The 60,948-nt window shown below is 42.7% G+C and overlaps 7 protein-coding genes across 10 annotated transcripts in view; 4 read left to right on the top strand and 3 right to left on the bottom strand.

Moving 5' to 3' along the window:
• The first annotated feature begins 590 nt into the window (after nucleotides 1-590).
• cers4a (ceramide synthase 4a) lies at nucleotides 591-12,100 on the top strand. Of its 3 annotated transcripts, none has more exons than XM_068591549.1 (11): nucleotides 591-624; nucleotides 1,684-1,860; nucleotides 4,462-4,579; nucleotides 5,608-5,726; nucleotides 5,931-5,988; nucleotides 6,232-6,282; nucleotides 7,689-7,781; nucleotides 8,517-8,645; nucleotides 9,526-9,632; nucleotides 10,056-10,212; nucleotides 10,298-12,100. In XM_068591549.1, the coding sequence occupies exons 2-11, from the start codon at nucleotides 1,685-1,687 to the stop codon at nucleotides 10,496-10,498; spliced, it is 1,209 nt and encodes a 402-aa protein (XP_068447650.1). In that variant the 5' UTR covers nucleotides 591-624; nucleotide 1,684; the 3' UTR covers nucleotides 10,499-12,100. The 3 variants fall into 3 exon arrangements, with proteins under 3 accessions (XP_068447650.1, XP_068447649.1, XP_068447651.1); XM_068591548.1 differs by having other exon boundaries at nucleotides 592-663; XM_068591550.1 differs by lacking the exon at nucleotides 10,056-10,212 and having other exon boundaries at nucleotides 592-663.
• LOC137794631 (kelch-like protein 23) lies at nucleotides 11,655-14,882 on the bottom strand. The gene is made up of 3 exons (XM_068591547.1): nucleotides 13,904-14,882; nucleotides 13,329-13,740; nucleotides 11,655-12,910 (listed from the first exon to the last, which is right to left on the bottom strand). The coding sequence occupies exons 1-3, from the start codon at nucleotides 14,880-14,882 to the stop codon at nucleotides 12,607-12,609; spliced, it is 1,695 nt and encodes a 564-aa protein (XP_068447648.1). The 3' UTR covers nucleotides 11,655-12,606.
• Nucleotides 14,883-15,182: 300 nt separating this feature from the next.
• On the top strand, nucleotides 15,183-16,900 carry lsm7 (LSM7 homolog, U6 small nuclear RNA and mRNA degradation associated). The gene is made up of 4 exons (XM_068591536.1): nucleotides 15,183-15,223; nucleotides 15,502-15,592; nucleotides 15,723-15,794; nucleotides 16,396-16,900. Exons 1-4 carry the CDS (start codon nucleotides 15,218-15,220, stop codon nucleotides 16,536-16,538), a joined length of 312 nt encoding a protein of 103 aa, XP_068447637.1. The 5' UTR covers nucleotides 15,183-15,217; the 3' UTR covers nucleotides 16,539-16,900.
• Nucleotides 16,901-19,986: 3,086 nt separating this feature from the next.
• On the top strand, nucleotides 19,987-27,197 carry tmprss9 (transmembrane serine protease 9). Its single transcript, XM_068591588.1, has 15 exons — nucleotides 19,987-20,128; nucleotides 20,259-20,386; nucleotides 20,468-20,535; nucleotides 20,627-20,802; nucleotides 20,936-20,980; nucleotides 21,706-21,819; nucleotides 21,996-22,161; nucleotides 22,297-22,571; nucleotides 22,763-22,905; nucleotides 23,511-23,796; nucleotides 24,303-24,416; nucleotides 24,492-24,660; nucleotides 24,754-25,019; nucleotides 25,204-25,340; nucleotides 26,956-27,197. The coding sequence occupies exons 1-15, from the start codon at nucleotides 19,987-19,989 to the stop codon at nucleotides 27,115-27,117; spliced, it is 2,391 nt and encodes a 796-aa protein (XP_068447689.1). The 3' UTR covers nucleotides 27,118-27,197.
• Nucleotides 27,198-28,420: 1,223 nt separating this feature from the next.
• On the bottom strand, nucleotides 28,421-30,096 carry timm13 (translocase of inner mitochondrial membrane 13 homolog (yeast)). Its single transcript, XM_068591426.1, has 3 exons — nucleotides 29,829-30,096; nucleotides 29,264-29,332; nucleotides 28,421-28,899 (listed from the first exon to the last, which is right to left on the bottom strand). Exons 1-3 carry the CDS (start codon nucleotides 29,946-29,948, stop codon nucleotides 28,801-28,803), a joined length of 288 nt encoding a protein of 95 aa, XP_068447527.1. The 5' UTR covers nucleotides 29,949-30,096; the 3' UTR covers nucleotides 28,421-28,800.
• A 3,481-nt stretch (nucleotides 30,097-33,577) lies between these two features.
• enc3 (ectodermal-neural cortex 3) lies at nucleotides 33,578-45,907 on the top strand. The gene is made up of 4 exons (XM_068591763.1): nucleotides 33,578-33,820; nucleotides 35,026-36,060; nucleotides 36,153-36,919; nucleotides 43,968-45,907. Exons 2-3 carry the CDS (start codon nucleotides 35,038-35,040, stop codon nucleotides 36,897-36,899), a joined length of 1,770 nt encoding a protein of 589 aa, XP_068447864.1. The 5' UTR covers nucleotides 33,578-33,820; nucleotides 35,026-35,037; the 3' UTR covers nucleotides 36,900-36,919; nucleotides 43,968-45,907.
• A 10,129-nt stretch (nucleotides 45,908-56,036) lies between these two features.
• Nucleotides 56,037-60,948, bottom strand: part of LOC137794540 (rho guanine nucleotide exchange factor 18-like) — a 22,573-nt gene continuing 17,661 nt past the window's right edge. For both annotated transcript variants that reach the window (XM_068591393.1, XM_068591394.1), the window contains exons 20-21: nucleotides 60,938-60,948; nucleotides 56,037-59,931 (exon numbers count right to left, since the gene is read on the bottom strand). The exon at nucleotides 60,938-60,948 is cut by the window's right edge and continues 133 nt beyond it. In XM_068591393.1, coding sequence (XP_068447494.1) covers nucleotides 59,609-59,931; nucleotides 60,938-60,948 — 334 coding nt within the window. In that variant the 3' untranslated portion in view covers nucleotides 56,037-59,608. The remainder of the gene's footprint in view (nucleotides 59,932-60,937) is intronic.

The raw sequence follows: 60,948 nt of genomic DNA, 5'->3' as shown, positions 1-60,948 counted from the left end.
CTAGCATGAGTTGTGGTACTCCAGTAATATTCTTCAATGTCAAAAAGACAGTTTAAGACAGCTAAAATAATAGACATATAGAATTTCCCCTGAAGACATGCACATTATGTTCTTCTACATTGTGTGCAAGTTCTGCAAAACCCTAATTTATTAGTGTGATCTCCTTTACTCAGTTGTTTGGTGTGTTGCCACTTCCTTTGTTTGCTCTACAATAAGGAGGTACTTTTAAGAATGACATGTATAGATTGTCCTTTGAGTTTTGGAGCACAGCTCATTACTACCTGCCAAATATGCACAAAACAAAACCACAGTGATTCACTGAATGCAGCAAAGCATATTTTCCTCAGGAGGAAAAACCCTTTTTATAACAAAATATGTTGTGCATAACATCTCTGAATATAACACAAACTGGCCTGGTTTTTGAGCTTTGTTTGAAGTAAATAACAAGCCTGAGAAATGACTACCAATATGCTGATCTCATGCATGGTGACACAAACCCCAATAAAATGACGTCAATGACGTGTCTCTCTCCTCCCTCAGCAGGACCAGGTTGCGTCAAACAAGCTCCTCCTCTCCCTTTTTGCTGCTGTGCGCTTCCCATCTCCATCGCTGGAGAGCGGACAGGTATCCGCGAATTATAATCTGTTCTGGAGCAACAATGGGGTATTTTTTACGGCGTTTCTGGAATATGAAATCGATAAATGTGATTAATGAGATTGGCGCTTTGTTGATGGTGTTTTTGAGCTCGAGGCTCTTTGTAGCGGAATGTGAGAGCTGGGCTGCGAGACTCCATGGGATTATTATGGGATCCTGCGTGTTTTCAGTATATAACCTGATGAATGTGTCTCTGTAGATAAGAAGTTGGGTCTGTTGTGTCTCTGGTTGCGCATCGCTGTTGTGCGCAGGGTGCTCTGGTTTGTATTGGCAGCAGCCTGCAAGGCTTTAACAGACGCTATCGTGCCAATGTGACGCGGAGAAACCACTGTTACACTCAAATCGATCAGATGTGAACATGCGGTATCATAATTGCATAATTGTGTTTGTCTCTAGTGTGTGTGTGTGTGTGTGTGTGTGTGTGTGTGTGTGTGTGTGTGTGTGTGTGTGTGTGTGTGTGTGTGTGTGTGTGTGTGTGTTGTTGAGAGAATTTAAGCCATTAATGCATCAAAGCTGTTGTTCAGCTGGAGTTGGGATACATGCAGAGACACTTGAGTGGATAAAGGATCACAAATGAGGGACTTGTGTTTTGTTATGGAGACAAATTATGCTGTAATGTAGCCCTGTACTGTTCTGTCCTGTTGGTACTTTTCTTATTGCAACGGTCCGGATTATCTTTGGGGTTTGAACTGTTGGTTGGATACAGCGTATCCAAATGCCTCATAGAAAATGCCTCATTATGTTCTGTGAAATTTAAACTGCATTTTCCTATATTTTCTGGGGAAAACATGCTAAACCAGCAATAATCAATTCAGAAAATTAAGAAAACAAACAATAGATTAAGTATTCATTTTGACAAATGTGAACATGCAGAGCGCTGATTTGTTCCCTGTGAACCTTTAAGGACTAATATTGATGGTTTTTTACTGCTGTTTCTGGCGTGAATATAAATAAAGAATGAATGTTTTAGCTAGTCAGGTCTGCTCGGAAGCTTGACAAATGTGATAAACATTGTCCTCTTCTCCTCAGGATGGAGGCCCTGTTGAACGAGTGGCTGTGGCAGGAGAAGTCCTGGCTTCCTCCTGGCATAAGCTGGCAGGACATTGAGATGAAGGAGGACGAAGGCCACTTCCCTCTCCCCAGGGATCTCATCTACACCTTGCCACTGGCCTTTACATTTATAGCCCTCAGATACGTCTTTGAGAGGTGAGACACACCTGCTCTCATCACAACAGGACTATGAATTTACGTCTGCTGTGCACTTGAAGTTTTCAATATTTATGGTGGCTATTTGTGGTGATCTTAAATTATATCTATTTTTGTGCAGTCCGTCGGGAGAAAGCAAATGTTTAAACACACTGTCTGTGTCTTATTTCCTTTTGGTGGTGGTCATAGAGTTTGGCTGACTGGCTGGTTTTCTGCCTGCTAAGCAGCCTGAGTAGCTCAGCAGAATGTGCTCCTTTACCCTTCATTAGATGGAGGGAACAGACCAGACATGCTGTGAAAAGCAAGCACCATGAGTGGACAGTTTTAGCTGCTGACTGTGCGAATGCCCTCCCTCCTCCCAGAAGGACTGGGCCTTTTGAAATGCAGTGTTTTTTCATGCTGAATGACTTGAAATCACAAGCACATCTTCGGTAGACACTGATCTGGCGCTGTATGAGGAAATTCAGCTTATTAGATCTGCCAATTAAATTGACTGATCGATTTGTCGACAAACTCGGATGAGTGTTAATTAACTAAGAATATCTTTGTTCAAAGACGGCCCTAATACAATGTGATATGTAGGTAAATGAGTATTACAACGACAGTGATGGTTGTGGTTTCTTGGTTTTAAGTACAAGTTGGCTAGGCTAAACTTTGTGATGTTGCATGGCTAGATGCTGTTATGATTCACAGTACTAATTGCAGGAACAGCCTTTGCAACCTCTTGTCAAGATGTACTGAGGGAAAACCTGTATGTAAATCTCAAGCGCTTATTACGAATATCCTGCTGAGGCATCGAGAGATGTCTCAGAAAAGGTCCAAAACAACTTCTCTGCAGTACTATATGTACAGTATAAGATAATGGAAATACCTGAAATAAAGCGTTTTTCATTTTTCGTGTTTGAGAAACAGAAAAGTGGGTCTCAGTCATTGTTTAAGAGCACTTAGAGTGAGATGAATCGATATTAGTCTATTTTACACAAACATGTACTTGGCAAAAAATGTATACTTCCAGGTTTTTCAATGTAAGACTTTGGTCGTCTGATCTTACATTATTATGAATTGATTGGTTACATTTGATTAAGTTACTTTGGGCTCCAGGATATACTTCAGAAATGCTCAGAAGGTTTAGACACTAGTGATATGATTTTATAGGATTGGGACATGAATAAAATGTATTGACTCACCAACATTATGAGTCTCTTACTAACCTTAATTTATTCACTTTATCACAATGAAGGATCTATTATGCACTCATGTGTTATATTAATACATACATTATTATAAAGTTCAGTTCATTGTATTGCTGCATTATGAGAATTTGACAAGTTAACAGGGCTGCTGTAAAAGGCAACTTGCCTGTACACTTTGTTGCTGGTAACAGGAGAATAATTGAGAATGACGGAGACATGTGATGGGTGAACAGGAGGCCTGGTTTGCATGCTTTCCCTTATCAGTTACAGGATTGCCTGAGTCCTAATTGATAAACAACGTGAGCTTGATTGGCATGATCTGTGTAAGATTAGTATCATTGTTTGGCTTAAAGCCTTATTTGTACCTTCATTAGCTATTTATTAGCAAAGTAGTAAGATTAGATGTATGAGTAGCACAGAAGGGTTCAGTGAATATGCTAAATACCAGCATGCACCAGTATGTGTTAGTGCTGGGCATGTGTGTAGCCTGAGGCCCAAGTGTGTGTTAGTTATTGGGGTGGACAGTGAAGTGTTAAGGTGTGGCTTACATTTTAGGGGCTATCGTCAGTTGAAAGGTGAAAAGGTGTTTCTTCATTTGATCATCCCGGGTCGCAGCTGTTTCCTTTGTTGTGTGTGTGTGTGTGTGTGTGTGTGTGTGTGTGTGTGTGTGTGTGTGTGTGTGTGTGTGTGTGTGTGTGTGTGTGTGTGTGTTAGAGGTTTCAGTAACCAGAGACAATGTTTGTCTCTGTGCAAAGCTGTCCTGACCTGCTCATTATCTCTGATATCTCCCTCCCTCGCCACTTTATGATGATTATCTCTGAGATAGAGTTACATGTGATTATGCACGTGCACACACAAACACACACACAACCTGTACTTCTATCTTTGTGAGGACAATCATTAATATAATACATTCCCTAAGCTTAACCATCACAACTAAATGCCTAAAACTAAGTCTGAACCCTCAAACAGGCCTTTGAAAATGTGAGGCCGGGCCAACTTGTCCTCAATGTTAAAAAATGTCTGCTCTCTGAAGGTATACAACTCAAATTGGTTTGCAAAAAGACAGTGTACAGGTACACAAACACTGAGAGGACAATGTGGGAGTATTAGCAACAGAGAGGCTAAAATACACACACACAGAAACACACACACACACACACACAGATCAAGTGTCTCTTGATGCCTCTTCAGCTAACAAAGAGAGCGGCCCTACAGGTTGCCAGGAGCATCATAAAGAGAGATCTTGTTGCTCTGTTCTGCACTGTGATGATCACGTTGGACGGCTGTGGATGTAATCTCACATTAATCTCTCAAGAATCATAATCCAGTCTGTTGTACCATTGAGACTGAAGTTGTTATGCAAAGAAACATGTTTACTTTTCTCTCCCGCTCTCTGTCCTCTCAGGCTCATCGCTGTCCCATTCAGCACACATTTAGGTGTGAAGGACCGGATTCGGATTCAAGCTGCTTCTGTCCCAAAGCTGGAGACCTTCTACAAACAGAAAAGTCGACAACCATCGCACGTTCGTATTATCGTCCCGCCTTCCCTTTCTTAGGACAGAAACTCTCCATCTGAGAAGTATCGAATCCTATTTTAGGTCCGCCTACTTTTTGCTTGTTTTGTAATTGCCAGGATCACTGACGAGAAAGGCATGATTGGCTAATGCAGAGATATATTAAATATTAAAAGTCTGTCTGTGTTGGGTGTGGTTGCATCTTGGCTGAAGAGCATGATGGTTTGCCAGGTTTTTTTGGATGTGTTGGAGGCTGTCTTGGAACAAGGAACTGTTGACAATGAAATTCACCTAATTCACAAGTTTACTTCAGGATCAATGTGTTACACAGATACAATCATCAGTCAAGATGCAGGGAATCAAAATGTTTGGTGTTTTCCTTTTGCAGTGTGGCACATTTTTACTTCCTTTAAAGAGGATCAACGCACCTGTCAAGACAAGATGTGACATGATATAGCAAACGAAGCTCTGCTCTCCATTGTGGGGCTGTGCATGTGCACGTGTGTTTGTGTACGTGTGTGTGTGTGTGTGTGTGTGTGTGTGTGTGTGTCTACCCTGACTTATTTGCACATCATCTATTTACATGTGTCTTGGTCTAGCAGCAGCACCTGTCTGTTTGCTTTGTTCAGCCATGTAAATATCAGGCCACAAACATAAAGTAGGAGGATATTTATTTGTACAGTAAGATGAGGACATTTGCACAACTCAGTCAAAGAAAGTATAGTTGGCTTCATTCTTTACTCTCAGTATAGTTGGCTTCATCCTTTAATACAACACTAGTAGAATGCTACATAATATGTGGAAATGAAAAACTGTGTAGTTTTTTTTTTTTTTTACCCAAATTAGAAGTTATAAAGTAAATTAAGTTTCTTCTAGCAAAGGACATTTCCAACAGCACCACAACCCTGTGTATCAGGATGCAGAATAAGATAGTCTTGTTCAGTCAAATCGTTTGGTCTGGCTGGTAACATCTCATATATGAAGTATTGCATCAGTACTGCATGTTTAAATATGTATTTGTGTGTTTGTGTACTCAGATTGAGATGGTGAGCTTGGGGAAGCAGTGTGGTATCTCTCAGAGACATATCCAGACCTGGTTCCGACACAGAAGGAATCAGGACCGACCCGGCAACACCAAAAAGTTCTGCGAGGCCTCGTGAGTTTTGATTTTCCTCAACACATCTTGCACATATTGTTACTGAGGTATAACGTCCACCTTTAAGAAAAAATATATACATTATACATATACATTCCTACTTCTCAACATGCCTCTTTGACATTTCTTTAATTCTTTCCTGATTGAGATGATTCGCCAATTGAAGCCTGTAAAAACTGATGCTGTTTCATTGTATCTGTGCAGCTGGCGTTTTGTCTTCTACCTCACATCCTTCACTGCGGGGCTTGGCTCTTTAATTAATGTGAGTCTGTTAGTCGCTTTTATTTCTTTTCAAAAGATCCGCTTGCATTACATATTACTGGTATTTACACAGTGTGTGGAAATAAACTGTACTGGATGTATCATTGGATATAAGCAGTAATAAGTAAGTAAGCAGTAATGTATACACATTACACAACGTCATATGGGGTTATACTCTCATATGTATTTGCCAACATGGCTTGAAGCCTGTGAAGACTCAGCTGATGATTGTTTGCTGTTACAGACTCCGTGGTTCTGGGATCATAAAGAGTGTTGGCGGGGTTATCCCAAACAGGTGAGCAAGAAATGTCTTGATTTGAAATTCAGGTTTTGATGTTGTCTATATATATATATATGTATATATATATGTATATATATATATATATATATATATATATATATATATATATATATATATAAGAAAAGGTATATATATATATATATATATATATATATATATATATATATGTATATATATATATATATATATATATATATATATAAGAAAAGATATATATATATATATATATATATATATATATATATATATATATATATATATATATATATATATATATATATACCTTTTCTTTTCTTTTTTATTCCATTCCAGAAAAGCCAGGAATAACTTTAAATGATTTGAATCGCTTGATATATTGGTGTCTTTAGATGTGGATACAACAGAATAGGGTTGGATAAACAGTTTTGATAATATGTTATTGATTGTTTATTGCAAAAATGCCAAACGTTTGCTTGTTCCATCTTATGATGATTTGCTCTTTTTCTTCATTCTATGTGATTGTAAATTGAATATCTTTGCCTTTTGGACTGCTGGTCGGACTCAACACACACTTTTCACTTTTGTAGCTTGCAATGCATTTCCTTTACTATTTCCTGATGATTTATAGGAGCCGCTAAATAATCAATTTGAAAATTGAATGACAAATTTATTGCTGGATTTCCACAAAAATCAACTCAAAGAAAAAGTAATTAGGAAAAACAACAGCTGGGAGGGACCCAACAAAATACAATATTTAGTTTGTGTAAGGATACAGCCACAGAAGACTTTTTGTTCATAAAACATTTTTATCAGTCTTCTCCACCCACTTAATGTTTTACCCTAAGTTCACTCAGATCTCTGCTGTGTTGAGGACAGTTGGTTATGCCTGCAGGTCCGCATTCCTCGCACAAGCCAGCCTTTCCTTGTGGGGTCATGACCTCGAACCGAAAACATGATAAAATGCAAAGCCCGATCTCTCTGAATGCAGCTTGACTGATAACAACTCCTGCAGGCAACACAACCACTATTTTTTTTTCTCTTGAGGTCTTGTGGCCTCTGACAAGAAGAAAGGATGTGGATTTATAGGACTTTGTCAACTTCCTCCCATTGTGTCACTGCAAGAGGTGTTTTGACTGTGAGGGAGTTATTGTATGACCATTAAGAGCTTTAGAAACACAACTTTGACTTCACTGCTGTACATAACCCCCAAAACCTTCAAATCTATCCCAACACACACATCCTGGAGGTGCCAAAGTCACTCTGAAATATCACTTAATTCTGTTAAACAATACACATTTCCACAGAAACTGGCAAGAGTTTCACAAAATGTGTTTTGATTGCCTGTAAATTCTTCTGTTGCATGCACATAAAACCTAATGTAAATGTGGACTTACGGTTTCTGTGTTCCTCTCGTTCTTTAGCCCGTGGCTGAGGCTCATTACTGGTATTACATCTTGGAAATGGGCTTCTACTTGTCGCTGCTCCTGTGCGTCTCTGTGGACGTCAAGCGAAAAGTGAGCGGGAGCTTGATTTTAAAGGACGTAAACTTAAAACAACATGCTTTCCACATGGTTTCATCTGCATTTCCTCTCATTTTGTGGCTGAGTTTTTAACTTTTAGTCAAATGATCAACACCAAAAAGTTAAACGTCATCATTTTTTGCACAGTGTAATCCAAATGTTGTTTTTCTCTTTCTCACGATTATACTTAATACGGATTATGCACTGGATTATCTCTTATAACATCATAACTTTGTGTGCTTTGCGTTTGCTTTCATTTTAGAGTGTTGCAGGATTTAAGATCTTAAGTTAATGGCACACACTGTAAAAGGCAATGACGTAAAATAAATGTAATTACCCAGGACCTCAGTGAAGGAACACATACTAAAAATATGTGTTCCTTCACTCAAGGTGTTAGACTGCTAAAATGCTAGAAAATACAGTAAATAATAATACATGTAATTAATCTACTTGTCATGTTTCTGTGTCTTAAGGAAAACATCTGAGATGTAAATTTCTTCAGAAATGTTCTTATTTCAGTGAGAAAAAGACGATAGTGGTTTTTGTTTTGATTCAGGCTTTGGATCAAAGATATATTGGCTTCAAACACAACAAATCACTGCAGACAACATGTACATCTGCCTTTCCAATACTTGGATCAACTCAAGACCGCAGACCAAAGGCTTGGTAATGCCACTATACATCTTCTTCATACTGTGTGGTCTGTGTGTGTTTGTATGTGTCTTCCAGGACTTCAAGGAGCAGGTCATTCATCACATCGCCACCATATTCCTCATCGGTTTCTCCTACTGTGCCAACTATGTGAGGGTTGGCACTCTGGTGATGCTGGTGCACGACTCCTCTGACTTCCTTCTCGAGGTAAACCATCATGCTTTCTGTGTGAATTGATTGCGTACTTTAAGTTGAAGAAAGAGAAAATACGTCTTTGAATGTATTGCAAATGTATTGAATGGATAAAGGTCACAGTGAATTTGACTAAAATACATCCATTGTGTATTTACTGCGGAAGTTTTGCTTTCCAGACACCTCACACATAATAAACCTACGTCCTGTATGAACTGAGCTGCAAAGAGAAGAGCATTGTGGTACCTAGTAAAAATACCCTTTGTTTGTTTGCAAGTCCCTCAGCGAGTTTTATGAGGTTGATATTCCTGGGTGTAACCTTTCGCTGATAGCATCTGAGAAGAATTACGATTGTCACTTTCAACTCGGAGCTGAGAAAATATTTGGAGTTAGTCATGTGATCTCAGGCGTGACTGGATGCAGTCTGGCCTCTGATAAAAGGCATGAAAGGGATGATGTGGGTTTCATATTCAGCCAGCAACTGCTGTACAGCCAGGCCTGCGTTCCTCTCTAAGGAAACTGGTTTGGTATATTAGAAATCAAATTATACTTTGAACTTCATCGTCTGAATTCTTTCCTATCTATCCGGCCACTCATGTCATAATATATTTAAATGGGGGAAGAAAAAGAATCTCTTGTTTTACATTTAGAATATTCTTCTTTGGTGATTTATTTTTTTCTTTGACTAAATAGTCCAATTCTTTGACTAATTCAGTGACATATTCTGTTTCACAACAAACCCAAATTGATGAAATAAGGTCAGGTAGGTAAGCGATCACGGAGACTATCCTGCAGCTAAAATAACAGAGGAAAGCCTGGCATTGTATGCATAGATTAATCATAAATGTAAGAGAGTTTGGTTTGGATAACTAACAGGCACCTTTTCTTCTGAAAGTCCGCCAAGATGTTTCACTATGCTGGCTGGACGAGGACGTGCGACTCGCTGTTTGTCATCTTCTCTCTGGTGTTCCTGGTGACGAGGCTGGTGGTGTTTCCTTGCAGGTACAAATCATCACGGTCATGGTGCAATAGAAACCTTAATTTATGGGGTTTTCTTCAGTTTCTCCCAGATGACAAACACATGGCATCACAGGTAGCCACAAACTTTGGAGACACCCTGTTTTTTTTTGCAGTGGTCATATGGTTTGCAACTCCATGTTCTAGCAATAAGTCAACTTTCACACATACATTACGTCACGCACCGCCATATTTTTGTATGTCTCTGTACTAAATTGTTGAGAATCTGTATCCATGTTGTCATGTATTTTCTCTTTGCCCGTTTCTCTCTTCCTTATCAACCTGACATCAATGATATCTTTTCTGATAGCAGACGATTTACAGTTAGCAAAGAGTTGAGAAACAGTACTTGAGTGGTCAAAAGGCTCCGGTCAACACTAAAACTGTGTCTGACTGTTGGATTTCCAGAGTGGTCCACACAACTTTGGTGGTGTCTCTAGAATTCTTCCAGCCCTTCTTTGGTTATTATTTCTTCAACGCCCTTCTGCTAGTGTTGCAAGCGCTGCACATCTTCTGGGCTTATCTCATCCTGCGTATGGTCTACAAGTTTGTGTTCCTGGGCAAGGTGAGAAGATTGCAAATGAAAAGGCAAGATGAAATGAATCCTTTTGGCACCAGAAATTATATTATTTATTTATCTTTCATCATAGGTGGAGCGCGATGAACGTAGCGATGAGGAGAGTGAGGGTGACGATGACGAGGAGGAGCCTGGGGAGGAAGGGGACGAGTGCAGCTGGCAGCAAAGAAAGGGCACAATCAACTCCAAACTGTCATCGCTGGCTAACAACTGTGTCCTAAACAACCTGACCAACCAGAGGAATATTAACAGCAGACTGCCCAAAGCCAGATAGTGGAGCCGCCTCCTTCCACGCTGACTGATCCTCGCCGGAAAATATATATATTCGCCCTTCTGCCTGTTGAAGAATAACTAATTTCCAACAAATGATGCATACACATGGCTGGTGTACATCCAACACGGTCCATATTGACAATTTCCAAACAGGATATGCCTGCATCCTGCTTATCTTTAAAAAGAAAAGAGGGCAAAGAAGCACAGATGATTGTAAATCGCTCACCCAGCGTGAGGTCAGGGGGAAATGCCATCATTACTGTCGCCCATACCACTTCATACTGTAACCATATATTTGGCAAAACAAGGAGACGGTGAAATTTCCTTTTCAACAAATCATTTTGTTTTTGCAGATTTTGTATTTATGCTGTTCTTTTTATTGTTTTACACAAAAATCAAACTGCTCTATACCTAATATATGGTATATGTTTTAAACTTAAAACTAGAATTGAATAGTAATTCACTCCCACCGCTTTGTATCCACACACACGGTATCTTTGATTGTACATACACTATCAAGAATATTGATTGTAGTAAATCTGTTGATAAACCATTTTATATATATATTTTTTATGAACTATTTATTTACCAGGTAGTTGTTATGTTGTAATCGTAGCATTATCTAAAAAGTCCCTTAGCAGTGATAAAGTTATATTTTTCTGTGATAGGATTTTATTTTGTCAGTAAGGTTTAAGCTCTAAAGAGAGGTATGGCGCCTCCTGGTGTACAAAGAAGAACATATCCCATAGAGAGGGAACTCCCCGTGTGTGCTAAAATGATGCCTTTACCATAAAAAGAAGTTCTGCGAATAGAAATACTGATGTAAACCGTTTGTGTGTTTTTCTTTTTCTACTTTGAATATCATTGTGACAGGCAGCATGATTTCTCAACAAGTTTTCTGTTAAAGTTTTCTCCACTGGACTTTTGTGCCTTGGCTGCTGCTTTTACACTTTTAATCTGTGACAAACACTTACTGTGACTGGTCTCAATGTTTTGCTTGAAAACTTGGTGGTGAATAGGTGCCATGAAAGGTATAGATGGTCATTAGTGAAATGTGACACATTTATTATAGGAGTTCTTTTTTATTAAGGTCCAATTCTATATGGCTCACATGAAATGGAAACATTTAAAGGGACATTTAGGGAATTTATTGGCAGAAAATGTCACCAAAATCCAATGAGGTCATTTGGATTGATGTATTGAAATACAGTGAAAGACTCAGTGTCATTAAACCGTGTCCAGACTCCAGGTTCCATCATCAACAGATATTGTGTTCACAGTATACACAGAAGTGCATTCACTAACAAAAACAGATGTTACATGTCCACGGTTTAGTTTTAGGATAAGTGGGTTGTGTAGAAACTAGATTGTGTCTGCCTCTAGCTGTAGCCCATGACACAAAGTGGGATTTAATCGAGAGCACTAAAAGGGCTGATCCACTGAATAACGCACTCATTACCCTATTTAAAACATATGGTAGTTTGTTTAATAGATATAAATCCAGTAGGAATGCCACGTTTCCATGAAAGTAACACTGTTCTCTTATACGTGCACATGAATGGATTGCTGATAGATTGGCCAGTTGGAAAGTTTTAATAAATTACTTCTATTAAATAAATTAGCACTGCTGTCTTATTTGAAGTGGAAGACTTTAATTGTCTTGAGCATGTGTATATTCAATCTATTTTTAAGATTTGTTTTCATGAACCAGCTGTTTATTTAGTCTTAGTTAATGGATATTGACGGTGATTGAGCCATTGGCTGCAGAAGATATCTGTTTCGCGATGGCGCCATCATGCATCCAGTGTTTGCGCTGCTCAAGGCGATTGAAATGGGGTTGAGGGAATACAAACAAGTCAGAGCATTTTGTAACACTATACCAGAATGATAATGTGTGACACCAGACCATTCTTTAGCACTCACACAGCATTGTGGGGACAGGTCTGGCTATGCAAGACTAAATAAACCCAAATCATCACCGCTTACATCAAAAAATGTATTTGAGAAGAGTTCTCTGAATGACATTTCCAATATACATACCTGCAACTTCTGTTATTAGATTATAAAGATTAGATTATATTAGAGTAGTGTGACTGTTTGTCAGTCACATCATGTGACCATTCTCATGGTGACACACCCTCTAAGGGGCACAGGGCAGGGTATGGCATCATCCACCTCAATGCAAGTGTCTATGTAAGGGTCCATAAGCACCATGTTTGGGAATGCTTTGTTACTCTTCCTCTCACTGACCAGGTATATCTGGCCACCGACTGTTGTGCAGCCACAGAAGAACTTCCCGTGCAGACATTCCTCCTCCAGCACAGTCCACTCGTCTGTTTCCACGTCAAAGCGCATGACTTGGCCTCCAAACAGGTAGAGGGCACCGTTGAGCTCTGAGGCAACCAGGTCATAGCTGGGATCAAAAAAGGTTTAATGTTCACATAATTACTAGGCGAGCCAAGGCTCAAAGGAAAAACAACAACATACAAATGAAGAAATATCAGTTTGTTTTAGAATCCATTAGAAAGCAAAGTGTGAGCGAAGGCAAGGCACATTTATTTGTATAGCACATTTCAACAACAAGGCAATTCAAAGAAACCCATTAAAAGCATCAAAACATAATGCAGAATAAAACAAGATTTAAAATCAATTAACAACATTTATTTTAAAAGATTTTAAAAAAAACAGTCAAACAGCATTTATCTATATATTTAAAAGTTGCAGTGCAGTTTAAGAAATAAAATGCAGAAGTGAAATGCAGAAATGAATATGCTTGAATTTGGTTAAATTAAAAGGCAGCAGCAAATAAAAAAGATTGAAGACTCACTCACCGTGGAAATGGAGAATAGGAGACCACATCCCACTGATCGTTCTTCACCATGTACCTCTGAATTCCACCATACACCTCCCCGTTTTCATCGAGGCCACACGCCACATAGATACACGACCCCAGAGCAACAGTGGCTGCCCTCTCCACAGCCGTAACCAGGGGGCTGACCTCCTCCCATCCCTCCTCTGACCCCAGTACTAGCCTTTCTACGTCAGCCACAAGCCCTTCATCCATGCTACCACCCAGGACATACAGGGAGGAATCCAGTCCTATGGAGCAGTGGCTGTGCCTGGACCTCTGCAGGGCTGGCCCATCCACCCAGCGCTGGTTCCCACATTCGTATAGCCTGACCCAGTCCACAGTGAACCACAGCACGTCCCGGAAGTAGCCGCCTGTCACGACCACATTGTCTCCTACATAATGAGAAAATAAAGAAATTGTAATGTAAGAACTCTAATCAATATAGTATGAATGTTATGTTAATTGGAATTCAATCCCAACAAAGACAGATGATTGGTAAGCATCATTATGTACACACTCCACATGAGGAATACTATCATTCACATCCAACATTACCTACTGCAGCTACCGAGTACTGTGTAAGGTTCTTCCTCTGCAGAGGGGGACAGCTCTGCCATCTGCCACTGAGTGGGTGAAATTGGTACAGTGACTGCTTTTCCTGATCGTGAGGTCCACCCAGGACAAATAGGGTCTCTCTGGCCCTGGTCCTCGTCATTGACCTTCCCAATGACCAAGCTGCCGGGAAATGTTCATTTAGCATACAGATGAGCTTGGCTCTGGGGTCGGAGCTTTTCATTTTGGTCAAAAGTTCAGTGATGAATGCTAAAGAGAGCGACTCAGGCCTCACCAGCTGAATGAGCTCCATGAAATGTTTCTCTCGTTTTGAATCAAAAGACACCCAGCTTAGGGTGGCCTCCACGGCCAGATCATCTTTATGGATGACAAGGTCATCGCAGGCAAGAAGGTCTGCAACTGTTTCCTTGGACAGGGATAGGAAGTCTTCTTCAGCGACAATAGCAGAGAAGTGTGTGAGCACCACCTGACGTGCTGCAGTGTACAGCTGAGTGCAGCCCCGCTGCCAGGCGAAGGCCATCATTCCCAGACAGTTACTGAGGTGCAGCTCACGCTCCAGGAACTTGCAGCACACAAGCCTGGCTCGCTCCAGTTGTAAAAAGTCTGCAGTCTCAAGAATCCCCAAAACGTTTTCTCTGTCCAGAGATAAGCTGGATGTCTTGCTGTATTCCATCAAAACCCTGAAATGCTGCAGACTCACACCTTTGATCTCAATTTTCCTTTTGCTGCTCTCGAGGCCACAGCCAAAAAACAGAGCCCTGAAGTAGGGACTCTGGAGGGCCAGTTGTTGACGGTTGACATAAAAACTATCTCCTTCTACGCGTAGAACGGCATCAGGTGCAGCGTTTGAGTCTGTCACATGCGGAGCAAACTTGTCCTCCTCGAGTTTGTTTATCTGCTCAGAGAGAGCTGTGAATTTAAAGCTCTGAGGTTTAGGCTCAGTGTCGGCTGAGCAAGCCATTTCACAGATACACCAGCGGTCTTCTGCACAGTGCCTCGTTCTAGTTTACAACACACCAACTGGTGGTATTAATAGATGTTCCCCCTGACTGACTGCTGGCTAAAATCAACAAGGAAAAGGAGGTCAGTATGAGAAATAGATACTAAATATAACACAGGACCAGGGACTTAAAATTAAACACTAATTTGTTTGATTGTTAAACTGTGATAATGTCCTCCTATTAGTCAATTAATAGAGTCGGCAACAAGCCGATGACGTCAGCTACAGGCGCTCAACGATTTGATTGGGGGAGTACTTCTGAGGTCACAGTTTCACTTCCGTGTCACACAGAGAACATGGCGGTGAGTTCATATGGCTTTAGCTTTCATTCAGACATTTTTTTTAAAACTTTTTCACCCATGCACACTGGGTGCAAAAGTGGAACTATAGCTTTTCCTTCGCCGGTTATTGTTTATTCTGAACACGAGGTCCGAGAAATGCTCGAAACTAAACGTGACGTCTTTCTTCGGTTCGCTCTCCCGGCTAGCCGTGCTAAGCTAACCTCAGGCTGAGTCCGTGTTTGTTTGCGGCTCGCTTCCACCTGACTTCCTGAATGAATGTCCCTTTTTCTTCTCTGCAGGATAAAGAGAAGAAGAAAAAAGAGAGCATCTTCGACTTGTCGAAGTACATCGACAAACCCATCCGTGTGAAGTTTCAAGGCGGACGAGAGGGTAGGTGCACAAGTACTGGAGAGAATAAGCTTCACGTGATGCCAAACAGTTTAGTCGGTGGAAGTATTTTCAAACTTGCGCATTGATTCCCTGGATAATGCAATATGTACCCCGTGTCATTCCCTCTCAGCCAGCGGGGTCCTGAAGGGGTTTGATCCTCTGTTGAACCTGGTGCTGGACGGCACAATCGAGTACATGCGTGGTAAGTTAAAGTGGTTACAAAGGAAATCAATTTCAAATCTGCCAATAACACTGCAAAACCAATGAAGCTGTATGGATGTCGAGTACTAGGAGGAAACAAAGATTTGTGCACACTTCTAGTTTTCACCAAAATATATATCCATCATATCCTGGTTGTTTTTTTTGCCAAAGTCTATGTACTTACCCGTGACCATTACATACCTATTCCAACTAGCTATGATGCCTCATCATTGCTTGCTGTTAACCTCAATAATGCCCTGCAGTAAAGACTATTTAAGAAGACTATTTAATAAGGTGGGACCGACTTCGACAACAGACAAACTGTCACAGTAACACCAACTGTGGTGTATGTATGGATTACAGGGAGATGGGCAGTAATATGCCATTGATATCCTTTTCTTCTGAGATTTTGTCATTTCAGCCAGAATACATATAGAATTATAAAATGTCATCTTTAATTACATTTGTTTGTTTTATGATTAAATGTTTTGTCACCAGATCCATTTTTTTTTTAAAGTTTTATTTAAATTGATATTCATGTGACAGACATGTAGCTTGGATTCTTGTGTGTCTTTGACCTGAATCCCTCCATGTCTATCCAGATCCAGATGACCAGCTGAAGCTGACAGAAGACACCAGGCAGCTGGGGCTGGTGGTCTGCAGAGGAACCTCCGTCGTGCTCATCTGCCCTCAAGACGGCATGGAGGCCATACCAAACCCTTTCGTACAGCAGCAGGATGGCTAATACACAGGCTGTCACTGGCTTCGTTCAGTCACACTTGCACACAAATACAACCATGCACACACGTGAACATTTTGTGGAGTCGTTTCTTGTTTAAATTTTTTTAAATCGTAACCGTAATATTGCGTCAAACTAAGCAAATTTCTGTTAATCATAAGTTGCACAGGAAAAGGGAACTTGAAAGCACTTCAGCTTTGTTTCTGTCTGGGGTGTTCAAGTTTGCAAAGATTTGAGTTGTAAAGAGCCCATAAGTTTGGGATGTGTTACCCGTCATTTACTTTTTATCCACAATGAGAAACTTTTTACTATTCTTTGTTTGTTTTTGATAAGAAAATAAAATGAAAATGTATGTGGAGTGTTGTCAATTTTCCCTCTCGTACTTGGCGGACTTTTTAAAATATAAATGGTATTTCTGGAACTCTGAAAGTCGATGCAATTTTAACATCAAGCTGCAGTTGCATTCAGCTATCTGCTACTATTTAGCAAAGTCACTGTCTCTCAAGGTATTTCTGGAGCTCGGTGGTGTCATTGTTACCTAATTTGTTCTTAAATTAATTTCCTGGCTATATACAGGCTAATTGGTAACAACTTACTAGTTAACTATTCATCATATTCACACACAGTCCTTTTAATCTATACACACACACATACTTCCTGAGGGGGGCATTTGTTTGTAGCAGCAGCAAGCAAGTTAGTGTAAACCTATAAATATCAAGTATGAAAATACTTAATCTATACAACATTAGAGAGCAGAACATATTCAATTTAAGAAAATTAAATAATGAAGTATATGTTTAAAGTAAATCAGTGCTAGGGTTATTGATGTTTCAATTGAAGGATCTGGCCTGAGGTGATTTATCATAAAGTCTTATTGCGGTTTGCAGGAATGATCTCCTGTATCGGTCCTTGTGACAGCGGAGCTGAATCAGTCGGAGGAAGTGCTCCACTGTCTGCAGTAGGTGGTGGAGAGGATGGTCACTCAGGGTTATCCAATATGGACAATCATTTCTTCAGTGTCCTCTCCACCACCTGTTTGCAACCAACGATGGAGCCGATCTTCTTAACTTGTTTACTGAGTCTGTTGGTGTCTCCACTATGGGGAAGTACAGAGCACGTGCCACAACAGACTGGTAGAACATCTCCAACAATTTATTGCAAAGGATCAAAGTTTCCCTCAAGAAAAAGAGTCGACTCGTCCCCTTGTTGTTGATGTTGGCCTTCCAGTTCAGTCTGTTGTCGATGGAGACACCCAGGAACTTGTACTTCACCATGTCCTTTCTCGGGATAATAGAGTGTCATGTATTTTATGAAGCTGGCCAGTTCAGACTGGTTAAAGGACATTGATTGATAGTTTGTGGACAAACTGCTGGATTGGCCACTGCTCCATCCTCTCTTGCAATAATTTAAGTATTTGATTGTTATCTTTGAAAATGTTTAAAAAACAAAAAAAATGAAGGGAGTGTGTGTTGTGTTTGTGAAGATAAGCCACTCACGCCTGTTTGCACACATGTCTGACAATTTGTTGGAATAATGTCTCAGTTTCTGCTTAGAGCAGGGTGGGGAAATTTTTGTTTCAATAGAATCTAATCCATTTCAAACAAGGGACTGTTATTCACTCGTGTTATGTGTGACACTTAAAATTGACGCAGGGTTTTTCTCACGTCTTGAATTGGGGGTTCTCAATATTATGCAACACATTTAGATTTATGAGTTTGCGAATGATTTGCGAATCAAAAACTTCACTTCCTCCAGTGCCGTAAGTTAATATGTTCTGTATTACTGTTAGTCTTTCTTGTTTTAGCTATTATAGCATCATTTATAGTTGTTTCACTCATGGAGACTTGTAGCATTATCATTGCTTAAGAAATACCGCAGGGGTATAATCCAATATCCCTAAGAAAAACACAAGCCATGCTTACTTTCACATGCGCGCGCACACACTCGACACAATTACATTATTTTCTCTTTGTTGTGCTGTCTGTCTTATGCATATTTAATTGTATGTTTGTAATTTTGTAACATTTTAACTATTATATCGGTGAAGGCTTCAACCAAACCCATTTGGCGTGTTGCCTTTTCCTGAACTGTGATATTAATTTGTTATGTTTGTTTATGTTTTTTTTATTTTATTGTTTGAATTGTGCAAAAATAAATAGATCCGAAAATACAAAAACATTGTCAATTAAGGCACCATAGACGGTAATCCCGGTTAAAAAGGACCCTCATAGTTGGCCAGGTGGTGACCCAGGAGGCTTCGCTCCTCCTCTGCTGCTCACTCATGTGTCGATGGAGCGAGACTGGACCAGAGAAAGCACCGAGTCCCACTGAGGAAACATTTTAGTCCGGTTTTTTTTTTGTGTGTGTGTTTTTGTTTTTTTATTCTGTTTTGCGGATACGAGTAAAATACATGAATTATGTACCTAGAGATTATGGGAGCTCTGCGGTGACAGGAGTAATGCCTGGGTCCATTGGGGTGGAACCGAGGGGATCAATAGATGGGAGGAGGGTCGACATTCTAAAGTAAACGGAAAAGGTGAGCTACCTGCGTTACGCCCCGCGGCAGGTGCAACAAAAAGCGGACCGCTCCGTCCTCATTTGTCTTCCTCCATCCATGTATCTTTTCTTGTGCGCGCCAAGTCAAACACCGAGAGCTGCGGGAGATCGTGAATGTCAGCGTCCGGAGGAAAGAAGTAGGTGAGTTTACCTCGGAGCATAAAGCCTCTATTGTGTGGTGCTTCACGCTGTAATGCACCTGGAGTCCCCGTGCGTATAGTTTGCTGGTGCAGTGAATATTATCACCGAGTCCATTTATCCATTGAAATACTGTTATTTGTTAATACTTTCAGAGGTGTTTTTAGTGTTACCGTGCACCAGATCTGAGCTGGAGTCGAGATGTAACATGGCCTCGCTGGTCTGTGTTACGCACGCAGCCAACAATCTCAGCCAGCCCAATGCTTTATTTGTCTGCGTGGTCATAACGACTTTATAATGAGAATTTTCGCACAGGAACATCGGGGCTTTTAATGAAATGATTTGTTTTCCCATTGAACTAACGCTAGATTTAATTCATTTTGGTAATTTCATTAGTGGGACCTGAGTCCCAATTGTTTATTCTGCTGTAGTGTTAATTATTGGACAATTTGATTTGTGATCATGCATATCATTCAGTATTTGTCGACTATGCCTATTATTATTTTGGATGTTTTAAATATGATGTGCAGTCAAAAATATGTTCTTATGTATCTCATACGACGGATATCCACACGGTTGTGCAGCTTTAACCAGTGCATTAGTCTATAATGCCTCACATTAATATCTCAGTCTGTTATTTTCATTTTCCAAATAATACCACTGTGTCTTTTACCAGGACCGGACCGGATTTTGTGTGTCGGGCATTATGATACTGCATACAGTGCAATGTGAGTTTTGAAGTTGGCGCTGTGAATCCAACATGGAGGTGAAGAAGGATGGAGGAGGAGGAGGTGCAGGGTCGTGGTCCTCTTCAGGGGCCTCCCCTGGCTACTGCCGGAGCATCCTGTTTGCATTCCTCTTCTTCTTCCTCATTATCGGGGTCTTTGTAGGCCTGCTTATCGGTGAGTATCACATACTTAAACATGTATAGGTGCTGCATATTATGAGCTAATCAGACTGCTCTGTTCAACACAATCTTTTTAAACTTGGTTGTTCTGTAAGAATGAACCACTTCTGCTTTGTCGTTGCCAGCGTATCTGGTGCAGGAGCAGCATCATTTTATGGAGACAGTGGAGCTGAAAGGTCTGAAGTATGATCCAGTTCTGCAGGATGAGAACTCTGGTTTTTCCATAGTACTGACCTCAGTTTTAAAGTCCAAGGTAAGTACAGACTGTCGCCATGTTGGGAGCCCAATATTTTATTTTGAGAGGATATAAGTTTTCGATTTTCTCTTCTTACAGATAAAAAATGTCTTCACTGCGTCGTCGATATCACATCATTACGTTGAATGCAGTATTGTTGCCTATGGGTGAGTGAAAGATGAACGGAAGTTGATGACTTTATCCAAGTGAAAAAGCATCTAAAAGATGTAACAAACAGCATCGTCTGTTTCTTCCCAGTAACGTTAATGGTGACGTGATGGCAACATTCAGGCTGGGCTTCATGGTGTCCAAGATCCAGCAGTATTCAGACAACTTCGTTCAGGACTTGCTAAGAATAGGACTCGGCTCAGTAATGCATGGGAAACCACTGGAGGTGCCAGAATTTGGAGAGATAACCTCTATCATCTTACTAGGTAGTAAAACTAAACTGTAATCAGTGTGTGGTTCTACAAGTGGATGTGTGTAGTAATGAGAATAACACAAATAAGCAACAGCTGTGTGATGTCTTGTGTCAGGGCTTCAACAATGCTTTCTCCTCATTCCTAGGAGCCAGTGGGAAGTCATTTTATTCTATTGGAGATGATATGACAGGTGAGTGACTATGTTGACCCATCTTAAAGTGCGCCTGCATATAATCCTCTCTAACACATGTGCATCGGGGATTCTGTGTTTACTATCAGGGCGGATAGTCTGACTTCCTAACATGTTAGTCACAGACAAATTAGCCTTTTTTTTTAATGAAACATTGTTTAAAGAGCTGATCTCGATCTTTTCGGTGACTTTTCTTTCCTTTTTCTTTCTTCTTCTTATTTCTTTTTCGGTGCAAAAATGCATTCTGAAGTTATCTGAAGCCAAGATGAGGTTTCAGCAGTCTAATGAAGTCAAATCAGGCAGGTGTCATCCAAAGTTAGTTTAAGTAGAAAGTTCCCTCCTTGTGTTACTGTCCCTCAACTGGCGGTAGAAAACTGGGACACCAAGAGGGTGATTTTGAACTGAAGAACTAAAACTTTTAAATATTTGATTTCACTAACTCAGACTGCAGAAAGCCTGTTGGTAGCTTTGGGTTTATTTTTGTATGCAATGAGGATTGTGTTGTGAATGGAGGCATGAACACAGTAATCAATAACTCGTGTATGTACATTTGGGCACGTAAGTATTGTTTGAAGACAGACATGTTTGAAAAATGTTAAGGCTCTGTAATATTTGACTAAAGCATCATTATCCTACTTAAATGTTATGTGACTTTCAAAATATTTTCATCTCTCACCTTGTCCTGTAACTCATCCTGATATGTTTCTCTCACCTGGGCTCTCCAGCCAGGTGTCCTGACAACACCTTCACTTGTGACAACGGAGAATGTGTCACAAAGTTGAATCCAGATTGTGACTTCCTTCCCGACTGCGCAGATGGATCTGATGAAGCTCATTGTGGTAAATTACTTCACACTACTGCTGTCCTTTTATTCCCCGTTATTCAAATGTCTTTTCCCAGTTGTTATTGGCAAATAGTAAATAAAAAGGTACTGACTGATCATTTGGTCAGGTAAGCGAAAAAACATCCCCGCTTCATCTCCATCTTGAATCATCAAACTTGTATTTATTCTCAGCCTGCGGTACCCGCCCCGCTATGGGGAGTCGGGTGGTGGGTGGTGAGGATGCTCGGCATGGCGAGCTGCCATGGCAGGTCAGTCTGAAGCTCTCTAAAGCGCACACATGTGGAGCCTCCATCATCAACGAACGCTGGCTGGTCAGTGCAGCGCACTGCTTTGAGAGGTAGGCGTCATCTTCAAGTCACCGAGGAGTAATTTATGAATCTCCCAGTCAGTGACATGAACTTAACTCCCCGCCATCAGCATTCATCATTCACAGGACAACCAAATTGTTATCTCTTTCTTATCTGTTTTCCAGGAACAATGACCCCAAAGATTGGACGGCCCTTGTAGGGGCCAGAATCGTGAGCGGGGTTGAGTCAGAGTCCATAACAGTGAACATCAAGTCGCTGATTGTGTCTCCATACTACGACCCTCAGACCACGGACAGCGATGTTACCGTCCTGGAGCTGGAGACCCCTCTCACCTTAAGCTCTCACATCCAGCCTGTCTGTCTGCCCTCCCCGTCTCACGTGTTCCCCCCCGGACAGAACTGCATGGTCTCAGGGTGGGGTGCGCTGCACCAGTTTAATTGTGAGTTTGCCTGCAGGAGTAGTTTTTTTTTTAAACTCTCAAGCAATATTTTCCAAAATATTGAGAAACAAACAATAAATAAACATAGTAATTATTTGATGCCGGTCAGTTGAGGATGTGATCGTAGGACTGTATGTTGAAGTGTGATCAGTAGGAGTCATTCCGTCATCTTGTGCTCTTCGGCCATTCAGTCCACTTGCCGACCATACTGCAGAAGGCTGTGGTGAAAATCATCGACTCCAAGGAGTGCAATAAATCATCTGTGTACAAAGGAGCGGTTTCTCACAACATGATGTGTGCCGGATTCCTACAGGGCAAGGTTGACTCGTGCCAGGTAAGTGCTGTCTTACTTGGTTCACTCAAAGTGACTAAAATAGCAGGAGCTATCAACATACATTTTATTACAATACTTAATTGTCTCGCGCTAAAGTTTGTAAACAAACACTAATGATATTGAAACTATAGGTTCAAATCTGCATGTTAACTCTGCTCCCACCTTTAAACCAGAAGCCTGGAGGATGTTACTATTGTTTTCATCCCAGCATAATGATGTGTGCTGTTAATAACAATACACAGAGAAAAAAATGACAATTCTCTACCTGATATGCTCAATCTAGCTCCCATTACAAATATATTTAAAGCAATTTGGTGTCCTGCTTATTAAAATGGCACATGCTCTTGCTTAGATACATCTCTGATTCAACCTCTTGCCCACTTGTTTACTGTTCGTGCTTCATGGAGGTCATGGAATTTTCTAAACAGAGTTCAATGTATTCCTCCATGAAATCATTGGGCTTACAGTATACATAGTAATCTACAAACACTGCTTACCTGATACTAAGCTGAACTTAAGTTAAATCAGGAATGTCAAGAAAATGAAAGTAACAACTTTCACTGTTCCCACATCAGAGAATCAGATGTTTTGTTCTTTCCCTGCAGGGTGACTCCGGAGGGCCTCTGGTGTGCGAGGGGGCCCCAGGGAGGTTCTTCCTGGCTGGGGTGGTGAGTTGGGGTGTTGGCTGTGCCCAGATCAACAAGCCTGGGGTTTATTCCCGCATCACCAGGCTCCGCAACTGGATTTTAAGCCACACAAATCCCAGCCTGCTCCGTGATTACTATCAGTCTGTTCCCACTGTGCCAGTTACTGTGTCAGAAGATAGCTTGTATGATCCGCCAGTACCCAGGACCATAGCCATGGATGTGTCATCTGCACCAACACTGACTGGTAATGTCATGCTGAGAGCAGCTTAAAGGTTAACTGGGATTTTTTTCAACCTGGCCCTAATTTCCTCATGTTTTGTGTGTGAGTGACTAATGAGAAAAAGGTTAAGCCTGCACACTTTATTAAGTTTATTACCTGTATTCTGATTTTACTTGGACCTTCGTCAGGTCAAATACAACCTAATCGTAGTCCAGACAATTGTGGCATGGAGTAGTGGACGGGTGCTACCTTTGTCTATATGATGCTGTTCTGTCAGTGGCAAAAGTAAAGTGACAGAGAGGAATATCCCTGAGCAATTACACTACGACCTCTTCAGCGACTCTGTCATCTTCAATACTGAACCAATTGCTGAGCCAATTTCAAAAATCGGTGTCCCCATTGGTCACTTCAATTTATTGATTACTCATTCCTTTGTTCCCAAGACGAACAAAATAAAGGAAGTCATAAATGTAGTATCACAAATAAGTGTGTACACTCATGCCACACAATCTTTCCTTTATGTCTTCCAGTCTTGAACTGCACTGAAAACTTCGAGTGCAGCAGCAGCTCCTGCATCAGCAAGGTCAACCCAGAGTGTGATGGTGTCCCAGATTGCCCCAACCAGGCCGACGAAAGAAACTGCGGTAAGTTTATATGGGTAAAGGAATAGACATGTTGGACTTTAAAGAAAATATTTCTGATGCATGTTTTTGTTGCAGACTGTGGCATGCGTCCTTCGTTGGGCTCCCACAGGATTGTGGGTGGGGTAACAGCTCGAAGGGGGGAGTGGCCTTGGATTGGTAGTCTCCAGTTCCAGAGACAGCACCGTTGTGGCGCCACGCTCATTCACAGCAAATGGTTACTCACAGCGGCACACTGCCTCAAAAAGTACTGCTGAAACTAAACTTGACCACACTAATATTTATATAAAAAATAATGGATGAGCCAGAATGATACGTAGCCTTCATTTATAACCACCAGTGACCCGAGCCCCACTAACTGGGCTGTGAGCCTTGGATCTGTGCTGCGCTCCGGGGTAGGAGCCCTGGTCATCCCCATCCAGAGGGTCATCATCCACCCAGACTTCAATGGCGACAACATGGACCATGACCTAGCTCTGTTGGAGCTTGCAGTTCCTGCGCCCATGTCCTTCACCATCCAGTCCGTCTGTCTCCCCTCACCGGTGCACCGCTTCCCCAAGAATACAGAGTGCTACATCGCAGGCTGGGGGTCCATGAGGGAAGGAGGTAAGGGATTTAAAATCCAGATGGCTCCCACACAGTATTTCTCATTTACCAGTTCGGTATGTAGCCATGCAGATAGTTTCACTTATCGACCACTGAAACACTGCTGCCGGATCAAAACAATGGAGGTGAACTGAATTGAATGTGGTTTGTGGTGCTCATAGTAAAAATATAATTTTTGGCACAGGTTCGTTGACCAACCTGCTGCAGAAAGCTGCAGTGAACCTCATTGACCAGCCAGACTGCCAGCAGTCTTATGGAGACGTGCTGACTCCTCACATGATGTGTGCTGGTTCCAAAGAGGGAGGGAGGGACACCTGTTTGGTAAGTTGAAGGACATTCTATCATGTTACCCAAATGCCTTTTACACAGCCTGAAAATGGGCCGGGCATCTGGGTGGTGCAGTCTTGGCATCATCAGAGCGGTAAGATTATGGACTAAGATTACATGAGTGCACAGAGGCTCTGGAAAGTAGGGCCATGTTGCCGATAAATCTTTTTAAAGTGGATGGTTAACCGGGTCAGAGCAAAGTAAATATTGCTCTTCTGTTCTTTAGAAGTTTCTAGGACTTGTCCTTGGAAAAAGAAACAGGACATGAGTAATTCATGGTTTTGAATTTGTCAGATATTATAATCATGAAAACCAAGTGCTGCTTGTTGAGGAACATTGCAACCAGTGGCGGGCTGTAGGATTCTGACCTAGGCCTTCAATGAGTGCCGTATAGCCAACATCACGGGTGGACTGGAAGGAAAAAGTGTCCCTGGAGTTACTGTCACAGACCGACCGGTGGTGGACTGTTCATACAGTCTGTTCATACAGTCCACCACCCCAGGTGCAGCAGCAACAACAGCACTGTGACTAGTTTATGATTAAATACGACTGCAAATGTAAAAAGGACAGTAACATAATCAGCATTTCACTCACCAGGCGCACATAAACCTCTGTGGGGAAGGGGTCATTAAGTCCTGAGATTTTAGGTTCAAGGTGAGACGCTAGCTTCACTGACTAATCACAGCACATGTTAATGTATGTAGGGGCGGCGTCCCGTTACCACAAGGTATCCGGTTCGATACCCAGTCCCCCCACAGTTCACACGTCGAAGTGTCTCTGAGCACGACACTTAACCCCTCGCTGTTCCCCGGGCGCCTCACAGGGCAGCCCACTGCTCCTTCATCAAGGATGGGTCAAATGCAGAGAAGAATTTGCCCAAGGGGATTAATAAAGTGTATGTTACATTTATTTTATTTTATTTTTAACGGTCACGCGGGCCCTGTGACCAATCACACGTTTAGGGTCTCGCAAAGGCTCTTCTATGTATTTTAACCAGGCTAATCTTACATAGATAAAGAGAAGTGAAATGTGATTTAAAAAAAGAAAAAAAAAGCTGTTCCCAACAGGTCCCAAGAAGCCATACAAGAGGCCTGAAGGAGCAGAGGAACAGATGAAGTCAGCTGTGCAATAAGAGAATAAGCTAATAGGCAAAAATAATTATAATGCTTGTAGTATATTTGTGAAAAAAAATTACATTATATATATTATTATTATTATAAAATAGCGATTTTTTTGTGATTCTGTTTAGCCCTTCAGAGAAGGCTTAGAAGGCCCTGACGGCCCGCCACTGATTGCAGCACTTAAATGAGATATGCTTATCTGATGGGAGAGAGCACTTTCTTCCCTAAAAATACAGAGCCCCCTTTCCACTCGCTTCCTCTCTGTAATCTCCTTATGTAAGAAAACCCTCATGCATTCCTGTCTCGGTCAAAGCACCTGGCATCTCAGCAGCTATCCAAGTGGCATTCTCTTTATACTTTACTCTTCTGATCCCTCACTCATCCTTTATTGTTCTATTCTCTTTACATGCTGGACACTGCATAGAATTGAGGTTATTCTAATAACTTATTAAAAGCCAATCTTATGTTCTTTCTCCCTTATCATTTAGGGAGACTCTGGAGGGCCGCTGACCTGCCGCAAGCCCTCTGGCCAGTGGTTTATTGCTGGAGTGACCAGCTGGGGACATGGATGTGGGCGAATTGGTTTTCCGGGGGTTTACACTCGTGTCACGTCTGTCAGGAAATGGATATCTACATACCTGCCTTTCTGAAGAGGGGAAAAAACATGTGGATTTTCCTGTTACATCTTCTCCAGAAAAATGTACTGTAAAAGGACCAAAGTCATGCTAAAAGCCACACAGATAGTTTCTGAAGTATTGACCTGGGACCTACAGTTATTATCATAGGTGCTGTTTGTAAATTTTCCAGATATCTGAACAAGGACTATCCACTTTCATAATGTACTGAAGAAATAAGAATACTAAACTGGATTGTGGACATTTTTTAAAGCCCATGCATGATTGAAAGTATTTATTTCAGTTATTTATTTTCTGGTAAACTTACTGTACATTTGGGTATTTTTATTTTCATTCTTTGTGGGGTTCTGGAAATGTGGTTCATTTTCTAGTCTTTTTTAAATACATTCTTATATATGCAATGTAATAAGTGTTCTAAAAGGTGGGTTTTCTGGGGAAAATATAGATCTGTATGATAAAAATGGTACTGGAATCCGCTTTAAAATAATTTTGACTTGCATTTGATAAACCTATGGTGATGTTTCATTGACACTCTTTGTGATGAGAGACACAAGAGAGGACTCTGATAAACAAGATTTATTGAATTTTCATGAAAACCATTCCATTTGCTCTCATACTGCAAATAATGTTCACAAGCTTTCGTGGCTCTTACTTCCCGACACAATCTCAGCAGGACAGGGGATAAAAGGAGGGTGGTTCCCAGACATCTGACATTGTGTGCACATACGGATGAGAAAGGTTCAGTACCCCGTGTGCAGCACAGCAGACCCTGCTGAAACAAGCCCACTACTGTGGAGGGCGGCAGATAGAGTGACAACTAGAAAACAGACCAGACAAAACAGTTTTGTTCTCCAGGCGTACTTTGATATCGGACTGTTTGGAAGGCTTGTGAATGTCAGGTTCACAGTTATGAAAACACCAAGTTGGTCCTCAAGTGTTATAGAGTAAACGCATGTTAAGTGAAGCCTGTTTTGTCCCTCAAGGGCTCCAGTTGTGCAGCTTAGTATTCATGGCAAAAATGTTAAGTCTTTCTCTGAGCATAAGAACAATGAAAATAATTGGCAACAAACATGCTGATAGTATTTTATGGAGCAATTGTGGTGACAAAGACATAAGTCCTGTTTACAGTTATTACAGGCTATGTGTCGCGAATGTACAGGGTCTTAAAGACAAGAAACATTCCACTTTAATGTAAAGGCAGGGAGGTTTCAGTGTCGCTATTGAAGCCACACTATTAAGTAAACGGATACTGCAGTAATTACTCCAAATGTCTGTGCTATCAAGTACTTCATCACACTTGTGTTCAATTCAACAGGCATTTGGAGTTTGTAATGACCTTTATGTCGTTAAACATGCAAATTGCAGCTTTTTACAACACATGTTTACTTGTTAACCAAAAGATGAATTATTCATAACATAAAAACAGAAATAATCAAACATTGTTTCTTTACTGTTCCTCAGAGTGAAATTAAAATCTCTGCAGAGACTTTTGTTATGACTACAGTCCACAGGCTCTGCTTGTCTGTCTGTCTGCCTGCCTGTCTGCCTGCCTGGGAGGTATTGGGATGACGATGGTGTGCTGCTGCTGCTGCTGCCACGGCACTCCTGTGCACCGCTCCTGGTCTCCAGTGGAAATACTGTACTCCTCCTCACCGTAAGCAGCAGCAGAAGGGGAAGGAAGGACAAAGAGAGGGATCTTCACATACGAGCTCTTTCCCTTTGTAATCTGGAGTTGTATGTTCGGGACACGGTGTTCCAGGCATCCATATACCGGTCCATACACATGGCAATACATTTCTGTGAGAACAAAAAGGCAATTATAGTGACATAACTCCTGATAATTTCTAAAGGCGGCAACTAATAATTACTTTCATTAGAATTCGTCCTGCCAATTACATTATGAATTAGTCATTATGTCAACAATGTATTAAAAGCTGGTGAAAATGCTTATTACAGGACTTTAGTGAACATATTCAAATTGTTTGTGAAGACAGTCCAGACATTCCTAAACTCAAAGACATTCCATTTACATTCATAGCAAATCTTCACACGAGATTATTATAAATGACCAGATTTACTACTTAATCTTTGTCACTTGATTAGTCTTTCTCTTTTTTTTCATCTTTGTGCATTTCAAGCTGGTTTTAGTGTCCCCGCATACCTGCTCTGAGTTGTCCAGCATGCTGCCAGGTTTACCTATGCACTTCTTGAAGCATTTGTCTGTCATTCTCTGAAACATAATGACATAGTTATGATCATGCAACTGTATTACAAACAGCTGAATTGCAGTTACAACAGTAGTCCAAGACAAGAATCAAGAGTTCTAACAACAAGAATCAATAAAGTACAATTTCTACAAGAAAGCCAAACTACAAAGTGCTATAAGTAAGTGCCATTTAAGTGCTACTTTCTTTCTTCAAGGTATAGTCGGGTGGAAACACTACAATCAATCTGGTTTAAAGGCACATCTGGCTAAAGAGTCACGACAGGTTTTAGACGTTAATGTCACATTAACACAACATATTTCAATGACTACTGTTTCTAGAAGTCATATTTCATTATGATGATGACATATCAATGAGTATCTCTTCATATAACGGGTGAGGGGATTAATACACGCTGCTTCCTCTAATACGGTTACTATATTTAGCTTTACCCCTTCAGAATATTTCAGTTAGACACATTAATTTAGCTTGCTAGCTTAGCAGCAGCGTCTATTGATTTACCTGCAGCAGCTCCTGAGCGTTAGCCACCGCGATCTGGACCTTGACCTGCTCCATGATGGTCCCGGTGTCCACTTTCCCTCCCGATGCTCCCGCGGAGAAGTCTGACCCGAACCCGTCCATTTCCACCGGAGTCTCTAGCGAAGCTGCAGCTGTATTTATCCTCTGTAAATGCACGTGTGGACAGCGACCCGCTTGGCTTGGCTAACGTTAGTTTCCGATGCCCTTGACAGCAACGGAAGACTGGCCGCGTCACATCCGGAAAATGGATTCCCCACATGGGAAATGTGGTTTTCTTTTTGGGTGAGCGGACAATATCGAGTTACAGTGGAATACATCTACCGCCACCGTGACCGTACACATTGTGTATTTCATTTTAAATACGTGTTAACAACACATTACCTAGGAAACACAGGAGGCTTGTCAGGACACACATATCCGCTTCCCCCCGCCCCTCGATACACGCGCACGCACACGCGCATGTCCGCCGCACGGTGGAGGTAGAGGATTTCTCACCTGAATCACACAGTCTACAAATTTCAAGGAGTGATTTTACTCTGAACTTATTGGATTTTGAATGCAAAATCAGCCCTCGGTTTCTAGATAAATAGTTAGATTGATCCCAGGTGGTAACGGTATACTAAATGTAACACTGCTTTACCAAAAATGATGCAATACCGAGATATGATATGCTTTTGTTTTCAAGTTTCAAGTTATTTGTTCTCACACTTCACGCTGTTACAGAGAATCGGTCCGGTCATTGGCAATAGTATTACTAAATAATAGCCTTCAACAATGATATTACAATATGTTTAAAAAGAAAATCAAGCAAGTAAAAATGAGAATCCAAATAATAATAATAATTATATATATAAATATAAATATATATAAAAGGATACGAGTACACCATTCATCATAAATATATAACATTATAATGTAGATTAGTGGTAGACAGGCACATTGTATTACAACAGAATCAAGCTGTAATGTGCAGTGAATGAAAAGATATATACAGAGATAAAGGTAATAAGTAGAAGTATATTAAGCTATTGTGATAAATTGACTTGTTTGTTTTGGTTGCATGTTTTATATTGTACAATTTGGCAATCAAATCTGGGATCAAATGTAATCATTTAATTTATTTGCAAAACATCACAACAATTATTCATCTCATCCTTATCATCCACAGCAATCTGTAATAGAAATGAAATTATGATAAAAAATAAATAAATAAAAAGAATAATATGTGCACATTGTGTAATTTAAGTCAGGATATTTCATATATCACGTTTATCCATTGTATAATTGCAATTGCATTATTGTACTGTCAATCATTCCAAAGTAGTTATTGTAATATTTCTGGGCCAACTAGCCACTAAAACTATGTGGAAAGCAGGAGCCAACCACACAAATAGAAGGTCATAAGAACCTCTGCATTGTTTGGTGTTTTGAGGCCCCGGCATGAGGATGACCCCGTCTACGAGGAGCCTCCTTATGTTTCAGACGGGATGACCTCACTGAAAAGACCACCTGCCTTGAGTGAACAAACATGTGGTACAGTGAGTCTGCAGGCAACAATGGAGAGACGGTTACTGTCCCTGTCAACAGACACTGTGTGAGTGGCTTGTTGCAACGATGGGGGCATTGAGGAATCATAGCGGGGGTCTGATTAGTGGCGTGCCTGCCTAAGAGTAATTAATGACCGTGCTAGCACCCAAGTACATGCAAAAAAACACACAGACTCACACATACACATATGTCCATCGACCAGTTTGGCGCTGAGCCACACTAGGCTCAATGGGGGGAAGGGTGGGTTGGGTTAAAGTGCAGCAAAATGAATTAACCCTAGATTACAATCATGAGTTCATTAATCTAATCTTCTTAAATTTGTAATCCTCTTTAGGCACACTTGTGTGTATGAAAGCATTTGGCCCAGTCAGCTATAAGAGAGGCTTCAACAAGCACCAGCATTAATGGTTACGAGGATGTGAAAACACTCTGAGTGTTTATGGTGTCAAACTTTGAGGTTACACAAGTATGTAAGTGGTTCCTTCAAGTCTTTCAAGTGTATGAAAAAAGGTGACTTGGTGAAATTTGAATGCCTTGTGAGGAAATAATAGGAAAATAACGGATGAAAGGAAAGCTGGCTCAAAACCACACACAAATGCACTTGAACTTAGACCGTTGAGAAACAGCAGCAGCTTTTAATCTTCAAAAGCAGCTGTTGACTGACATTCAGAGGAAGCGAGAGGAAGAGAAACCTGAGCAGTGTGGCATTGACACTGGCCGTGGTGTTGGAGATCAGTCAGCTCGGTGCACGAACAGTCTTCACCCGTCAGTCAGTTTGGAGAGTAACTGTCCCCAGAGTCTCTATTGCTTGAATAAAAATGAGATCCCAAACATGAAAACTACTGCTGACCCATTCTCTGTTTAAAGCCTATCTGGACTATCCAATTCCAATTGTTTTAATTTCTGACAATGCACTATTGCTGACTTCCGCCCAGCTTTTTTCCCAGCAGGCCTGTTAAAACATGAAAAGCACAGGTGCAGCTAATAATGTAAACTCTGTTCCATTTAAGTGTCCCATGAAGACAAAAGGCCCAGCATTCACAATAGCAGGGCCCTGGACCTGGCACACCTAAAAGGAATGCAGTCATTATTAATGGCATTAATGACATCTGCAGACAGGTTGGGACACATCCTAACAAAACGTCTTTCACACAAAATTACACCTAATTCTTAAATCTGTAGTGTATTTATTTAATTTCTACAACCATCTATTATTTTAAAGCACTTGGATACTAGTCACTTTGATCTTTTACATAAAGATGCAGAGAGAAAAAGAGATTCCTCTTTTAACCTAATTTCACATCCTGAAGTTTCACACAATTGCTTCGGTGTTGTACTATGTTTTAGGCAGCCCATGAAATTCCTTGTTTATGTGCAGGCTGACTCGGCTCATTCTTGACTGGCCCGATTCTTGTCCCAAATAGCTCAAGAGTACTTAAATCCTTCAGAAAATGCCTGGAATTCAGCTGGAGAAACGATCTCATGGACTTTAACCTGCCATCATATGATCATTAAGACTGTTGCTTATGTGGAACGGGCAAACAGGGCAGGGACTGTGCTACGGTGCTAGAGCATAGATGCTTAAAATATTCCTGATGACTGTATTTTCAGTATTCATATATGATGAAAATCCTCTCAGACTACTCTCAGTTTCAGAGGTAGCTACATCTGAGGACATGCAGGTTTTATTATTATAGGTTTATTGAAATTTTCTTCAGGGGGGGATCAAATATTTGAATACTGTTACCCTGCATGGAATTCCTGGCTGTTTAGAGATGGCAAGTAGGCTGTTTGGCAATTATGTTTACAGAAATAATGAACAAATAATACAATCATGAAAATATATATTTCAACAGATTCCTTTATTATATTATTTATTATACATATACAACACTGCTTTTCATTTGAGCTTCTCCTCTGAGTCCTCAAGAGTCAAAGTGAGAAACATAACAGGTAGGTGAAACACACGGGCAGGTGTTTTCTTTATGGCAACGCTCTTCTACAATAATGCTGTGCGTTGACCCTGAAGTTGGATAAAGACTAAAGAAAGCGTTTGCTGCAGGGCGTGATCCCATTGGACGATGCGGGAGGAGGGGGAGGAGCCAGAGGGAACACAGCGGCCGCGCTGCTCTTCCTCTCCGCTTTGCTCGTCGCTCTGCTGCAGGCTGCGTGGCTTCCCGACATCAGTCCTCAACTCCGAACTTTTGTTGTTGTACACATCGTTTATTTGCGTGTATACACTTGAGGCTTGCGACGCAGACAGATGGCTCAACCGTTCCCCAAACCTGTCGGATACGATACAAGTTTGAACTCGGAATGCGGGTTTGTCTAAATTGTGCCGCAACTTCAAACAAATCCACGACAGAACAAGTTTGGAAGCGAGATTTAAAAAGAAGGACCCCCGGAGCAGCATTGCGGCTTTCAAGGTAAGCAGCAGACGGCTACTCCTCCTCAAAGCACCGATAGCGGACTTATTTCTTCACTTTTGCGAAATGTGAGTAGTTTCGTCACAGAGTGTACCAGCGACTCATTTGGTGCTGCTCGGAGCAGCCTGGCTGTTTGCAGTTTAACTCTCGTGGACGGTTGAGCGCATGCTGGCCGAGGTTTCACGTTTACTGCACAAAACGAATTTGATTTCACGCTGAGTTCCTCCGCGGAAGTCCGCAGTCCCCCTTTCAGCGGGCTTGAATAGCCGACTTAAATTTATCTGCTGTGAAACAATGGGGGCTTCAAAGCGGAAGATATTTATTTGGTCGTTTTCAAGTTGTGTCTTGAAAAGCGACCAAAGTATTTATTAACCCACTGTGCCATAATTATCACGCAGTGGTTGTTAGAAAAAAAATTATGATAATTAGAAATAAAATAAAACTCCTGCTATGCAATTAAGTTAATCTCAACATAAACGTCCTCCCACTTGATGTAATGGCTGCAGGCATGTCTGAATCCACCGCAGACGATCAAAGGAGCAGATTGGGGGTTTCATCTGTTGCACTGCCGTTACGTAATGTCGTCCTCAAGGAGCTGGACTGAGGTGTCACATCTTCTGTGGGCTTGAAAGCATAGTCACCATCTAATATGTGAAACCGCTAGAATAAAGAACCAGCTGGAAGGAATTGACTCTTTTGCTTTGTTTGGAGGTGACTCACAGCCCTGACATGTTTATAGGGGTGGAAAGATGGGATGTGATATCGGGCAACACACCCATGTGTCGTTTCTTTAACTATAATACATTTGAGAAGATTAAAATAAAAGCCAGTTAATGTGGCTAATTTGTTGCCACAGGTTTAAAAACACTGCTGTATGTGCAGTGTAAATCTCTGTGTACACACACTGGATTTCTGTGGCAGTGCTCCATATCTGATTTTCTTTCATACTTGAAGGCGGAACTTTATTTCCTTACTGCGTACTGATATGATTTTATTTCTGAACAACCCATTCAGCAGCTGCGGGCACAGTGAGTTTTGTTTGATCATTGAATGGGAGGAGTGTTTATGGTGGTGTTCACATCAAAAGGAGAGCGCAAGACCTGATACAATCTCTTCCTCCTGTCCAGCTGTTAAAAAAGTTTGAATCCAACAAATGTTATTGCCACTTGTACTTATATTTGTATATCCTCTATTTCCTCCTCCAGATCCAAGTCGAGATGTCTGTCAGTAACCACGAAAACAGAAAGTCTCGCTCTAGTGCAGGCTCCATGAATATCCATCTCTTCCACAAGACGACCCATGCCGACAGCCTGTTGACTCAGCTCAACCTGTTACGCAAACGGAAAGTCTTCACAGATGTCGTCCTGAAGGCCGGAAACAGATCCTTCCCTTGCCACCGGGCCGTCCTGGCCTCCTGTAGCCGATACTTTGAGGCCATGTTCAGCGGAGGGCTCAGGGAGAGTCGCGACGCCGAGGTCAACTTCCACGACTCTCTCCATCCAGAGGTGCTGGAGCTCCTGCTCGACTACGCATACTCGGCCCGCATCCTCATCAACGAGGAAAACGCAGAGTCGCTCCTGGAGGCCGGCGACATGCTTCAGTTTCACGACATCAGGGACGCTGCGTCCGAGTTTCTAGAAAAGAACCTCGACCAGTCAAACTGTCTGGGGATGATGCTGCTGTCAGACGCCCATCAGTGCCAGAGACTATACGAGCTGTCGTGGCGGATGTGCCTGGCAGACTTTGCTACCCTCTTCAGGACGGAGGACTTCCTCAGCCTGCCCAGAGACAAAGTCCAGGAGCTGATCCTCAGCGAGGAACTGGAGGTGGAGGACGAGAGCCTGGTGTATGAGGCCGTTATCGACTGGGTCAAGGCCGACATGGAGCACCGGCACAGCGAGCTGCCCGAGCTGCTGCGATGCGTCCGCCTGGCGCTGCTCCCTGAAACCTACCTGCTAAAGAACGTTGCTTCAGAGGAGTTGGTGATGTGCCACAAGGTGGGACGGGAGATTGTCGAAGACGCGGTACGGTGCAAAATGAGGATCCTCCAGAACGACGGTATTGTAACGGGTTTCTGTGCCCGGCCACGAAAAGTAAGCCAGGCCCTGCTGCTGCTGGGAGGACAGACCTTCATGTGTGATAAAGTCTACATGATCGACAACAAGACGAAGGAGATCACCCCCAAAACAGACATCCCCAGCCCCAGGAAAGAATGCAGCGCATGTGCTATTGGTTGCAAGGTATGTATATGATCTATATGTTGTTACATGCGTTTTTTATGGAATGCTATGTAGAAGTATACAAAAATAGGACTTCTCTCCATGTGTCTTAGGTTTATGTTACCGGTGGACGTGGCTCTGAAAACGGGGCCTCTAAAGACGTCTGGGTCTACGACACATTACACGACGAGTGGTCCAAAGCGTCACCGATGCTGGTCGCCAGATTTGGACACGGGTCTGCGGAGCTCGACCACATGCTGTATGTTGTGGGAGGACACACTTCCCTTGCGGGATCGTTCCCCGCATCTCCATCTGTCTCTCTCAAACAGGTGGAACAGTACGACCCTCAGACCAATAAATGGGCGCTGGTGGCTCCGCTCCGAGAGGGCGTGAGCAACGCCGCGGTCGTCGGTGCCAAAAACAAACTCTTCGCCTTCGGGGGTACCAGCGTGAACAGAGACAAATACCCCAAGGTGCAGTGCTTCGACCCTTGCGAGAACCGGTGGTCCGTGCCGGCCGCCTGTCCGCAGCTGTGGCGCTACACGGCGGCAGCCGTGGTCGGCAACCACGTCGTGGTGATCGGAGGCGACACTGAATTCTCCGCCAGCTCCGCTTACCGGTTCAACAGCGAGACGTACCAGTGGTCGAAGTTTGGCGACGTGACGGCCAAAAGAATCAGCTGCCACGCGGTGGCGTCCGGAAACAGACTGTATGTGGTCGGGGGTTACTTTGGGGCGCAGAGGTGTAAAACACTAGACTGCTACGACCCCTCGTCGGACTCCTGGGACAGTGTGACCAGTGTGCCCTACTCGCTCATTCCCACTGCCTTCGTCAGCACATGGAAGTACCTCTCGGCGTAGAGAGAAACGCACTCTTTGAGGTGAGTAATTGTAGTTTCCTTAAACTGACACAAACAAAAGACAATCATACGTGCTATTCATAGTGTCCCTTTTATTGTCCAATATGAATTGTAACTCACTTTGTGGAAGCAAAACTATCTTCAGATGATTCACACCACTGTCTACCGTACCAGAGGGAAATGTCAGTTTGAACTGGACAAGGCCAGTTTATAAGCCCCTTGCTGTTTTCAGGGTTGCCAGTGGTTACAGTTACACATTATCTAGCTGCTGCGATGGCCGGGTGTTGGATAAACACGGCGCAGTCCTGGTTTAGAGAGCAGAAGGAATGTCAGCAGCGCTGGTAATTACAGAGCGAGGGCTAACGCACAAGACACCGGCACTGACGGGTGCGAGGTGGAGAGGCGGGGATCAGCTCCGTGCCTCGTGGGCCGAGTGCTCGGCTCCTAGCGTGAGCCAGAACCTTCACAGTTGTGGCTTATGAAAGGTGATGTGACACATGGTGTTGAACATATGGAGAGTAAGAGCCAGAGGAGCACAAGGAGCCCTAGATGGTGATAATAATACTTTATCCATATGGCACCTTTCTCAAAGTGCCTTAAAGGACAAAAAGAAAGTACCGCGTGTGCCGACAGACGCCAGGGCAATCTGCTCCGCTTAAAAGTAATAAATAAAAAAAAGTCTGAAGAATTCAGGAGGGACAAGTGGGGATAAAAAGGACAGGATACATCTCAAGGTTATAAGAATATGATTGACTTGAATATAACATACCACATCAGTGAAGAATTGCTCAGCCTCATCTGCCTGAAGGGATGGCAGGTGGCAGCTTTCACAGCTTCATGTGAGATAAGAGATGATGCATTTTTCCCGAGGTGTTTTCAATACGGGGTGAGAATTGATGGATGGAGGGGCCAGTAGAAGAAAGAAGGAGAGGATGTTTAGTGATGATTAAAAGGGTTTTGTAGGTTGTTTACATGTGCCCGGTGGTGGTACAGCTAGTTTCAGGTTGCATGACGTGTTGCCTGTCTTATGATCTCATTTTAGCTCTGCTGCAGTCAACGGGAGACGGTTAATTGCTGCAGTAGTCATTGGGTTTGCTTTTTAGAAAGCCCAGACTAAGCTGCATCTCTTTATTGTTGGGGCTTGTGGTTTTATTTTTATTGGAGGCGTTATTTCGCTGACTATGTTCACAGAGCTTTCAATGTTTTGTGTACAATAGGTTTAATGATTTAATGCAGCCCATTTGCCATAAAGCGCCATTTCTTTGCAGAAGGTTGATGCCATCCTTCCAGTTTGGTGGTTAGCCAGTAAGCTGGACTGGTATTAGGGGGAACAGCGAGACCGGCTCCACCAGCCTAGCTGTTGTTTTCAGTCATTCAGTAGGCATATGTACTAATATGATACATCAGACTGGTGACTCCAGTTGTTTGCCTTCATTTCAAAGCCCAAGTCTCTTGTCGTTCTAGTTGTCAAGAAAGAAAATCTGTCACTGATGTATAAAAGGAAACTGAAGTGAAGTAAACAGTGCAGAGTGAGGCAGATCGGACATTTTCGGTGACTGAAGTTTGGATAAATCATACTCCTCTATGCTGCAAAACAACTTTCTGTCAGGAGCACGGGAAGTGAACAAGCTCCTTTCATGTTGCCAAGAACTTTGAAAGTAAAGCTGAGCGGAAGCGAGTGAGAGCAGAGAGCTTATGTGTGACTTGTGTCTACTGTAAACAGCTGGATATGATGGAGCTGGGGGCTTAGCCTTATGAGGCTCCTGGTATGGACCGCTGGCCGGGTTTTTTTTTTTTGGCTGGGATGGAGACAGACAGGCTGGCTATGAAAGATCAAGGCACAGCGTCGTTATGAACTCTTGCAGTTACGGTAGCTACCATGCCGCTGCCGGCTGCCTCTCTGTTTTAATTACAGCAGACATGGAAAAAGCTCAGATTTCCAGCCTGTTAAGCAGGCGTCCTGCCCTGACGCTGGTCCACTCCCTCTCACCCGAGACACGGGGGCTTGTGAGGAGAAGTGAAGTGGAACAAAAAATGTAGGGAGCAACAAAATGACACAGAGAAGGACACACACACACACACACACACACACACACACACACACACACACACACTCAAACACACACGTATACCGAGAGAGAGATGAAGTGGAGAGCGAGTAAGACCAGGAGGAGCACAGCTATATTTTGCACCATTTGGCAGCCGAGACTAACGCCTGCCTAAAAATACTTTGCACTCGAGGTTGTCAACTTTCAGCTGGGTCAGAGAGAAAGATAATTGTGCGTGTATGTGTATTCTTTTCATGTATATGATGGGGCCGAAAACCACCAGTCAGCTGTTCAAGTATTCACTAGCAGTATTGTGAGTTTTTACACAGTTGTGAAACCACTGGTTTTCCACTCGTACTACTCTGTCTCTCTCTCTCCTCTCTCACTCACTCACTCTCTCTCACACACACACACACACACACACACACACACACACACACAACCACACACAACAAGGCAAGTCACATTGCTGTCATTGCCTGTCCTTTAAGAAGCCAGCCATCCTTACTCTAATTTGGGAGGAATGAAGGTGTGGCCTGCATTCCCATTAGTAAAGATTAGTTAATGTTGCCCTGTGGTTGAGACCATGCAGTTGTCCTGGCAGTGTGCGTGGCCTGGATGGGATTACCAGCCTTTTTGTCACCACGTTCTACTGTAGTTTGTGGCCCTGTGCAATTCCACCAGATGTGAGTAACCACAGACTCCAGGCTCCAAGCCAGGACCCACTGTTGATGGAAAAGTATTTGTAAATGTTGAAGCATTATGGTTCGCATTTGTTATGGTCCAGGCAGGAGAAGTAAGCAACCCCTTGAAGGCTAAAAAGCATGAAGACCAGTTTTACAGTGTCATATACGTATGACTACTGCTTGTGCAAACTTTACCAGTTGGTCTTTAATTAGATGTTCGGCACGTGTTTTGGAAAAAGTAAGCAGCGTACCATCATAAGTGTAATCTGGTTGTTTGTACCAGCCTACAGCCAGACAGGATGTAACCAGAGATCCCTGCACAACGTTTAGGACAATCTCTCTCTCTCCCTCTCTCCCTCCCCCCCCTTCAAACCACTGAACTATAATGACCCCAAAGATGACTGTTGTCTACACCTGAGCCTTTGTTTTTCTAGCCCCCCAACCTTCCCCCCTTATCACCCCTCTCCGCTCCTAAAAATCATAGACATAAGTAGCATTCTCTTTTTAACGGCTTCGAGCCCTTATGAGTTGGGCACGGCTCTGTGGGATGGGGTACACCTGGAGAGGTCAGGGGCCACCGAGGGAGTCCTTGGCGGACTCTCTGCTTCCCCAGACAGCTGCTGTAAAATGAAAGGTCACGGTGGGATCAGGGGGGCGGAGTGCAGAGGCCCCAGTCACTCAATACTAATGTTTTATTAATGCCTCGCTGTGAGGGCCACCAGGAACACAAGCTGAATGAGGCTTTTATTGTGGCATCTGTGTACAACAACGATTTCCCCCCCCCCTTCTCTCAGACACACACACACACACACACACAGTCAGAGTCAGCACGTGCACACACACTTTGTCTTCAGTCCCTTGAGTAATCAATCTGCCACATTACAGCCTTTGGCGTGGCTGCTTAAATTTGCATAAACCTAATGGAGTTTTTATTGGTCTTTTCTCCATGCTGCGAGTAACAAAAAGGAAAAGGGGAAAAGATGCTTAAAATGGCTGAATAATCACCCAGACTAATTTGATTACGTTCTTAAAAAGAGGCGCGCTGTCATACAGTTACAGAGGCCTCTTCAGTAAGCCAGCTGGGATGGGACACAGTTTGTCTGCCTGGTAATTAATCTGAATTACCTAATATTTGCTGAAGTATTACTGAAGTGGCGCGGATTCAGTCGCGGAGACGCTCTTTGTTCTGAGTCTTAAACTGGAGTTCCTGCAAGGATCAAGGCTCATTATACTGTGCAGCTGTACCAAGATCCTTGTGTCTCTGAGCTCACTCCAGAGTCCCTTTTCTGTCCCTGAAAACAATGCAAACTCATGTAAATGAAGTCCCTGTGCTTCATACCTTAGTCAATACAGTGCAATTCTTTGTGGTCATTAGTAAACATGGCACAGGCCCTGTGGACACAAGGGAGAAATAAAGAAAGAGGACTCAGCTTCGGTGTGCTGCATTGTGGGTAATTAGGCCTCTGGAAGATGCAGATGGAGACCAAGATGCGCTACAGCTGAAACAAATGGAGGTGTGCGTTCACTCAACCAAAGTGTACATTTTTGAGCCATAGAAAAGCTTGAGATTTGATAATTGTTTTCTTTTGTCAAACTCAATCTGGCGTCATTCCCGTGTGAAGGAGACAGATAAGTGGTGGGAGCAGACAGACTGAGTCAGGTTTAACCTCAGAGTGCCAGATCCAATCACTTCATATAGTTCCAGCAGCCCATCTGTTGGGTTGGCTGAAGGGCACGTGGACTCCCCGCGTCCCTCACGACATCATACTGCGGTTACTGCAGTGGACCAGACCAAGGACGCACACATGGGGCATCTGGGTACTTTCCGGGTTACAGTTATTAACCCTGCCACCTGTTGGCTCTCCAGACATCTTACTCCCTGTTGGCAGAAGGAAGTCAGACCGGTGAAGGTCGATTTGATTGTTGCACGGTGGGAGTTTGGAAACAGAGTTTGAATGCAAGTTTGTCCGCAGAAACAGTTGTGGGTTTGAAACGCGGGTAAAAAAAAAAAGTGAACCGTGTGGCCACTGAAGCCCAGTGTCGACTGTCGAGTAGAATTGACCTTGACGTGACAGGTAATAATAACGCGACTGTGAGGCCGTCTGGAGCTCAATTCGGGTGACAGCGGGACCCTTGTTGTGAGCGGCCGAGGGAGCTGAAGTTTGATGATGCGAGAGGGAGGTGATGTTTTTTGATGAATGTGCTGATGATGACAGACACATAACCTCTGTGGGTCGGCGTGTATCTCTATGGAATATGATATTGTTCTTCCCTTCTGGGCTGTTTTTTTTTATTATTTCAGTAATGCAAAAGAAATCCTAGTCTAATCTGAATAGTGTGTTTAATCTGTGTGATATTGACTTTCATTCTATGTGCACCTTCCTGACGAGGTTGGCCAACTGGTGTCTTTACAAACATGAACGCAGCAAGTGAGAGCCGACTCTCTCTGCGGTAGATAGAAATAGAAGACTAAATGTAAAGCTGCAACTTTTCATGAAACGGTGATCTTGTCTTGTCGTACGAGCGTTGAGCAGAGCGGCAGCGTATTTATTTTATTCTGCGCTACAGTCCCAGTTCAGTTGGTGCCAAACAAGTATTTAATACCCAGTCCTGAAAGTAACCAGTAACTGCAAAAATCTCTGCAAAACAAGCTCAGCGCAACCTTCCTGTTCAAAGCAAAGCCGGCGCAGCAGCACTTGCTGTATCACATGCGGCTGCAGGCCTGATGGGAGTTTCCATTGCTGCTCTCTCGGTGTGCACACGGGCCGGGTCACTGCACGCCCTTCTTAGATTCTGCTGCTGCCGGTGTTCTGATCTCTCTGAAGTGCAGATGATGAAGAGCATTACTCTGCATCTTAAACACTGTACCGCTCTGCTCAACGCTCACCGTTTCATAAAAGTTGCAGCTTTAGATTTAGTCCTCTATTTCTATCTACTGCACCGAACGTGCGGCCAGATGTGTCGTATTCTGTGATCACTTAGATTTCAAAAGCTTTGCCAATCACACGACTAGTTATTGTACAACTCCGTCTGTTTATCCAGCATTTAACATGATGATAAGTTTGGATACGTTTGTTAAATGAAAGGAAAACGTTACTGGTTTCCTAACAGCCACACAGTGATGAAGACACCAGAAAACCATTGTGCAAGGCCAAAAAAGAAAAAACATATCATTCTTATGCAGTTGTAGGGATATACACAACTAGTAATCAAGATGCGCATGTATGTTTAATTCATTCAACATCATGAAACCATCATAAATCAGTTACACGTCTGATTTATTTAATTACATTGTTTTACGCCGCCTCAGTCTGAACAGTTGCAAACATTCAACAAACTTTCTCACGTTACTTTTAGATCGATCGCTCAGCCAATACAATCCCAGTCCTGCACACGTTTGTGAATGTAGTTAAAAGAATCTTTCAACACTATTTTAATGTGTTATTTAGGGCACGTCATGTTTGTAAAATAAAGTTCTGCCTCTGTGTTGTAATTCCAGTAGTCAGTTCTCTGGCTTAGTCCCGCCGTTATGCTGCAGGCGCTGCATTCACAACGGAAACACATGCGTATGGATCAGTTGAGGCTTCAGTATTATCAGCCGGCTTTGTCAGCTATGGAAATGAGATCTCATTAGGTTATCTACACAACCCCCAGCAGGGCAGGCCTGTAACTGGCTTTCTCCGAGAATGGAGAGCACACACGCAGCTTTCATCTGCTCTGCCATACTCGAGTTATGATCGCAAATATGCAAATTGGAGGTTATCATTTCTCTCCAACCCCGCACCAAATTTCCAGTGGAACATTCCTTCATAACAGCAGGGGAGGACGATTAGATACCAAAAATATCTGAGGTTACAAAGAAAGGCCATAGAATTCTCAAAGTTGTATTTTATGGTGTGTATAAAAATTGTGCTTCACACATTTGAGGAATTGAAAATTGAACCACAAGACAGCCTCGAACAGTATGAATTATAACCGGATAAAGCAGATGGGCGGATGTTTTTGCCATAGTCCAGAGAATCTTATCCTTACAGCGTGGGGTCTTCTCAGATATTTATTACCTAGCGACATAAATGGCTTGAGCAGCTTAATCCTACATGCCGATGGGACTTTAGTTAAATAACGCCCCATCCCGGGGCGTTATTAACGCTGCGTGGGTAAGCCTGATAAAATGGCATGGTGATAAGCTGCTGTGTAGTGCGGAGGACCCACGTCCCTGCATTCCTCTCCGCTCCCTGGGAATGTCCAGGCCGCCCCTCGTGCCGTACGGTCGGTCCTCATACAGCAGAGTTCACAGAACCGAGACATTAATCTCCCTTTTGTCTCTTTCCCCAGATAAGCAGGGGTGTCTGGTATGCAGACCTGTTTCTCCCCTCAACGACTGCACGGAGGAAGAGGAAGAGTTTGCGCAGTCCTGCTGTGGCTCCATCCAGCCTGATTCACGTCATCTTCAGCTGCAGAGAAGCGAAGGCCTGAGTCCCGGAGACGGCCCCGAGACTGGAAGTCTGCGACCTCTTTCCACCTGATCTGTTTACTCGTTCTTCTTGTGTAACTTTCCCATGTAGCCACGAGCCGGAGCCGGACCGGTTGCCATGTTTACTGCGGGGACCTCACAATCCCTATCGAACATGCGAGGCACAGCCAGGAAGCAGACAGACAGCGTGTGTCCAAACGTTTCTGTTTCCACCTCCTGGAGCCAATCTGCTGCAATGACTGTATCGGCCCTGCACCACCGGACTGACTCACCACATCATTTAACATGTGCATCATCGGTTTAACAGACTTATTAGTGACATGTTTTACAGTGAACTAAACAAGGAAGTCAGGTGGTCTTGTGTTGTGGTTCCTCTCCCCTCCGGCCACCAGATGATTACTCAGGTGTAATTTATGTGGACTGCTGATAGACTGAATTAGACCTTTGCTGTGCCGGGCGTATGGAGGAGACATTTAGGGGAAGTGTATGATTTTGTGCACAGAAACAATCTTCCAGTCTTTCTATTTTTAGCCTTTGGACTCGGGCTTCCCTCAATTTTGGTAAGCTAAATTTGTATTATCCTTCTCGACTTAAAATACAAGCTGGCAAGAGAGAATGTGCCCCACTACGGCCGAAGAAGCTCTTTTTCTGTTTCAAGATGTTGTTTCAAACTATGATTTTTGTCCTTTTCTGTGTATATTGTGTCTCAGGGTTTTGTTTAGTTTTGCCTGCGTTTGGGTAACTTCTAACTTCTTCTAACACGTCTGCTAACGTCTTCATTTTTTTGTGAATGTACTATTTTGTGATAAACAGTTCTACAGAAATCTCTTATTTTAGAATACATTCTTACATTGTTTTGTCAAGTGTAAATATATGATTACGTTTAATGGCAGTGGTCGTATATTTACATATATATTGCCAAAACCTGAATGGTTACTTTGCGCCGTTCTGGATTTAAATAACAAAAGCTGAGTGTGTCCAAAGTAGTTAAGAAATACTTTCTTGCTATGATGTAATTTTTATTTTATATTTCAGGATCTTTAATGGAAGTCTTTTGTGTTCATAGTTTTGTATTTTTGCTTTGTAATGAAATTGTAGAAGCCTTTAATTTGCACATTTTGTACAACAAAAACTCTTAATGGTCTTAATTTTGTATCTTTGTCTTAACCCAGCTTGGGTAGTGTGAATAATCAGTGTTTTTGTAGCAAATTATCAACTTCTTTCTCTCTGAACAATCTTCATTTGCTCTGTGTGCGAGTCTGCAGTTTTCCAATACATCAAAAACACTGGTATATTAAGCTATTACTGATAAACCATCCTTTACTCCAAGTTCTACAGTTCACCCCCTCATCAATAAATCTTGTTAAAAACATACTTTTCATTGTTTATCCTCTTGTTTTCCAAGGAACGATGATTCAGCAGCTGTGCCATTAAAGCGGCGTGCGCAGCCATATAATCACACAGGTGCTCTTAACGTGCCTGGAATAGTTTCCAAACGCAGGTTAGGAGCGGTTTTGGTATTTACCAGGAACACCCGTCTCCTTCCTGCTGTCTGTGTGCGCACTTTAGATCCAGCAGATGAACAGTCCATTCTCTCTCTCTCTCTCTCTCTTTATAATCCCCCCAACTGATATCACACATTCTAGTCATGTGGTATGTGAAGAGCAAACCTCTGCTGCCCTGGCGCTCACATGCAGAGATGGAAAAAGTACTTGGATTGTGTACCGAGTACAAGTAGCACTACCACAATGTAGAAATACTCTCAGAAGTAAAAGTCATGCAATAAAATGTTTGCTTTAAATACTGCCAATCATGCTTGTTAAAGTATTATTGATGCATCTATGTGTACATTACTTAAATGTTTAAGCTGGGAAAGATGGGGGTACTTTTAATAAATATATATTGCTGGATAAATTGCACTCAAGAGCAGTACTTGAGTAAATGTATTGAGTTACTTTCCGCCACTGCTCGCATGGATGATGTGTGCACACATTATGAGCCTCAAAACCTTGAAGAATGTGCTGCTCAGCGTTAGTCAGGTGTTACTCCTTCATATTCCTCAATCTGCTCTGCCAGGTTTAGGTTTGCCGGTTCTCAGGTTTATGTGAGAACGCGCTGCAGTCCAGACTGGGCGTGAGGTGGGAAGAAGTGTGGTTGGCACGTCTGTACAGACTGGCAGGGAGGAGGACCAGAGAGGAATGTGCCCACATTCAGGTCCAGGGAGGTGGCTCTGAATGTGCTGCCTGCAGGCTGGAAGGCTGAAGATGTTTGTGACGTCTGAGCTGCTGAGCTGTGAGGGATAAACACTCCAATCAAGCAAAGTCTTCCTCGATGTTTCAAAGTGTAGGGTCGTCAGAGCGTCTGTCCCTTAGAAGACCTGGCAAGAGATGATTTAAACACCAACTTTAAATATCTGAGAAAGTGGGTTCAGGTAAATAAATGTTTTAGAAATCTGTAGAGAAAATGTGTAAATAAATCCTAAATTATCAGAAGAATAGCTTCACCTCTGATGTAAATGGAGGAGGAGGAGCAGAAAATATTCCTTTAAAAAAAGACTACGCGCTCCATGCATGTACACTATAAATGACATGATGTGTGCAACAAATTACATCTGATCTTTAGGGGATGCCCTAAAACAAACACTCGAGTGACATAATGCAACACCATTGTTAAATCTTTTCAAAGCCAACTGAAGAAACTTCAAAGGCTGCTGTTAATTGGATGTAAAAAAAGAAAAAGAAAAAAGGGGGGGCTGCTCTCTTCTGCAGCCATGACATCATGCCTGTAACAAGGGACGTCCAGCCAAGCATGTGGACATGTTAGTGTCCGTATGGGTACAGTAATTCACCAAAGGTTGATGTATGGATTTTAAAACTACAATGCAGAAGATGAAAGACCCCTCTCTGAAAAGAAGACCTGGCACTGGACAGCGGGATGAGCAGGCCGGTCGAAAACTCCTTTTGTCATGCAAAATGTGCTAAACGGGCCATTTCAAACAGATCTTGCCGACCACACAATTAAACCACGGTGGGTAAATACTTAGACATTTGAAAGTCGTCTGGAGACAAAAGAAACTCAGAGTCCGTTAAAAAAAAAAAACCCAAAGGGAGGGAGGAGAAGACAGAGGGCGCACAATCTGGATTTGTTTTTTGTGTGCAAATTAATTCACATTTCATTTGCTTGGGTGTTTTTGGTGATGTTTGTGTGCGTGTGTGTGTGTGTGTGTGTGTGTGTGTGGTGGGGGAAGAGCAGTTACGGCTTCTTGTCAACCCATAAGAAAGGAGGCAGCGAGGTGGAACCGACCGGGACATTGCACCATCCAAATATCGGTGTGTGTCTGCTGGCCTGAGACCCCCAGCTGGGGCCTCCGCATGCACTGGATGGAGACAAAGCCTTGATGTGGCCAGAATCGACCTTCTCTCACCTTCCCCAGGGGGCCTAGAAAACGCCCCTGCGGGCCTTTTCAGGAAACCCCACGACCGAAAGGCGGATCAATATGCACCTTCTGGCAGAAACTGATCTGATCTGACAGATCTGCAAAAACTGCTCTTACTTCACAATATCAAGAGAGGTACAACCCACGAATATGTGTATGCTCCTTGTTTACGGTGGCTACAGGCATTTTAGAGAGCACCTTTTCTTTCAATAATTATTAAGAGATTATTTGGTTGGATTGTAACCACCGGGTAGGAGTAGGAGCAATAAAATGGATGTTAGTGTGGAGCATCTGTGGCTGTGCTGATGGACATGGAGTGTTTATAGTGTGTGTGTGTCTGTGTGTGTGTGTGTCTGTGTGTGTATGTGTGTGCGTGTGTGTGTAATTGAAATACCACCAGGAGCCACATCTTATAAAACTGTGGACTGTCTGGGGAGACTCTGCACTTCTTCAGTCACTCTTACATAAGCGTCCCTCGCAGCAAATCTGTGGAATCTCTGAAAGGCAACATCAATCTTTCTCTCCAACATTCTCTTTACTAACTTTCTTTCTCTTCACTTTATAGCTGGGAATATTAAGAAAGACACAACAAACATGACCTTTAAGACGGAATGAATGTAGGAACTTTTGTCCCCTCCCCTCGTGGCTATCTGCTGGTTGTGGTGCGGCATCTTACGAACCCCTCCACTCTCTCGCCCCCCCCCCCAGCTCTCCTCCATCTCTTTCTCTCTCGCCCCTCCCTCTCTGGTGTGGGCATCTCCGATGGCAGTAGCTCTGAGGTTTCCTGGCTGACTGGGGAAGCAAATGAGGAGTAAACAATGTGAGAGACAGCCAGTCAGACCGCCGAACCACTGGAGCGAATGCTCTTCTCTGCTTGTCTGAAGTCCGTGTGTGTGTGTGTGTCTGGATGTGTGCGTGCGTGCGTGTGTGTGTGTCCATGCTACTGTGGAGGGGGGCACTTAGGAACTTGACAGGTCAGCAGGCACCAGGAGGAGAAAGAGACCTGAAGCCTGCATACTAAATCTGCACTTATAAATTCAGGACCTCTGCAGACTGAACCATAGTTTACCATATATTAAACAATATTCCCCATCACACTGGAAGGCCACAGACTGAGAGCCACTGAGAGCAACTACTGCAAGGCTAGCTTTTAGAATAAACAATATTTTTGAAAGATTCTGCCACAGAAATGTATTTTAAATAACATTTTTTAGCTGCAGCTCCTAATAATTAAAGCTTTAAGTCATTATGTCCAGTTATTGTGCTTTATGGAATACTAAAATATGACTATTACAGATTTTTTTATAAAGTTCTTTGTCACACTGCACTATTATGACATACTATGTCTTTAGCATATATTATAGTTTTTTATACTATACTACATAGTGCGTATACATACTTTACTATACAAGGACGTACATAACATAATATGCTATGATGTTCATGACAATTACTTTTGGGACTTTTTAACTGCTTTTACTTTTTCATGACTGTATATGCTACGACTTTATTATAATTTATTTTTACTTTGACATAAATAAAAAATACCCTACATGCAATACTATGACATTAAAAAGTAATTTAAAACTACTTTTAAAAATGTCCCTAAAATGTAATGTGTGTTAAACCAATGTTATATTGACTTATGATATGATATGATATGATATACTAAACCCCTTTAAGCATCTCATGAATCCTCCCTTGACAGGAGGCCTACGCCCGACACAAACTATATAGATGGAAACTACCTCCTAATCTAACTGCAATAGTCAAATGTTATGTTTTTGCTGATAATACTTCGTAGCACTGTATTTATTCTTATGAAGGAGTATTTTTACATTGTTCTACTTTTACCTCTGCCCACGATGTAGTGAATGTGTTGCATGCCTGTCCGACAAATGGCATTTTTAAGATGCCTCTCCCCTCCCATGTTTTGTTTTCCCCCATACAAACAGATGGGAGCGCACCATCTGAAATATGCAGCCTGGTAGAATAACCATTGTGATCACCCGTCACGTCACAAAGTCAACATGAGGACAGTTTCATTCACAGGAAAAGGCCACAAAGGCTTTTGTCTGCTGACCTCGTCTATTAACAACAGCACAAACCAGCCAACAACGGACATTCCAGGCGAGCCTGGCATACTTGGATCCATGCGATATAAAATGTATCTTCCTCTTTGTCAAAAAGACACAGCAAAGCCCTTTGTGTTTTGTTTTTTTTGCAAGGGATTTTTTAAAACATAACTGACACTTCCTCTGACTCTCATTAATAAAACAGATTAATTCCCAGTTGGGTTGGAGTGAGGCTCAAGGAGGGGGTTGCGGAAGGATGGGGGAGCAAGGAGGGGTTTGATATGTTGCCTGAGGTGACACACACACACACACACACACACACACACACACAGACACAGACAGACACACACACAGCTTCCCCAATCAAAAGCTTCTTTCCGCTTGGATGGAGAAAGAAAAAACTTCAAAAGCGTCATCTACAGCCTGATGAGAAGCTGGAGTGTGGCAGATGTAAACCCGCCCTCTGGCACACACACACACACACACACACACACACACGTACCGAAAGGCACACCAAACAGAGTTGTGAAAATAAGCCACATGCGTGTGTGAGTTTGTGTGTGTTTGAGGCGACCCCTTCTGCTGTTGTGTCCGGCTTCGGATGAGATGTGACACTGTGGATGAATAATACAATAGAGAGATACTCGGACGTGTCAGCAGCATCTGTCTCTGTCTGGGGCTGACGTGTGTCATCCTCCCTCCTCATTCAGAGCCGAGAGCGGGGGTTTATACAAAACTAATGAAGCAGACACGCGGCATATTAACACACACTCGCACGCATACACGCAGACACATAGAGACACACAAACTAGTGCAGCTCGTGTTGAATGAGGCGTGCCATGTGGCCACACTGGGGAATTTGCGACGAGAGAGATGCCTCACGCCGCTTTTGATACACAAAAAAAGAGATCTCAGTGCAGAAGGAAGGGTCAGCAGAGGTGGGTCACTCAAATACTTGCGAGCAAGACCAAAACACGGAATGATTTATGATACGGCTGTGGTGAAGAGCTGGTTATTGCCTGGTGTATTATTCAGAGTTGTAACTGAACTGAAGTGGACTTTGTTGTCACTATCAAAGAAGTCAAAGGCCCAACCGCTGCGCTCCGATTGGCTGATAGATGCCAGTTCCCAGAGGGCTGAGGGAACAATAATTAGAAGACAGAAAAAGAGGCGCAGTGACAGATGAATAGCAGAGATGGAAGTGGAAGGGTTTTGCTGCATTTGAACAATAGAGCAGTCTCTCTTTGTTTGTGGTGGAACAGGTTCTTGAGCAAGGAACTGCAGATGACAGAGCTTTTATTGGAGCATGTGAGACATTATCATATTATCATACTTAATGCACTTTAACACGCTGCCAAGAATCTTTGAAATGTTAATGGTCTGAAATAAGACCCATGGATTAAAATATGAAAGAGGAAAAACATGCAGTATGTGTGTTTTTGGTGGTGGTGTTGACAGTGTGTTGTGCTTGTGTGTGCACGCCCAAGAGTGATTACACTGGGTTGGCACATAGTTTCTCCTCCGTTGCGTAAGACTCTTTCTTTAAAGGTGATGAGAACCTCAGCAGACGACTGACGGCCTTTAGCTGTGACTAAAGTCGCAGGTGAGTCAGAGGTGCAAGAGAGAAACACATCACTTTTAATGAGGATCTGGTCGCTCCAACTGATCAGCACACCCAAATACTGCAGGCTGTGTTTGTATTGCACATTTGTTGCATCGTTTTAGTTACTGGTTACTTTATATCATAAGATTTTACATACAAAAAAATGTGTTGTTGAAGTAAAATGAGCTCCACTTTGAGCAATTAGTGCAATTTAAAAATGCAGGAATTTGACTTCTACTGGAGTATTTTTACAGTGTTGTATTTCTACTGAAGTACAGGATCTAAATATTTCCTTTGAATATTTATACTGAAATGTATCTTGCAAAATCTTCTGTGACGATGCATTTCTTTTGTTTTAAAGCGTGACTAACATTTTCACGAACATGTTTGGCTTTTGGTGAAGATGGTGGCCTTTATGAAATACTGAAAAATGTGGGGTGTCATATTCTATTTACAAATGAAGAATTCAGCACATTCATTTTTGCATGATTTTAGGGGCTTTAGTGCTTGTTTAGTTGTAAATGAATTGGACTTGTAACGCTTTTTTAAGTCCTCTGACCACTCAAAGCGCTTTAACACTACACATCGCCATTCATCCCTTCTCACCCATCCATACACCGATGGCAGGGCCTAACATGCCCATCAGGACCATCTAATCATTCACACACTGTCGGAAAAGCCAGCGGGAGCCATTTGGGGTTAAGTGTCTTGCCCAAGGACACATTGTCATGGCCTAGCGGATCAAACCGCCGGTCCTCTGATGGAAGGACGCCGCTGCTCTACCACTGAGCCACCGTCTCCCCCCGTGGTTTCAGAGTTTGAGTGCTTTTGTTTTTACATTTGATGTATACATTTTTGGGCCAGGACATTTTGTAAGAACGGGTGACGTGAATGTTGTCGTAAACTTCCCATCTGGGTGGACTAACTTGCCCATTTGGGCAACTAGAAAGACTGAAGCTCAGGGTGTTGGCACAGATCCAGTGCAGATCCTGCAGGGGGGAGGGTGGCAACTCACCAGAGAGATGCCCGTCATCAAACAGTGTGGAGATATTCCGCTTCATTTGGGCTTTGGAGCTCTGTGCCTCTGACTGGTTTCTGTCCTGTTTCTGTTTGCAGGGATTTTGTCACCAGTAAACCGTATCACGCGCCCGTGTTCCATGGTAGTACCTTTGAGGAGTTAAATGAAGAACTTCTAAAATGCAAATGTCTTTTTTTCCTCCGTTCTGCACACTGGCACACATGGACCCAGCTTTTGTCTCATTCTGGTGTTTGATTCTGCAGCAGTTAGTGGCCTTTTGCTCTCTTGGCAGCGTCTTTCCGTGCCCCTCCTCCCTCCTCCCCCATCAACAGCAGCCAGACAGCCATCCAACATGCCAGCTCTGGTGGGAGGCTGGCGACAGCTCAGTTCCAGCTCCTAAATCAGAGAGGCTGTGTTTAGATCTCCCCCGTAGAGCAGCGCTACACTTGTGATGAGCTCCCGTCTTCCAAGATGCTGAGGAAGCTGTATGCAGTTATTCTCACCCCTGTTTGTCCATTTCGTGCTGAGTCTGTCAGACTATTTCAGAAAACATTCTTCCCTTTTCTCCTTCATCAGCTAATATCACATTCAAGAAAAAGACTAGCAGGGACAAAGAGTGCCGTGGTGCTTCTTGCATAAGCACTCAAGGGAAATATCAAAGAGCATACAGAGATAAAGGACACAGAAAACATCTTATTTAGACAGAGAAAGCTACTTTTCTTGGCTTTTGATGAGGTTGAAAGGCTCGTTCTGGAGTGAAGTGCACTACCTCAGGCTACATTCTTGGAAAGGGACAACAAATCCTCACAGAGAGTTCTCTAAAATAATACAGGAAGGTTTAAGTGCACCACCAACAAAAGTGCATCTGATTTACCTGATAAAGTGGGACCCTACAGCTGCCTTTTGCTCACTTTACATTCACTTCACATCGCTGGCTGGTTTTAAGGGCTTCCTGCCGGCCTTTTGTTCCCTTTTACAGACCGTATGTTTACCACTTCTTGCTCCTCTTTTCTTAAAAGCACTGCACATGTTCCCAAATGTACTTTCAGCAGCAACTTTGACGACGGTAAGAAAGCTCCGATTGGGTCTTTCCAGGAAGAAACGCAGCAACTTTATTTGCCCACATCTTCACATTCTGACATGGAGACGGTTTTCCATGCTCGAGCTGCCAGGAGGCTATTCGTCTTGGCATCGCCAGCGCTCGACTTTAGGTTTCAAAAAAAAAAAAAGTGTAGACCAAAAGAGTGAGCATTTGTGTGTGTATGAGGGAAGTTCTTTCTACTTCTCTGGAAATGCCACAGAGACCTCACACACTGCATCAGCCTTGAACAAAAGCAAACTGCATCCTGAAATTACAGCTGGAAAGTGCTTTAAGCTGTGGACACCCATTTACCAATGTTAATTATTGTACGGATGGAGAACTACCGAATTAAATTGTGAACTGGTTGGTGATCAAACAACTGGCATTTAGACAACAGGCTTCATACAAAAGGAAATTCTGCGGCCATCAGCACTGAACAACATTCATTTATATACTTCCTTGCCTTCTTGCTGCGAGTCAGACGAGAAGATCAACACCACATGGTATGAATCTTCTCCTGGTAGAAGGCACAAAGGCTTATTTCCCCAAACTATGTATTTAATCCTCGACTAAATATCGTTCTGTGATCAAATATCTCGCCGCCATAAAACTCAAAATGATACGACGACATGAGAAGTTGATGTGTTGACTCTTCTCTGGAACTGGCCGATCCATCACAATGGTGGCATTGAGCACTACCTGGTGCATTGTAAATCGGCACACTGGCACACGGGAATAAAACTGGAATGACCAGACAGTCACCGGGCTACAGCTGACTGCAAAATGCAAATACGCTGAGCACAAAGAGGGAGTCAGCACAGAGCACACTTCTTTTATCATCCATCTCCCCCTTTCAATTCCCCCGAGGAGTCTCCGCTGACAGAACAATAGCCCTCTCCCTGATCTGGTTTCTACCTGGCATAACCTCTCTGAGGGGGCCTTTTCACCAGTGCCCCCACACAGGGACTTCCTTTGTTGATGCAAGATGGAAGATCAGTTGAGCAGCCTGGAGGAACAATGCTTCTCATTCATCCAACGCAAAGCTACGGAGCAGACGGCATGAAATCAGTCCAGGTTTACTGATCACACTTTACAACCCATGAGAAAGATCTGGCGTCTGAGGAGACATCCGGGTGTAAATATGTAACGGCACGCAGTCGTTTCAGTCCACAGACCTTTACAGTTCTGCTCTTTATCCATCGCTGATAACAGCTCCAACATGAATAATTCAAACCTTATCTTTTTTACCTTTTCTTCTGCAAACGTCTCTTTTTTCAGAACGTACCCTGGCCTGCCAAGCAGGTTATGTAAGGCCATTTTGAAGCAGCCTTGGCTGAGAAATGTGTTTTCCTGCCGGCTATCTTCTTCGAACCACCTTGGGTGTGAGCAAAGAGGAGAGATAGAGACCGCTTTGTGTCCTTTCAACAAGAGGATCTTTGTGTCATGAAGCACATTCCTTCATAGCATCAGTTGAAACAGCAGGATGTTGAGGATGTAATCTAGGTTTGGAAACATCGCAGGTCACAGTGGTTCCCAAACTGCGGGTCCTGACCCCCACAAAGGGTCGTGAGAGAAATCCGAGGGGGTTGCAAACAATTAACAATGTAAAGCAGAAATCATGTTTTAAGATATTTCCCTATCGTTTGCTTTACTAGCAATGGCAGCAATGATGGTCAATGATCAGACCTCTTACACTCAAATAAGACAAAAGAAGACCTCTCAACCGATGCCAAAAAGGTTGGGAACCCCTGGATTGGAACTGTGGTGTTGCTCAGTCGTCAGGCTGAACGTTTGAAACAGCTCGTTTCAACCTGCAGAACGGAAGAGCAAAAACAAACACAAACCAACTGCTGACAGAGTGTATCAAACCAAGATTTGTCTCAGCGTTTTATGAGCCTGCAGGGAGGTTCGTCTGCACGTCCGTCTCTGTGGAGCGTCTATTTGTTTAACTTTGTGGGGAAAACTGCCTCCGACACAGAATAAAAACAGCCGAGGCTCCTGACTTCCTGCAAACTGCATGGCATAAAATGCCTGTGAGCTGTGAGGCGGTGGAGTTGAGGAGGATAGGAGGCGTCGGATGAGAGGGGGAGAGACGGGGAGACAGGAAAAGGGCAGAGCAGTGGAAGGAACGAGACGGAAACAAAGACGGAGTCAAATGCAGCTTTTCCTCCACAAGGGAAGCAGCCTGGAAAAATAATTGTTGAGAGGAGACAGAGGAAAGCCACTAATGACAACAGACAATAAAAACAGGCCAGTACTGTAGCGTCTTCCCAACCAGAATGACAATAACACGGGAACCGACAATCCTGCTCTTAGCAAGGTCTACAGAGGGATTGCACAGCCATAACCACAGCACCTGAAATAGAGCTTTGTCTGGGAATAGACTGTTATTAGGTCGTCTGCTCACGGGGTCAATGCCACTGCAGTTACTGCACCTCCTCGAGGAATGGCTGGGGCGCTATCTAATTGGGTGGCCAGGATTATTTCAGACAAGCAGTGAATAGAAGACTAAATATTGAGGCTGAATTATATGTTGCATGTGGTAGTTGTTGGGGCGGTGGGGACGAACAAATCCCTGTAAATACAAATTTACTTGAATGGGAATTATTGCACGCTTGAGCCACACATGAAAACCAAACAATCGGTGTTTGTTGGCTGTGATGGTTTGTTTTTTAAAGAAGACGGCAAATACACAAATCATTTCACGACTTTATTTATTACTAAACTCTCTCTAAGGCAGCAGTTTGTGTCCACAGGTCGTTCTAACGTCTCGCAGTGAATAAAATGGTACAAAAATCAGTTCCGCTGTGTGCTACAGAGGTCATTAGACAGCTCTTGGTAAATACAAGTTCACAGACAATAATAATAAGCATTATAAACATTCATTTTCCCCTTCAAGTATGCTACTATCCAAAGTGACTAGTGTAAAATTGGCTGAGGAAATACAATATGTCCATGACTATTTACAATATGCGCCTATGAGGGTGTGTATAAAAAAAGAAAAACACGACTGGAAACGAGTTATTAGAAATGTTTCCGCTGTGTTTTTGGTGGAGAGCGCACAGACATAAATACACACAGGGATACACACAATCAGAAACACACAAACAAACACACAGTGATGTGACTGACTGGCTTCAAAGTTTTAGAACGGAGCAAAGAGGTTAATCATTTCATCACAGCGAAAGGACAATTAAGACTTGAGTGGATCCAAACAGCGGCAGCAACAAGGCAGCAGCAGCGCTCCCACACCAGAGCTCCTGCTGCCGGACATCTCTCTCAGAAGCAAAGGAGACACTTAGAAATACAGGAAAATGGACAAGCAGACGTCTTGATAAGTTAAGGAAATGAAAATTTGACTTGGACAAAACCATCCCATCTCAATGTCCTCTTCATGGCCTTCAACCAAACCTCATGGTCTTCATTAGCAGATGGGAGTCAGCTCACTTGACCATCAGCTGCTATGATTTTATCAATTACATTTTTAGGCCGTCCATATTGGCCTGGAAGTTAAGCATTGCCTTGACTTTGCTGAAGAAGACCGTCATGTGGTTGAAAGCCCACGGCAAAAAGCTTGTAAATGGACGTTGAGTTGAGTCCTTTGTGTCAAAGTCTGAAAAAATATGAATGTTTTTATAGAGCTCCATCCAATGAGAACCACCAAGTATGTTCACACGCACATTGTTGTTGAGCCTAAGAGAAAGTGTACGTAAACAATAACATAACAGTGTCCTCCACAGTCGTATCAGATGAGCTCATATCCTGATTATGACAAACTCAGATGCTACAGTTGCGTTGTGCCACTCTACAAACCACACTGGGGAACTTTAAGAACCCATTTGATTAATTGTTTGTGTGTTCTCTGGTTTAAAAGTGAGTATCCATACGGACATGTTTCAGATCAGAACAAGAGGATAGAAAAGATAAATAAACCGCAAACCCATAAATGGGACGTGAAGCAGAATATGAGCTGGCCTCTGGTGTACTGTAAACACACTTGCTGTGGACGCTCCCTGCAGGACGTTTTATAAGTAATAACACTTTGTGGATGACCACACAACAGCCCGGTGTCCATTATCCTTCATATAAGAGCACAGACAGGAACCCAGCCAAATGCGTCTTTGGTTTAACCAACTGAAACAAGCAGATCATTTCTTCTACAGAATATTGGTAAAAGAATTTGTGAGAGACGCCACACAGTGCACCTCGACTTCAACGCTACGACATTGACAAACATCAGGAGATTAAATATGCAAATGTTCATTATCAGTTCAACTGCTGATTGTGGTTTCTTTAAAACTGTCACGAGTCTAAGCAAAGCGTACCGTATTATACACACACACACATCCATGTGTGTGTAATTTAAGTGTATACACACCGATGCAGAAACAGACTTTTGGCTGACTTTTGCATCTTGATGCACGTCAAATATCTCTGTTCCTACGACAAGAATGTGTAAAAGGAAGCCAGTGTGGAAGAGATCACATTAAATATGTACAACAATATACATAATATACAAAAACACTCAAACTCCAGCTGGCGGTCATAGCTTCAGAGACTAGCCTACTTGGACAAAGACAAAAAGCTCTTCTAACATTTTTCTCTCCAGAGACACAAAACACATTACTGTGTCAACTACTTCATGATTTAAAGGGTTCTCACGTATCTACAGAGAAAGACAATCACACGGACATCTCCATATTTCCTCTGTGTGGAAAAGATAAAGACTGATATTTTAGAGAAAAGCCAAAATGTTTTTCTTGAACCAGAAGAGCTCATATCCTGATCATAAAAAATTCAGATGCTTAAGTTGGGTTGTGCCACTATAAAGCAGAATATCGGCGATCTATAACAACCCATTTGATTCATTGCTTGTGTTTCTCTGGTTTCAAAGTGAATTGTACATACAACTATGTTTTTTATTTAAATGGCAAAAGATAAAATAGAAAGCTTTTCCTAAATGCAACAAACTCTGTGAGGCCTTTTTGATGGCTAATGGGTACAGAACGTTTAGCTCAGTTCTGGAGGTCTATGGGGTCAGTAGCAGCTCTGCTAACAGTTTGGGAAGTATACCTATAAACTGTAAAAGGTTAATTTAATTCAAGTACATACTGAAATGTCCATGTTGCTGTGTTAAAGAAGTGATCTTTTAACAAGCGGAAAGAAAAATGCAACCGTATGTACCTGTGAAAGTTTTAGAATTATTAGAAATGCCCTGACTGGATAGTAAAACCTCTGTAATTTTGAGAAGAGCTACATCTAAAAAATGCAAGAAATGTAGACTAATGTCACATAAAACTAAATTGAAAAGACATCTCTGTCTCAGAATGCACAAGTTGGAAAAACAGTAAAATTGGCTCCCTTCATTGAAATGAGTCCTTATTAAACGACAGCCTGAAAGTCAGCTTCAGGTTGTACCAACAGTTGCAACACAAGCAGTATATTCCATAGATCCGCCATCTGTACTAAGCATTTTTAAGAAAAACAAGACAAAATCAAATGAAGCATCACAATGTTGACACTCAAACAATACACGTTTAGTCCATGAAAGTTCCTCCATTCGTCTGGAATGGAGAATTTACAATGTGCAAATGAAACATCCAGCAGGAAGTGTTCCTGTGTAAGGAGGTGGGTCATTTCTGAGTTCCTCTTGAATCCGTTCTCGTGGTTCCGGGCTCAGTAGAAGCAGTTGGTGAAGGCAAGGTCATCTGCACCTTACACTTTTTTCATGCTTCACCAACCAGGCGGAAAACCACCCGATCGTTTTTCTTTCACATTGCTTCTTTCAGTCAAATCTTCTCCCGCTCTCGCGGACAATGTCTTTGGATTAGCGCAACTTAATTTCAACCTTTTATTCATTCACGTTACCAGAAGAATTTTTTTGCCAAATGTTTCCTCCTCATACTTGTTGTACTCTTGAGTTAAGAAATTAAACTAAAAATTAAATTAAAAGACACGGAATCATCTTAAAAACAAAGATGGGGTAACAGTGTTAAAATAGAAATGTAAAACCTCTTGAATAACATTTTTCTTTCTTCATGGGCCACTGGAGTGCTAACAAGGGCTCTGATCTCTGTCATGGATTACTGCCACATGTACAGATATTCAAACCATGTTACTTCATAAACCGTTTCATAACACCACACTTGTTGTGCCCACATAAAACATACCATACATATCTCGTTATCGCTTGTAAGTAGCTTCTTATAATTGGACACATGGTAGAAACGAGCCAATAATTATTATTTTTTTGCAATTAGCGGTTGATCTGAGTGCAGCAGGCTGGACTTTAGAAGAAGATGACATCCTCCTTATTGAGGTCTTCTGTGGCAATCTTGTACGGTGGCGGCATGCTGTGGCTGTGGGTGAGCCCGTGAACGTTTACCTGCACATGGGCGTTCGGACTGAGGCCCTGCGGCTGCAGATGGGACTGGAAATGGAGGGAGCTGGTGCTCTGTGAGTGGGGAGGGATGCTGGAAAGAGGCATGGAGGGCTGAGGATGGGACTGTGCAGGAGGCATGGGAGGCTTCTGAAGATTTTGAGGGTGGGAGATGCTCATGGAGGAGGAGGACTGGGTGTCTGGCCCAGCATTGTCTGCAGGACCGAGTTGATCTGTCACAGAAAAACAAGAAAGGCTTAGATTGAACAAGGGATTACTCCAAAAATAGCATTAAAAAGGGCCGACAGACTAATCCGTTGTACCGGTTTATTAAAGCTGGGTTTACACAGCCTAACTGAAATCTATCACCTGCAATCCTGCCAGTGTTTCTTTGTCAGTGGTAATTGTCAGGGCGCAGGATTAAAGTGGTAAAACGTCTGTGTCAGCAGGACAGCCTGCCATTAATCACATTGAGACATGTGAAAATTGATAGGTGTTTACACAGGGTGAGGCTGGGCATAAATGCAAGCTTTAGAGAGGACCGCGATCGGGTGGGGTCCGGTTTGCCCAGGTGGACAATGAGTGTCTGTTTGTGTCTGTGAGAACCAAGTTTAATAATGCAGCTGGCAAAGACAGACGAGAGGAGATTGTGTTTGTGTTTGTCCTGACAGAGCAAAAAGGAGGAAGTGTGTGTGCTCATGAGTTTGAGTGTATTACATTACATTTAGCTGACGCTTTTATCCAAAGCGACTTACAATGAGTGCATTCAACCATGAGTACAAACTTAGAACAACAAAAATCAAGAAAGTACGATTTCTCTAAAAAAAAAAAAAAAAAAAGACAAACTACAAAGTGCTATAAGTAAGTGCCATTCAAGTGCTACTAAAGTGCTGCTTTCTTTATTCAAGGTATCGTCGGAGAAGATGTGTTTTTAGTTTGCGGTGGAAGACGTAGACACTTTCTGCTGTCATCACGTCAATGGGGAGCTCATACCACCATCGAGGAGCTAGGACAGCAAACAATTGTGACTTTGTTGAGTATTTAGCTCGCAGTGACTGAGCTACAAGCCGATTGGCAGAAGCCGAGCGGGCTGGGGTGTACGGTTTTACCATGTCCTGGATGTAGACTGCACCCAATCTGTTCGCAGCACGGTATGCAAGTACCAATTGTTTTGAAGGGAATGCGGGCGGCCACCAGGTAACCAGTGAAGGACGCGGAGGAGCGAGTATAGAAAGGTACCTGCGTGATGA

This window comes from Clinocottus analis, unplaced genomic scaffold (genome assembly GCF_023055335.1).
Source record: "Clinocottus analis isolate CAN_PGR_092001 unplaced genomic scaffold, fCliAna1.0.p SCAF_25, whole genome shotgun sequence".
Classification (NCBI taxonomy): domain Eukaryota; kingdom Metazoa; phylum Chordata; class Actinopteri; order Perciformes; family Cottidae; genus Clinocottus; species Clinocottus analis.
The sequence above is the reverse complement of the archived record's forward strand: the minus strand, read 5'-3'. Positions and strand labels throughout refer to the sequence as shown.

Excerpts from the sequence above, each read along its gene's own strand:
- LOC137794631 (XM_068591547.1), bottom strand. The coding sequence starts at position 14,882 with ATGGCTTGCTCAGCCGACACTGAGCCTAAACCTCAGAGCTTTAAATTC. Across the intron at positions 13,741-13,903 it reads GTACTCGGTAGCTGCAGTAG|GAGACAATGTGGTCGTGACA; the intron begins GTAATGTTGGAT and ends CTCATTATGTAG. Across the intron at positions 12,911-13,328 it reads TCCTATTCTCCATTTCCACG|CTATGACCTGGTTGCCTCAG; the intron begins GTGAGTGAGTCT and ends TTTTGATCCCAG.
- timm13 (XM_068591426.1), bottom strand. The coding sequence starts at position 29,948 with ATGGACGGGTTCGGGTCAGACTTCTCCGCGGGAGCATCGGGAGGGAAA. Across the intron at positions 29,333-29,828 it reads ACGCTCAGGAGCTGCTGCAG|AGAATGACAGACAAATGCTT; the intron begins GTAAATCAATAG and ends ATTATGTTTCAG. Across the intron at positions 28,900-29,263 it reads TGCTGGACAACTCAGAGCAG|AAATGTATTGCCATGTGTAT; the intron begins GTATGCGGGGAC and ends TTGTTCTCACAG.
- tmprss9 (XM_068591588.1), top strand. The coding sequence starts at position 19,987 with ATGGAGGTGAAGAAGGATGGAGGAGGAGGAGGTGCAGGGTCGTGGTCC. Across the intron at positions 20,129-20,258 it reads CTTTGTAGGCCTGCTTATCG|CGTATCTGGTGCAGGAGCAG; the intron begins GTGAGTATCACA and ends TGTCGTTGCCAG. Across the intron at positions 20,387-20,467 it reads CCTCAGTTTTAAAGTCCAAG|ATAAAAAATGTCTTCACTGC; the intron begins GTAAGTACAGAC and ends CTCTTCTTACAG.
- cers4a (XM_068591548.1), top strand. Across the intron at positions 1,861-4,461 it reads CTCAGATACGTCTTTGAGAG|GCTCATCGCTGTCCCATTCA; the intron begins GTGAGACACACC and ends CTGTCCTCTCAG. Across the intron at positions 5,727-5,930 it reads AAAAAGTTCTGCGAGGCCTC|CTGGCGTTTTGTCTTCTACC; the intron begins GTGAGTTTTGAT and ends GTATCTGTGCAG.
- enc3 (XM_068591763.1), top strand. The coding sequence starts at position 35,038 with ATGTCTGTCAGTAACCACGAAAACAGAAAGTCTCGCTCTAGTGCAGGC. Across the intron at positions 36,061-36,152 it reads CATGTGCTATTGGTTGCAAG|GTTTATGTTACCGGTGGACG; the intron begins GTATGTATATGA and ends CATGTGTCTTAG.
- lsm7 (XM_068591536.1), top strand. Across the intron at positions 15,593-15,722 it reads GTTTCAAGGCGGACGAGAGG|CCAGCGGGGTCCTGAAGGGG; the intron begins GTAGGTGCACAA and ends ATTCCCTCTCAG. Across the intron at positions 15,795-16,395 it reads CACAATCGAGTACATGCGTG|ATCCAGATGACCAGCTGAAG; the intron begins GTAAGTTAAAGT and ends ATGTCTATCCAG.